Genomic DNA, 61,739 nt, shown 5'->3' on the forward strand with positions numbered 1-61,739 from the left:
ATCGACTCAGCTCTGGTCAGGTTGTGGCTACCTGAGGAGTGAATCAGTGGATGGAAGATCTTGTTCTCTGTCTCTACTCTTCTCTGTTTATCTGACTTTCCAATACAAATACAATAAATCTTTTTTTTTTTTTTAAAGAGAGAACAGTTAGGAGAATATTAAGAAACTGAGGTTACTATGTCGGAACCATTTTTGATAGGAATCTCTGCAGTATGTTCTCACAGTATTAGTACCACCAGAACCTCCCACAGCCTGAAATAAACACACACACACAGAACAATCCCAATAAGAACCCTGAAATTCACAGACAATACCATCTACTTGCTCAGATAACCGAAAAGCCCACTGTCATGTCAGGAAACATAAAAATGAATGTGTGAATCAGCAGACAGATCTTTCTGTCTGTCTCTCTTCTCTGTATAGCTGACTTTCTAATAAAAGTAAATAAATATGGGCCCGGCACCGTGGCCTAGTGGCTAAAGTCCTCACTTTGAACACGGCCCGGGATCCCATATGGGTTCCGGTTCTAATTCCCGGCAGCCCCACTTCCCATCCAGCTCCCTGCTTGTGGCCTGGGAAAACAGTGGAGGACGGCCGAAAGCCTTGGGACCCTGCACCCATGTGGGAGACCTGGAGGAAGTTCCTGGCTCCTGGCTTCAGGTCGGCGCAGCATCAGCCGTTGTAGTCACTTGGGGAGTGAATCATTGGATGGAAGATCTTCCTCTCTGTCTCTCCTACTTTCAGTATATCTGACTTTTCAAAAATAAATAAATAAATAAATCTTAAAAAGAGAGGGGGGAGCTCCTGGGGTTAGCATGATAACTTTACTTGTTAACTCTTCACCTTTTAGTGCCAGTGTCCCAAATGGGTGCCACTGGTGTCCTAGATGCTCCACTTCCAACCCAGTTCCATGCTTTTGGTCTGGGAAAGCAGCAGAAAATGGACCAAAGCCTTGGGACTCTGGCTGTATGGGAGACCTGGAAGAAGCTCCTGGCTCCTGGCTCTGGTCCTTGTAGCCATTTGGAATGTGAACCAGCAGATGGAAGATCTTTCTTTCTGTATCTTTCTTTCTCTCTGTAAATCTGTCTTTCCAATGAAAATAAATAAATTTTAAAAAGAGAGCTCCTGTATTTTGGGTCACTCAAATGTCCAAACTAACTGGTATTGGACCATACCAAATCAAGGGGCCTGGAACTCCATCTGAATCTTCCACGTGTACTGCAGGCACCCAACTACTTGAACCATCATCTGCTACCTTCCAGAAGGCACATTAGCAGGAAGCTTGATCTGAAGTGGAGCAGCCAGAACCCAAACCAGGCACTCTCACGAGGTATGCAGGTGTCCCAGGCAGTGGCTTAAACCCACTGTGCCACAGAAGGACTTGGCTTTCCAAATTTGTAATATAAAAGTCTTATTCAGTGTTTACTGCTGCACACGTTTCCGAAGTTTTACATATATCTACTCATCTAATAACTTTTGAGGTAGCTATTATCATGGTTAAGTGAAAATCAAGGCCCAGAAAAGTTAAGAAGAAAATTGCCTGAAGTCACACAGCTGATAAGCCACATAGCTGGGATTCCTATGCAGGTAATCAAATCTTAACCACTCTCAGTACTGTTAAGATGTGAGAAGTGATTCCAACATCCCATCTTGGACCCTACCCGCTTCCTGCTTCACTTTTCCCACAGCTTGCGGAAATTCGTGCTGTTCCGACTATCCACCAATCAGCTGTAACCTCGCGTCTTATCTCTCATGGCCCCTCTCCTGGTCCCCACCCACCTACCTGTGGCTCAGATGATCTGTCACCAGTTTCTGTGGCCCACACAGCCCCTCCCTTCTCCTTCCCTCTCTCTTCTCTTCCCTTCTCCCAGCTCTCCTCATCCATCCTGCCCCTTTCCCTTGCCCTGGCAGCCTCCATCCTGCCACCATGGCAGAAGACATATCCCTTCCTGTTCCCCCCACCCACCCCCGCTCCTGTTCCTACCCCATTGGAATAAAAGGACCTCCTAATATCGCATCTGGTGTTTCGGCTCGCGATAAACTAATCGTGAAAAGAGGAATTGGCTGCAGGAATTAGCTATGCTCAATAAGGTAATAATTTTAGGAACTTTAATTGCATTTAAAACCTAACATATGGGCCCTGGTGTGATGCTATTGCATAGTGGTTAAAGTCCACGCCTTGCACGCGCCGGGATCCCATATGGGCACCAGTTCTAATCCCAGCAGTTCCACTACCCATCCAGCTCCCTGCTTGTGGCCTGGGAAAGCAGTCGAGGACGGCCCAAAGCCCTGGGACCGTGCACACACATGGGAGACCTGGAAGAGGTTCCAGGCTCCTACCTTGGGATAGACTCAGCTCCAGCTGTTGCAGCCACTTGGGGAGTGAACCATAGGATGGAAGATCTTCTTCTCTGTTTCTCCTCCTCTCTGTATATCTGCCTTTCCAATAAAATAAATAAACCTTTAAAAACAACAATTATGACAACAACAGCAACATATGGTCTCCCCAGTGAGATGTGTGTTGCACAAGCACTTTTGGAAGCAAGAAATAGAACTTTACACAAGCTACTTCAAAGAAAAGAGGGGTGACTGGAAGATGGAAGTGGGACTAAAAGAAAGGTGGAAGCTGTGGCAGGCAAAGAATGGGCACCACGGGGGCCTGGAAATGGAGGCTCTCCCAGGCACACAGGTCACTCCAGCATCCCCAGCACCCAGGGCATCTGCTCGCACCGTGAGCTCAGTATTCTCTCTCGGCTAAAGCTTTTTCTTGCTTTCATGTGAACTTGCTTCATGGCGCCTGAGCTTTCCCCGGAGGGCCCTTCCCCTGTTGCTCTTTCATCTCCCCATATTTTTTTTAAGGGTAATAATTCGGAGGCAGAGAGAAAAATGGGCTGCCTTCCCTTGTCTTGAAGCCAACTTATGTCGCAAGCTGCTGGTCTGTCTATGGTTCTGTCTGCTCTTGGGTCCCACGTCTACCTGCAGGGCCATCAGTTAGGACTGGTGTGGGGACTGGAGTCACCTGGTATAAAACATGGTCATCTGGAGGGTGGGCGGGGTTTAGCGACAGGTCTCTGGCCCTGTTTCTGGGATAGGCCTGGGCAGCTCAGTCCATTCAAGCAGGGTGTCCTCAGATGAGAGCTATCCTCTGTGTCCCCAGTTGGTTTTGTTCCCTTCCTCTTCTTTCACCCTCTGCTTCCCCCCAGCTGTGTGTGCCTGGGTGCCTTCCTCCCACTTGTCCCACGGAGACAGCACTTGCAGCCAGTATTCAGAGAAGAGAAGCGACAGCTGTCGGAAGAATTGGACTTTTATACTCCTGGGGCTCATTCATGTGCCACTCCCATGCTCCTCCCGATTTTGTTGTCTGTGTGATGGGACTCAGTGCTCAGAGTTGTGCCACCTGCTGCATATCCAGGAATGTCATTGCACCTAGGTATTCTGGCCAAGTGTGATGATTCCATTTCTTTTTCTGGCAATGGCTCTGGGCCAACATGTCAGCTTTGGGCAGTGCAAATGAGATCTCCAAGCCAGGTGCAGCCCAGAGCAAGGATCAGATTGCATGAGATATATATATATATTTTATATTGTATATATATATATATAGTATATATATATATATTTTTTTTTAACCTCTAGGCTTTGCCTTCTAATCATGTTAGGTGAAACTAGTCTAGTTTAACAAGAGGTGAAGTCAACCTTTCACTCTGTTCGTGTACTCAGATATATGTCCTACCTTCTTTTGCCACCCTCCCCACCCCTGACTCTAAGGCTGCCTCTCTACCCTCCAACTCTGCTCAGACACGTAGAAGCCACGGATACAGTGCCAGCTTTTCTGTGACTGTGCTGCCCTCTGCTGGATTAAGGAGGTGAACTGCAAACACAGGGATTTCCGGGGAAAGGAACTTTCTGGAAAGGAATGGTTATGTGGCCTCTGGATAGCCTTTGTGGTCACTCCAGTCTGCTTGTTCACTGAAAATCAGGTCCAGGAGGTTGTGATGCAACTGCTGAGTATGGGGTGGAAAGATTCCTGGTGATTTCAATTCTTAGTTTAGAGGTTAGAAGCTGTCTGTGTACCATATGTGGACCAAGACATTTAAGACCGCAACAAAGTTTCTAGACAAAGTCATCGATCTTGAGTGATCGACAAAGTTGATCAGTTAGCTAACAAGGGATTAGTAAGATGACAAAGGTTTACTTGTTGGGGTGTGGAAAGAGCATGTGCAGTTGGGATGCGGATTTATTTAAAGCAACTAATTTAGGGAATAAATAAAGCCATGCCTAACTTGGTACAAGATTGCAGTTTCTTTGTGGTAGCAAAACTTCATGTCAGCTTGGGTGCTGTGGCATTTGCTGTGCTGGCATCCCATAGATGCAGTGCTGGTTGGAATCCCAACTGCTCCACTTCCAATTCAGCTTCTTTTCACTAAAGTATGCCTGTGAAGTAGAAGCAGATGACCCAAGCATTAGAATCGCTGCATTCATGTGGAAGACCAGGGTGGAGTTCCAGGCTCCTGGCTTTGATCTGGTCCAGCCCTGGCTCTTGTGACCATTTGAGGAGTGAACAAGCAGATGGAAGATCTATCACTCTGCATTTCAAAATAAATATACTGGGCCAGGTACTCTAGTGTAGCAAATTAAGCCTTGACTACAATGCTGATATCTCTGTATGGGCCGGTTTGAGCCCTGATTGATCTTCTTTCTTTTTTAAAGATTTATTTATTTTTACTAGGATGACAGTTTTACAGAGAGAAAGAGATACAGAGAGATATATCTTTCATCTCCTGGTTCACTCCCCAAGTGGCTGCAATAACCACAGCTGAGCCAATCTGAAGTCAGGAACTTCCTCTGGATCTTCCACGCAGGTGCAGGGTCCCAAGGCTTTGGGCCATCTTCAACTGCTTTCCCAGGCCACAAGCAGGGAGCTGGATGGGAAGTGCAGTAGCCAGGACAAGAACTGGTGCCCACATGGGATCTTGATATGTGCAAGGCAAGTATTTAGCCACTGAGCTATCGTGCCAGGTCCTTGATCCACTTTAGATCCACTTTTCATCCAGCTCCCTGCTTATGGCCTAGGAAAGCAGCAGCAGAAGATGGCTCAAGGCTGTAGAAGCTCTAGGCTGCTAGAATCTGAATAGTCCGGCCCTAGCCATATGACCATTTCAGGAGTGAACCAGAGGCTGGAAGGCTTCTCTTTTTCATTCCCTCTAACTTTTCCAAATAAATAATGTTTTTCTTAAAAAAAAAAAAGTAATTTTAATGCAGTTGATGCTGTGGTGTATGGGCTAAGCCTCTCTACCTGCAGTGCCAACATTTCATATGGCACTGGTTCATATGGTGGCTGTTCCACTTCTGATCTACTTCCCTCCATATGGCTTGGAAACCAGCAAAAGATGACTTACGTCTCTGGTCCCCTGTATCTGTGTGAGAGACTCAGAGGAATCTCCTGGCTTCTGGCTTTGGACTGACTCAGCTCTGGTCTTTGTAGGCATTTGGGGAGTGAACTGATGAATAGAAGATCAATCTCTCTCTCAGTTCTGCTTTTCAAATAACAATAAAATAAATATTTTAAAAACTATTTAAAAAGGAATTTTAATCATGCAGAAAAGTAGAGAACACAATATTACTCCAAATTCCAATCCTCAGATGATAACACAAATCTAAATTGTCCTTATGTATACACAGAAATAGATTAGATGGGTATATTTCCAAAGCCACAGATCGCTTGTAACATCTGCCAGCCAAATTCCACAATAAAACATATTAACATTTCCGCATATGACCCTTTACAGTGAGAAGCAAAAGATTACATAGAGCCTCTCTCAAGTTCAGTGAAGACTGCTGTGTGAAGACAAAACACCTTTGACTTCTCATAGCTTTTTATTTACTTAAATGTGCAGTGATCAGATTGACAAGACATCTTCCATCTGTTGGTTCCCCCCTCAAATGCCCGGGATAAAGCCAGGATCCTGGTACTCAGTTCACGCCACCCACTGCTGCAAGGGACCCATGTATTTTGTATTTATTTTCCCAGTTTTTCAGATTTCAGAATTGCAGGTAGGAATCTGTGGATTTGGGGGCCAGCATTGTGGCTGGCAAAAGTGGTAGATGCAACCTGCTACGCTGGCATCCCATATGGCTGCTGCCTCTTATCCCAGCTGTTCCACTTCCAATCCAGCTCCCTCCACATGGGAGTTGGGCATGTAAGCTCTGGTTCCTGCCTGGCCTAGCCCCAGCCGATTCAGCCATTAGAGTAGCGAACCAACAGGTAGAAGATCTGTCTTTCCCTCTCGCTTGGTGTCTCTCCTCTCCATAATTCTGCCTTTCAAATAAAGAAATACAACTTTAGAAGAAGTGGATCTGTACGTTCATACAACAGGATCATATAATATATATCATTTTATAGAGAAAAGCTATTTAATTAAATCTGCAATTAATTAAAAAGGGGAAGTGGACCGAAAAGAACGGTTTAACTTCCCATTAATATGTATCACGATGTTTTATTACTATCTGTTATAGGAGCTGGCATGGACTACATGCTGGGCAGGGGCAGTCACTGCATCCAGCGGTGGCCGCAGTGAGGGGCAGTGCACTTGTAGCAGGACCTTTTGGCACCCTCGGCCCAAGCATTGTGGGAATGGAAGAACACTGCCTCATTGTGGCCTCCCTAAGGCACGGGTGGTCCTTGGGTTGTGGCAGTGTGGGGCCCTGCAACATGTGTGTGATGATCTGGATCACCTTGTCCACCTCTGCGTGATCTTGTTGAAAAACACACACCTGCTGTCGACCTCCTGCTGGTAGCTGCAGCTCCAGCACACCTTGAGCAGAAAGCGATTCTCCTTCTCTTCTTTGGGGTACAGCATGCTGTTAACACTACTGGGAGAAGTGGATGCCCACAAAGCCTGGCTCTAGGGCTCCAGGGCCATGCACGGTCCCTCTGCCCGTCCCTCTGAGCTGCCCTACCGTCCGCAGGAAGGGTCAGGCCTGGACACTCCATCAAAGGAGGAGGCGGAGCTGCGCATTGTGTTGGTGCCCCTGGGGTAGGGCCCTTGGGTCTGGAGTATAAAGTCACTGCTCCCTTGTGTACCTAACCTTGGGTAACTGCTTCCGATTTCTCCTGCCAGTCTCTCCTCAACCTCTGTCCTCCCCAGGAGAGGTTATTTTCCTACAGATGTGTCTGAGGACAGTTGGGCCAGGAGTGGTAGCCTAGCGGCTAAAGTCCTCTCCTTGAAAGCGCCAGGATCCCATATGACCGCCAGTTCTTCCCATCCAGCTCCCTGCTTGTGGCCTGGGAAAGCAGTCGAGGACGGCCCAAGTGTTTGGGACCCTGCACCTGCGTTGGAGACCCTGGGGAGGTTCCTGGCGCTGCCTTCGGATCGACTCAGCTCTGGTCAGGTTGTGGCTACCTGAGGAGTGAATCAGTGGATGGAAGATCTTGTTCTCTGTCTCTACTCTTCTCTGTTTATCTGACTTTCCAATAAAAATACAATAAGTCTTTTTTTTTTTTTTTAAGAGAGAACAGTTAGGAGAATATTAAGAACCTGAGGTTACTATGTCGGAACCATTTTTGATAGGAATCTCTGCAGTATGTTCTCACAGTATTAGTACCACCAGAACCTCCCACAGCCTGAAATAAACACACACACACACACAGAACAATCCCAATAAGAACCCTGAAATTCACAGACAATATCATCTACTTGCTCAGATAACCAAAAAGCCCACTGTCATGTCAGGAAACATAAAAATGAATGTGTGAATCCGCAGACAGATCTTTCTGTCTGTCTCTCTTCTCTGTATAGCTGACTTTCTAATAAAAGTAAATAAATATGGGCCCGGCACCGTGGCCTAGTGGCTAAAGTCCTCACTTTGAACACGGCCCGGGATCCCATATGGGTTCCGGTTCTAATTCCCGGCAGCCCCACTTCCCATCCAGCTCCCTGCTTGTGACCTGGGAAATCAGTCAAAGATGGCTCAAAGCCTTGGGACCCTGCACACACGTGGGAGACCTGGAGGAAGTTCCTGGCTCCTGGCTTCAGGTCGGCGCAGCACCAGCCGTTGCGCTCACTTGGGGAGTGAATCATCGGACAGAAGATCTTCCTCTCTGTCTCTCCTACTCTCTGTACATCTGACTTAGTGATAAAAAAAAAATCCTTTAAGAAAAATGAAGTGTGTAGGCAAACCCTAATCGGATTCCAAAGAATTCATATGTAGTTTGATTAAACTCTGTGCTGCAATGTATTCTTGCTACAAATGTGACCAGCGTTTCTTGGTTTCAAATATGGTGATCTCTAAACCAAGCACTGTGAATTCAGTCTCAGCTTTCAGGGGTGCACCCAGTCAAGCACCGGTTCCCGCCTAAGCCCGGAAGCTGGTACGCGGAGGCGGGCCTCGGACCGCCCGGAGGCCACGCCCGCCGCATTCGCCACGCCCACCCGCTCGCCCCGCCCCTCAAGCAGCCATCTGCTGGAGAGCGGAAGTGACGCGACGGCCGCCGGAGGTGTCGTCGGTGTGGTTCGCGACTGGGCCTGAACGTGCCGAGGGTCTTATCCCGGGAAGCCTGAGCCATGTCGATTGAAATCGAGTCCTCGGAGTGAGTGCGGCGGGTGCCGGGAGGCTCAGGGCGAGGCGGGGAAGGCGTCCGAGCGGCTGCGGGCTGGGTGTGGGTTCTCGGTGGGCGCTCTCCTTGCCCACAAAGAGGCAGACCCGGGGTTGTCGCCGTCGCCGTGCTGGCACGGCCTGTGCAGGTGTCTCGGGGCGCCCCAGTGCCCAGCTCTCCCTGGACGCAGGGTCTGCCTTCGGGGTCGTCCTTCCAGCCCCGGCGCCCAGCTCTCCCTGGACGCAGGGTCTGCCTTCGGGGTCGTCCTTCCAACCTCAACGCCCAGCTCTCCCTGGTCGCAGGGTCTGCCTTCGGGGTCGTCCTTCCAGCCCCGGCGCCCAGCTCTCCCTGGTCGCAGGGTCTGCCTTCGGGGTCGTCCTTCCTGCCCCGGCGCCCAGCTCTCCCTGGACGCAGGGTCTGCCTTCGGGGTCGTCCTTCCAGCCCCGGCGCCCAGCTCTCCCTGGTCGCAGGGTCTGCCTTCGGGGTCGTCCAACCTCAACGCCCAGCTCTCCCTGGTCGCAGGGTCTGCCTTCGGGGTCGTCCCTCCAACCTCAACGTCCAGCTCTCCCTGGTCGCAGGGTCTGCCTTCGGGGTCGTCCTTCCAGCCCCAGTGCCCAGCTCTCCCTGGAGCGCAGTGACTGCCTTCGGGGTGACTGGACGACCAGCAGCCAGATCCGGCGCTGCAGTCTGGTTTTCCGTCGAGCTCTCTGTAGCCACCTGGGAGGAACAGAACCCACAGACTTGGCAGGGCCGCACCAGCACCTGGCAGTTGATCTAGCAGGCATAACATTGGTGTTTTAAGTATGAGGTAGAGAGAGAAGCTGCCCTGAGGGCCCGCCATCGGAGAAAGGGATGGTTATTCGTTCAACACATGTTGAAGTCTTTATTATGTGCTAGAGGCTGAAAGCACAGTGTTGAACCAGACAGACAAAAAAAAAAAAAAATCCTACCCCTGCACAACGTGCCATGCAATGGGCAAAAGCAGTGAGTAAAATTGGAAATGTGACAGATAAGCACATTGAGAAGAAAAATAAAGGATGGTAGAAAGTGCTGGAGGTTCTGTTGACCAAGGGCTGGGGCTGGAGGGATTGGAATGGTAGCTCCAGCTGTCATTCTCTCAGCCTGTCTGTAGCAGCAGTGTCTGTTTGCTAAGGACATTTTTTGGTTTGTTTTTAAGAGACAGTGCCCATCAGCCGGTTCACTCTCCCAGTGCTGGGTCTATGTGCTCCCTCTTAGCCGATACTATTCTAAGCGGTTCAGACATGATTATTATGTCTAAAACAACCCTAAGGTTCTGGTGCGGTGGCCTAGTGGCTAAAGTCCTAGCCTTGAACTCGCTAGGATCCCATATGGGCGCCAGTTCTAATCCTGGTGGCCCTGCTTCCCATCAAGCTCCCTGCCTGTGGCCTGGGAAAGCAGTTGAGGATGGCCCAAAGCCTTGGGACCCTGCACCTGCATGGGAGACCTGGAGGAGGTTCCTGGCTCCTGATTTTGGATCGGCACAGCACTGGCCTTTGTGGTTACTTTGTCTCCTCTTCTCTGTATACTACCTTTGCAATAAAAATAGAACAAATCTAAAAAAAAAAAAAAATAAAGTGAACACATAATGTTGATTATTTCTCTTCTGGGATAAGGCTTTGATTTAATCCAATCTGAAGTCCCTTGCAACCAGGAGAGTGACCCTTTATATTAGTACTGTCCAATAGGAATGCAGTGTGGCCCATGTATGCACATTAAAGGAAGAGAAAGACAAGTGCATCACATTGTCATCTGGTGAATTTGTGCAGTTATACAAATTCCTCACCAGACTTGTTATTAAGCTGAAGATCAAAAAAGTAGCTATAAATACGTATATTGAATTATAAATAAATTGCAATACATACCTGGTAAGTTTTCTGTCCAGTGTAGGAAGTGGTTACTTATTTTCCCAGTCTTTGGAATCTGTCTCAATCCATTTTTCTGGGAGAAATTGACTCCACAATGTTTTGTTTCACATGTCTTAAAAAAACTTGCTAATAGAGCCAGTGGGTGGTTGTATCTTTGCAAATAAAGAGGCATGGGCTTGTTTCCCAAAGGGACACAGTGCATGTACTTATTTATATTCAGGAAATACCCTTTAAGAAATTCTCAGTGTGTGTTTTACGTTTGACACTTTAAAAATAAGTCATTTTGCAACCATCTACATTATTTTGTATTGATGACTAGATCAGACTTAAAATATGTCACTGTTGTTGAAGTCTGCAACAGTATAATCATAAAAGTTAATCAGAAATGGCTGTGGCTTAGGAGATAAGAGTTGCCTTAGACCAACTTCCTTTCTAGCTGGTGGTGAGATGTCAGGAAATGCTTTTTCCTCTCTGAATCCCAGTTCTCCTGTTTCTGGCCTGCAGAGGTCTTCTAACGTAGATTCTGTAATAATTGGGGAGTTTTACCTATGTGATAAAGAAATGGAAAGTAGGTGGTGGAAGGTGGATGATTGACTAGGAGCAGCAAGCTGGTCGGTGACGGTGAGTGCCACTCTGAGCTGAATGACTTGTTCTCTTTCAGTGTGATCCGACTCATCATGCAGTACTTGAAGGAGAACAGTTTGCACCGGGCCTTAGCCACTCTGCAGGAAGAGACCACTGTGTCTTTGAATACCGTGGACAGCATTGAGAGTTTTGTGGCTGACATTAATAGTGGCCATTGGGATACTGTTTTACAGGCTATACAGTCTCTGAAACTGCCAGACAAAACCCTCATTGACCTGTATGAACAGGTAAGAGTGGCGGTGATGTTGGTCCCCATGGGTTAGTTTCTTGTGGGAAGTGTCATGCTGGAGGCCTGTAACAGCCCTTAAAACCTGTGCTGTATATGTAAAAATCTCCCCCACCCCCTTCTAGAAAGATCCAAGTTTTCCCCAGTTGGAATTGTCTCTTAATTGGTCACTAATGAATATTCTGGCACTTAGACTTAATGCTCTGGTGTTTCTGCGAACCCTGTTCTCCACAGGAGTGCCCTGATTGCAGATACTGCCTGCACTTTGGGGTCCATATCACCCACACTTTCGACTAGGAGTTTTTGTTGCTGTACCTCAGGAATGAGGGTGTGTCACCCACCTGTCATGTCACTATTTTCCCTAACCAGGAAGCTCCATTGAGGTTGTTCTTGGGGTTCATTATGTAAGCATGCCTGATAACTCAGTCTTCAGTCCGCTGCCCATTTCTGCACCCCACCAACCTCAAACCTCAGCCACCTTATCAGATGGCTTGGTCTTTCTTTTCAGTAATCCCTGCCCTAAGCCATCTCCGTAGTAAAACTTGGGTATGATTTAAGGAGTTCATGGGTAACTGATAGACTCCTATCACTGCAAGAATCCCAAGGGGGTTAGAAGCCATGAACCACAAGCCTAGGGCAAAGATTAGACAAGTTATTTCATAAAGCAGAGTAGATTTTGTGAAAGATTGTCATGTTCTCTAAGCTAGAAATAGGGGAGTTACTTTGTTTCTGTACAGTCCCTGATAGTTCAGTAATTCTGATAAGCAAATTTTGGTAGTTGGAGAAAGGTTTCCCTGGAGCCCATGGAGACAGTCCCACTTGTTGTCTCTTTTAGCATCTGTGGTCTGAACAAGAGGCAAAAGACAAGGACAGATTGGTAGAGAGAAAGAAACATTAGGATTTGGAATTTTTTTAAAAATTTGTGTATTTATTTTTATTGGAAAGGAAGATTTACAGAAAGAGATAAATAGAAACATCTTCCATTTGTTGGCTCACTCTCCAAGTGGCCACAAAAGCTGAAACGAGTCAGTCCGAAGCCAGGAACCAGGAGCTTCTTCCAGGTCTCCCATGTGGGTGCAGACGCCCAAGGCTTTGGGCCGTCCTGGACTGCTTTCCCAGGCCACAAGCAGGGGGAGCTGGATGGGAAGTGGAGGAGTTGGGACATGAAGCAGCACTTTTTGTTGTTGTTAAAAATTTATTTATTTTTGTTGAAAAGGCAGATTTACAGAGAGAAGGAAAGACAGAAAGATCTTCTATCTGTTGATTCACTCCTCAAGTGGCTGCAGCAGCTGGAGCTGAGCCAATCTGAAACCAGGCGCCAGGAGGTTCTTCTGGGTCTCCCACGCAGGTGCAGGAACCCAAGGCTTTGGGCTGTCTTCACCTGCTTTCTCAGGCCACAATCCGGGAGCTGGATGGGAAGCGGGGCTGCCAGGACACAGACCAGCGCCCATATGGGATCCTAGCACATGCAAGGCGAGGACTTTAGCTGCTAGGCTGCCACACCAGGCCCAGAGCTCAGCATTGTCAAGGCGAGGATCTAGCCACTGGGTCAGGCCCCCCTTTTTTTTTAAGTATTTATTTATTTTTACTTGAAAGGTAGATTTAGAGAAAGGTTGAGAGAGAGAAATTTTCATCTGCTAGTTCACTCCCCATATGGCTGCAGTGGCTGGAGCTGAGCTGATCAGGAGCCAGGAGACCGTGTAAGTCTCCTATGTGAGTGCAGGGGCCCGATGACTTGTTGCCTTCCCATAATCAGAGAGCTGGGTCAGAAGTGGATCAACTGGGATATGAACTTGTGCCCTTATGTAATGCCAAACGTACAGGCAGATGATTAGCTTGCTAGGCCACTAAACCTTGCTTGCCCCAGGGTTTGAATTTTTTTTTAACTTATTTATGATTACTTTCTGTCCACCTGAGATTGCTAGTGAAAAAGAAAAAGAAACATTTCCCAGTATTGGAAATCACTTTGGCAGGCTGTGTGTTGTCAGAAAACTTACAGTAACAACACTGTGCTGAACTGACCATTTTTCTGTACCTTCTCCAGGTTGTTCTGGAATTGATTGAGCTCCGTGAGCTGGGTGCTGCCAGATCTCTTCTGCGACAGACTGACCCTATGATCATGTTGAAACAGACACAGCCTGAGCGCTACATTCATCTGGAGAACCTCTTGGCCAGGTCTTACTTTGATCCTCGAGAGGTATGATGGTGGTTTTGAAAGAAGATTGTCTTAACTTTGGAAATGCACAGTTATGTGATTTTTTTTTTTTTACTATTTTATTCAACCCTTAAAAATTATTTAATTAGTTTCATTTTAGTGAGAGAGAGAGACAGACAGACTGTGAGAGATGTTTTTCCACCCACTGGTTCACAATCTAAGTGCCTGTAACAGCTAGATCAGAACCAGGCTGAAGCCAGGTGTCCTAAACTCAGTCTGGGTCTGTTCTTGGGTCTGCTTTAGTTGTAATTGGAATCTTGGACTTGAATTCGACATTCCACTTTGGACACAGGTGTCACTTGTCCCATTGTTGGGCAGATTTTGTTTTGCATATGATTTTTAAGATATTTATTATTTATTTGAAAAATACAGTGACAGACACGCAGAGATCTTCCATCTGCTGATTCATTCCCCACACATGCACAGTAACCAAGATGGAGCCAGGGTGAATCCAGGAGCCAGTGACGCAGTGTAGGCCTCCCACATAGTGGGGCAGGGACTCAAGTATTTGGTCCATATTAGAATGTGTGCATTAGTAAGAAGCTTGGCCACTAGGTTCCACATCTTCCCCTTGATTTGATTATTGAGAATGATGCTTTTCTGTTTATATGCTTTGACTGCAATTTGAATAATCTCATTCAACTTTCAGAGTGTTCTGCACATACTCCATTTTAGAGGATTCCGTGTTAATTAATAAAAAAGCAGAAATGTTATTCTGATGTCCTTGCCACTTTTGCCCAGCACTTACCTGGCCCTGCAGTATGGCCTGACTGCTGGGTGTTCAATGAGCGAGAGCGTTTGCCTCTGAGAGTACACTTTCTTCCAGCCCTGTCTGTGTCTACAGGCACAGAGTGGTGACTGATATTCTATGATTCCAAAGTTTTACTTTGTGTATACTTTATTCTGTGCTCCCTCTCTTCCTCCCTCCCTCCTTTCTTACCTTCCTTCCCTTCTTCCTCTCTCTCTCAACATTCTTTCTTTCTAGATTTCTTTCTTTGAAGATAACTTACAGAAGATCTTCGGTCTGCTGGTTCATTCCCCAAATGACTGCAGTGGCCAGGACTGGGCCATCCCAAATCCAGAAACGCAGAACTCTGTGTATCCCATATGGGTGGCACGGACAAAAACAGTTGGACCATCCTTTGTTGTTTTCCTAGGCTCATTAGCCTGGAATTGAAATGAAGCAGCCAGGACTTGAACTGGTGCTCATATGGGATGGTGGTGTTGTAGACAGTGGTTTAACCTGTAGTGCAACAATGTTGGCCCCAATTCTTTCACATCCAGCCTTTCACCTAGAAGCTTAGCAAAGTAGCAGAAAGGTCTGCCCTGTGGATGCAGGGGCCCAAAGATTTGAACCATTCTCTGCTGCTTTCTAAAGGGCATTAGCAGAGAGCTAGGTTGGAAGTGGAACAGCTGAACTTAAACTGGAGTGCATATATGATGCCAGCACTGGAGGTAGCTGTCTAATGTGCTGTACTACAGCACTGGTCCCTTAGTTGGCTTCTTGACAGATAGGCCAAACACCAACCTCAGGAATGAGGGTTTTTTTTTTTTTTTTTTAATGATTCTTTTTTTTTTTTTTTTTTTTTTAATTGGAAAGTCAGATATACAGAGAAGAGGAGAGACAGAGAGGAAGATCTTCTGTCTGCTGATTCATTCCCCAAATGACTGCAATGGCCAGAGTTGCGCTGATCCAAAGCCAGGAGCCTGGAGCCTCTTCCAGGTCTCCCATGTGTGTGCACGGTCCCAGGGCTTTGGGCTGTCCTTGACTGCTTTCCCAGGCCACAAGCAGCGGGGAGCTGGATGGGAAGTGGAGTAGTCGTTGGTATTAGAACTGGCACCCATATGGGATCCTGGCACGTGCAAGGCAAGGACTTCAGCTGCTAGGCTACCGTGCTGGACCTGAGGTATTTTTTTTTTTTTTTAAGATTTACGTATTTGTATTTGAAGGTATAATTACAGAGGAGAGAGAAAGGGAGAGAGAGATCTGTAGATGGCAGGGGCCCAAGGACTTCTGTCTTCCTCTGTTGCCATCTCTGGTCACTAGCAGGGAGGTTGGATCAGAAGTGGAACAGCTGGGACTCGAACTGGTGACCATGTTGGCATTGCAGGTGGAGGTTTAGTATGTAGCATCATGGTGCTGACCACCCCCCCCCCAAGTTAATTAAAAATCAATTATTTGTTAGAAGGACAATAGTTAGGGAGAGACAGAGATCCTCCATCCTCTGGGTTTCTTAAATGGCTGAAACCAGGACAAAGCCAAGGGCCAGGAGCTTCACTAGGTCTCCCACATGAGTGCAGAGGCCCAAGCACTTGGGCTATTTTTTGCTGCTTTCTAAGGTCGCTGGCAGGGAGCTGGATTGGAAGCAAAGCAGCCAGGTCTTGAACCAGTGCACATAAGGGATGCTGGCGCTGTAAGTGGTGGTTTAACTTGTTGGCTCCAGGAACTAGTTTTTGAAAACTAAATTAAGGGGTAGATTTTGTGGCGCAGCACACTAGACCACTGATTGCCATGCTGGCCTCCCATTTGAGAGTGCTAGTTTAAGTCCCAATTGCTTTGCTTCTGATAACAACTTCCTGGTAATGTGCTTTGGAGGGCAGTGGATAATGGCCCAAGTAGTATGTCTCCTGCCACCTACATGGGAGACCAGGATGGAGCTCTTGGCTTTTGACTGGCCCAGCCTGGCTGTTGTGGCCATTTGGGAAAAGAACAGCATGTGGAAGATGGAGTTCTCTGTGTCACTCGGCTTTTCAAACAAATAATAAATATTTAAAAATCAACACACAAAAAAGCACAAAAACAACAAACAAAAAGCAAAAGAAAAAGCAAGTTGGTTTAAGCCCCAGTCTCAATAGACTATTTTTGTTTTGAATAAACACACCCAGGTTTTCTAATTGTTTCTTAAAAATGACATTGTCCCCGCTCCTTTCACAGGCATACCCAGATGGAAGCAGCAAAGAGAAGAGAAGAGCGGCCATTGCCCAGGCGCTCGCTGGGGAAGTCAGCGTCGTGCCTCCATCTCGTCTCATGGCATTGCTGGGACAGGTAATTGAGTGTAGTTATCCTGAGCTCCTGGTACTATGTCTGTGTGTAAACTATATGTCTGAGTTAAAGAAATCAGACGTCCTAACAACTGGGGTCATACCAGCAGCTGAACCTTGCCACCTGCTCTTTCTCTCTGGGAAAGACCATCTAGATTAGTACGTAAGCATGTGAGCTCTAAAGTCAGGATTAGAGTAAGCAGGGCTTGCCATTGAGCCATAAAGCATTTTAAGTCACTGCTTGGAATGTCTTCAAATTCAAGATCAGAGAGCCTGGGATGGAGGCCTACCTCCATCTAGATCCAGCTTCCTGGTAGTGCCTTGAGAGGCAGCTGGTGACAGCCCATGGATTAGGGTCCTGCCATCCCCTGGAGAGACCTGGCTGATAGACCCCAACCAACTATTACAGATGTTTGTGGAGTAAACCAGTGGATGGGAGCTCGTTTTCTTTTTTCCTCCCATGCTTCCTCCCGCCCTTCCTCCTCTCCCTATAAAAACTAAGTAAATTTTTATGAATAGTATAGTTAGTACTAGACTGATTAAGGATATGTGGGTATGTCAGAAAGTTTGTGGGAAAGTACAATTAAAATTACATTTTGTGGCTGGTATTTGTCTTACTGGTTAAGATGCTATTTGGATGTCCCAGGCCTGCTGCCAATTCCTGCTAATGTGTGCCCTGGGGAGGTAACGAGCAGGGGCTCCTCGCAGTTGGGCCTTGCTCCCCATATGGAAGGTTTGGATTGAATTCTTTGTTCTTAGCTTCAGCTTGGCTGTTGTGTGTATTTGAAGAGTAAACAAGTGAATGAAAAATAGGTCTTTTTCTACCTTTGAAACAAATTTTGGAAAAATTTAAAAAGCTGCTTTATTTTGGTGTACAAAATTGGAACTCTGCCTACTAAAAGTCAGAAAATTTCATGGAAAACAATGTTAAAAAAGACTGCATGGGGCCTGGCGTGGTAGTCTAGCAGCTGAAATCCTTGCCTTGCACATGCCAGGATCCTATATGGGTGCTAGTTCTAATCCCGGCAGCTCCACTTCCCATCCAGCTCCCTGCTTGTGGCCTGGAAAAGCAGTTGAGGACAGCTCAAAGCCTTGGGATTCTGCACCCATGTGGGAGACCCAGAAGAGGCTCTGGGCTCTTGGCTTCAGATTGGCTCAGCTCCAGCTGTTGCTGCCACTTGAAGAGTGAACCAACAGATGGAAGATCTTCCTCTCTGTATACCTAACTTTCCAATAAAAATAAATCACTAAAAAAAACTAGATGAGTTTCTAATCTCTTTGCACAAAAATAAACTTACATTGTTTAGGATGTCAATTATTTATCTGTGGGAGGGAGGGATTGGTGTTGAGGAGGGATGGGGGAGAGAGAAAGATCTTCCTTCTCTGAAAATCTCTGCAACACTCAGGCTCTGTATGGGTCTCCCCTGTGGGTGGCAGAGTCCTAGATACTTCCAAGTCCTAGATACTTCCATCACCTGCTAGCTCTGAGGGTGCACATTAGCAGGAAGGAGGAATAAGAATCATCTGGCCCTGGAGCCTAGGTCCTTTCATGTGGGCTGTGGACATTTATCCCAACTGGTATCTGAAAGCTGCTATGTAAATGCTCAACCCAAAAGCTGTCTTTTAATTCTGTTTTCCCACAGAGTTTTTGCAGTATCCTCATATGAGGCTAAAGAATTGAGGAGATGGAATATAAAACGTTAACAGTAGCTTTTAAAAAAATTTGATTTGTGGCTGGTGCAATGGCTCTGCTGGCTACTCCTCCACCTCCAAGTGCCGGCATCCCATGAGGGTACCAATTCATGTCCCAGTAGTTCCACTTCCATCCAGCTCCCTGCTTGTGGTCTAGGAAAGCAGTCAAGGATGGCCCAAAGCTTTGGGACCCTGTTGGGAGATCTGGAAGAAGCTCCTGGTTCCTGGCTTCTGGTTGGCTCAGTTCTGGCCGTTATGGCTCCGTAGGAAGTAAACAGACAGAAAATCTTTATCTGTCTTTTCCTTCTGTCTGTAAATCTGCCTTTCCAATAAAAATAAATGCATCTTTTTAAAAAATGTATTTAAATGAGCAAGAACCTCGGAGCATACCCTACATCTGGGACCTGGGGAGGGTGGGAAATTGGGTGGGCCTTCTCCCTTAATACCCGCCTTTAAACATGAAGGAAATATGGAAATAATAGTCTTACCCACTTTCCTATAGCCCTTGAACCTTTTACCCTAATTAACTATGTAAGGATTGTCAAAAATATAATTTAAAAAAAAGATTTAAAAAAAGTATTTATTTCTTTGAAAGGCAAGTAGAAATTGGTAAACTAGTTGGCCACAACAGCTGGAGCCACAACAGCTCTTGGCTGAAGCCAGGAGCCAGGCACTTCATCCAGGTCCCCCAGGTAGATACCTGGGCCAGATCCTTCAGGATATTTGCTGCTTTCCCAGGTCCTTGCTGCACTAGCAGGAATGAGCTGGGGTTTGAACTGGAGCCCAAGTGGGATGCTGGCACTGCAGGTTGTGGCTTAATCTAGCCACAGCATAATGCCTGCTCTAGCATTGACTGTTGCTTGAGTGTTGGAACTATGGGAATTTTGTTTTCCACATTTTATTTATAATAAAAAACTCATGTATGGAAAATAGTTATGGATAGATTTCCTGGCTCTCAGTCCCTTTCTATGCCATTTGCTCCAGACATTACCCTTTCTGGCTTGATTTTGTCTAAGCAATCATGACTAGACCTGAAACATACCTGACTCCACTGCTGTACCTTGTTTTTCTCATAGGCACTGAAGTGGCAGCAGCACCAGGGGTTGCTTCCTCCTGGTATGACTATAGATTTGTTTAGAGGCAAAGCAGCTGTTAAGGATGTGGAAGAAGAAAAGTTTCCCACACAGCTGAGCAGGCACATTAAGGTAGGATCTTCAGACACTTGGCTAGTCAGTGATTGTATTTCCAATACTCCCTGTGCACTCACCCAGGGTATGTTCCTGAAACTTGGGAACTTGGGAAGGAGGACTTACTCTGTAGCTGTGACAACATTGAGCATTGGTATTGGCATACTGCTGTCTCCTAGCTGTGGCCCAGTTCAGACAGCAGAGCCAACAGGAAAACATTTAACATCTGGTCCATCACCTGCTCTGTTCTTCCTCCCAAGAAGCCTGCATGTCCAACATTGGTTACCTCTGCTATGAATCAACCCTAGCATCACCCAGAGTGAACATTTGTCCTGTTCAGTGTTTGTGTTTTGCCTGTTGTGGTGTGCATCTGGCAAATTCATGGATTATGAAGTGGGCACATGTAATGTTTGGGGAAAGTTTTTGTTTTTTTTTTTTTCATTTTAGGTGGTGATTCTTTGTTTTATTTTCAGTCTGAAACTTTTCTAGGAAAAAGTACAATTCAGTAATGCTGCATTTCTCAGAATTACAAGTGTATTGGCTGCTCTAAACATATTTTTATATTTATGATTTTGGTCATGGTTTGTGTTCTAATTGAATTTATAGATTTGGCAGTGCTTCATATTACTCAGATCTTTGGCTTAGGTTTGGTATTTTGGATTTGTCTATTCTGAATTACGTATTCTAACTTGCAACATATTTATTTACCCTAGCTTAAAGCCTCGAGACCAATAGAAATCCATGATAATGGATTTCTCAGCTCAGCTTTTCTGTGACGACCATTTTGTTTTTGTTTGCCCCAGATCCACTGGAGTAACACATCAGGCTGTATTTACTATAAAAATGATGCTGTTAGTGGCTAATTCTAGTAAAACTTCACTGTCTGAACTAATGGGATTGTTCAAGTCTCATGTTAAAATTGGTTTTTCCCTTTTTTGAAATAAATGTGTCCCATTCCGAAGCGTAGTTTCAACTGGATGTCAAACTTGTCCAAGACCATGCATCCACCAGCTCCTGTGTGTAGGTATAGGAACACTCCAGCAGTTCCCCGCAATCAGGACCGGCTGTGATTTTATGCTAGGGAAAAGTTTGTCAAAGGTTAAATGGAAGTTGTTTTAAGGATAAAATGCACCTGTTCATTATTTCATTTGAAACAGTTTGGCCAGAAATCCCATGTGGAGTGTGCTCGGTTTTCTCCAGATGGTCAGTATCTGGTAACTGGGTCTGTAGATGGCTTCATTGAAGTATGGAACTTCACTACTGGAAAAATTCGGAAGGTAAAGTATTTTAAATATATTAAGTCTCATAGTGGAAGAATTGATGACTTTTAATTGCTTATCTACGTCTTACCTTTAAGTCAACTTAGTTAAGGAAGAATTTGTAAGGAACATATACTATTTTTGTGATTTAAATGCCATTTAAGCTAAATTCTAAATTTATTTTATTAGGCAAGGGAGAATCTTATCTATTATTTTCATTTATTGTTTTCAATTTTTATTTGAAAGTGACACAAACAGGGAGCAAGAGAGGGAGAGATGTTTTCCAGCCATTGGCTTTTCTCCAAAGGGTGGCAGCAGGGTGGTCTGGGCCAGGCTGAAGCCAGGAGCCAGGAACTGCACTGTGATGTGGAATGCTACTTACAATGCTGGCACTGTCCTTTGGAAAATAAGCCAATGGCTGGAGAAGTAGCCACTTAACGTGCTGTACCACAATGTTGGCCCTGCTGTTCTTTTTATAATTAAAATATTTTGTAATACAAATCCATTAATTGGTGATTGGGTAAATGGCATATATGCGTAATAGAACACTATTTAACCACAAAAAAAATTATGAAATCCTGTTATTTGTGACGCCATGGGTGAGATTAGAGGTCATTCTGTTAAGTGACATAAACCAAACAGAGAGAGACAAATACTGCATGACCTCATATCATACATGGAGTCTTAACATTTTGCTCTTGTAGCAGCTGACAGTAGAATTATGGTTAGCAGAGGTGGGGGAGGGCGGGCTGGAAAGAGATGGGGAAAGGTTGATTATCAGATTCTGAATTACAGTTAGTTACGAGAAGTGCTAGTGTTCTGCTGCATAGTGGGCTTACTGTAGAGAACAGTACTGCATGTGTTTAAAAAAGAACTAAGCACATTGGGGCTTTTAATTGATTGGGACGATACTTTGCCAGCTTTACCTTCAGACCAGAGATGGTCTCACCAAGAAATTGTTGAACTCACTAGGATAATAAGACACTGGACTTTATGCTTGATAAATACTTCCAGTGAAAGAACCTCAACTGAATTTGAACTGTGGTAATGCAGCAAGGTGGAGAAATCCACCATGGGGAGAGGGTTCGGGGAGGGGTGGGGGGAATCCTAGTGCCTATAACACTGTGTCACATAATGCAATGCAATTAAAAAATAATAATAAATAAAAATAAAATTTAAAAAACTGCAGAGGAAAAAAAAAACTAAGCATTTTAGAGTAGTTTCATCATGAGTAGATGATAGGTGTTTGAGAGAAAGGTATGTTTACCCTCCTTTGAACAGTATGTGTAATATGTCAGTACATAACATAGCACCCTGAAAATATGGATAGTTAAAAATAAACATTAAAGTTTTTTTAAAAATGAATTTTTGAATGGGTAATATATATCTGACATAAAATTTAAAAATTAGAGAAAGTTATTTAGGAGTATCATTTTCACCTTGAGAGAGAGAGAGAGAGATCTTCCATCCTCTCTTCCACGCCATAAATGATTACAACAGCCAGGGTTGGGTCCAGCTGAAGCCAGGAGCTTCACCTGAGTTTTCCATACAGGAGCAGGGGCCCAAACCTTCGGGCCATCTGCCGCTGCTTTTCCAGGCACATTAGCAGAAAGTTGGAACAGGTGCAACAACCAGGACATGAACTGGTGCCTGTATGGAATACTGTTGCATGCTGTGCCTTTACCTGCTGCTTTGTATCCCTGGTGTCTCAGTTGGACTTTTTTAAAACCAGGAAGCAACAAGTATCAAAAAATAATGAAGATACTGTGTTTGAACAGTTGTTAATAAAAGAATCATTGTAAGTAGTGGTGTTAGGGGAAGTAACTTATTTTGGAAAAGATGTTTGGTTTCTAATAATGTCTTAAATAAAATTTATTACAGTTGTGAAAACTGTAAAGGAAGTGATCAGTAAATAAAACATCTAGGGTATTTATTTTTATACTATTAATTCAACATAGAAATTATTTCCAGTAATGCCAGTGGCTTCTTGGGAGCCTATGAGTGTAGCGCTGTTACCTGCTTTTGAAGTCTGCACAGTCCATTATCCTGCTTTTGTGGTTGTGGAGACCCGGGACCTCCGCTTTGTGTTGTTTTGATAACTGTTCACCATTGTTTCCTGTAGGATCTTAAGTACCAAGCCCAGGATAACTTTATGATGATGGATGACGCTGTCCTGTGCATGTGTTTCAGCAGAGATACAGAAATGTTAGCGACTGGGGCTCAAGATGGAAAAATCAAGGTATATATCAGGGATATGTAACCTCTTTTTTTTTTTCTTAAAGATTTAGTATTATTATTTTTTTTATTTCAAAGGCAAAGTTAGAAGGAGAGACAGTGAGGGAGGGCTCTTTTGGCTGCTGGTTTATTTCCCAGATGGCTGTGGCAGTCAGGGCTATACCAGGCCAAAGTTGAGCCTGGAACTCAAATCTCCCACATGAGTGGCAAGGACCCTAGCACTTGGCCTTTGATATCTGCTGTCCCAAGCACATTAGCAGGAGGAAGCTGGATTGAAAGTGAAGCAGCTGGGACTTGAACTAGCACTCATATGTGATGCCAGTGTCACAGGTGGCTGCTTAACCTATGCCACAAGGCCGGCCCTGGACATGTGCTGCTAGAGGTAGACATTTTGAGAATCCTCATGATGAGATATGCATAACAAGGACTAGTGCTGAACATCAACTTAATGTTGATCTCTACTTCTTGCTAAATCCTAATAATAACTCTGGGGTGGTTTAATCATTGGTTTAAGGTGGCACTGCTGGTGAGTGATAGATCTCGGACTTCAGTCCAGATTTGCTCCCGCCTCCTTTTTACCAGTGGACTCACTGTACAATACACTTTGGATTTGTCTTTTTAGGGAATGGTCTGTAGTCTGTTAGCTGTGGCTTGAACTTAACTTCTGGTAGTACACCCTGGGCTAGATAATAGACAGAAATGGTCTCTGCTAAGTGAACCCAGGGTCTGAATATTTGTTTTAATAATTTACAAGGAAAGAGTCCTAAGTTTCAGAGGATTCAATTATCACTGTACTATTTGGACCAGACATATCATATTCATCTATTAGCATGCATTTTTAATACTGTTTTGGTACATTAGTGAGCATTGACTATTGCTTGGCTCTGTGGCCTATATTAGGATACTATTATTTATAAGTTGAAACTTCTTTTCTTAAATAAAGGTGTGGAAGATTCAGAGTGGACAGTGTTTAAGGAGATTTGAAAGAGCGCACAGCAAAGGTGTCACCTGTCTGAGCTTTTCTAAGGATAGCAGTCAGATCCTTAGTGCCTCTTTTGACCAGACAATCAGGTGAGTGAAAGTCCCAGTGATGCCCTCACTTGGATTTTGTATGATTAGGACCCAGAGGGAAGTGCCGGTGATGGGAGGCAGAGGCAGGGCTCCCATCCACTGGCTCATTGCCTCAGGTGCTTGCAACAGGCAGGGTGGGCCGGGCTGAAGCAGGGAATGCAGTCGAGGTCTCTGGTGTCATTGACACAAGCAGTTACTTGCTGCCTCACAGAGTCTGCATTTGCAGGAAGCTAGGAACTGAACCCAGCTGCTGTGATGTGGTTCCTGGGTGTGTTAATAAATCAGAGGCTAAATGCCTGCTTTTACAGGGTGTGACATGACATGACATGAGATGACATTGTAAGTGAGGTTATCTGAGACTTCACTTTCCCAAAGTACAGCTGACACAGTGCTGTTCTTATGTCCACTTGAGTTTTTATTCAGGAGATAAGGATTTCTTGTTCTCAGAATATAGCCTGTATTTCTGGTTTTCAGAATATAGTCTGTGGACCCACCTGTACCTTAATCACCCTCACAAATTTGGATTTCTGACACCCAGCTGAGACCTACTATTTGTAAATCTTTTGTTAACTTTTTTTTTCAAGCAGTCCTGTTCTGAAAAGGAGCTTATGGTATTATTCATAGGTTCTCTTCTAGTCTGCTTCTGTACAAGGCTTTTGTTTCTGATCCTTGTTTAGCATAATAAAGATCATAGTACATTCACAAGTGCACAGTATATTCCCAAATACGCCCTCTTCCTTCCCTTAATAACATGAACTTTTATGAGTTATATAATATTTAGAAGATTAATTGTTCTCTTCATTCATGATAGAATTCATGGTTTAAAATCTGGAAAAACACTGAAGGAATTCCGTGGCCATTCCTCCTTTGTTAATGAAGCAACATTTACACAAGATGGACATTACATCATTAGTGCGTCTTCTGATGGCACTGTAAAGGTTAAGTATCTGCTGCTGGCTTATTTCGGGGTGTCTGTTTCACTGTTGCCCTTTGAAGGGTTTTTGATGCTGATAGTGGTGTGATTGTGGTGGAGTAAGCCTCTTTACCAGCCACTTTAGACAGCAAAATCGAGTTGCTGTGAGACAATGATATTCTATAGATATATTTCTAAATTTTTTCAAAATCTTAATTTTATTTTTATTACTGTTTGCATAGTTGAGGCATACATGAATATATGGACTTCTGATTATGATGGGGAGGGCTGTGGCATGGAGGAAGGTAGGTGGGACAAATATTTCACTTTTTTTTCCCCCCTGTGCTCACAGAGCAGGAAGGGAAGGGGACCGCTCCTTGCTGTCAGACTACATTATCACCCAGGGGCATTTGATGATGCCTTAGAGACTCCAAAATAGGGAAGATTGTTTCAAGGGTGATACTTGAGTGGTTTTGATAGTTGTCAGCTTCATTGTCCCAGGATTGAGAAAAATTTTCCAAGGTCTGTTGGCTGACCAAGTCCACCTTAGTGCATCTGCAGACCCAGACTTGCTGCAAAGCTTGGCCAGGAGAGTTGTCCAGTTGTTCTGCTATCTGTTCTCTGCTGGCCTAGATGAGCTGGCTGTCATGTCTACCATGTGTGTCTGGGTGTGCTGTCCACTGCACAGGCCTAGTCCTAATACATGCATTCTGAGGTCAGACTACATATATGTGATTTTCTCTGTACCTGGGGTTTGAGTCCAGTGATCTAGATGGGGCGTTCCCCCAAGAAACCTTGCCTGAGGTGACCTCAGATTTTATTTATTTATTTATTTATTTATTTATTTATTTATTTATTTTTTAAATTGGAAAGTCAGATATACAGAGAGGAGAAAGAAAGGACGATCTTCCATCTGATGGTTTACTCCCCAAGTGGCCGCAATGGCTGTAGCTGAACCTATCCAAAGCCAAGAGCCTGGAACCCCTTCTGGATCTCCCATGTAGGTGCAGGGTCCAAGGCCTTGGGCTATCCTCGACTGCTTTCCCAGGCCGCAAGCAGAGAGCTAGATGGGAAGTGGAGCCACCAGGATTAGAATACCAGTGCCCACATAGGATCCTGGCATGTCCAAAGTGAGGACTTTAGCTGCTAGGCTACCGCATTGGACCCTCAGGTTTGATCCTTAATGTGTGCTAACCAATGAGGGGTCAGGTTTGGTCCATCAACCACACCAGCTATTGCACTTACCAGTGAATGCAGCTGGCTGGTCAGTTCTGTTCCCAGCCCTATCTGTCTTGCAAACCAACAGGTACTGCATCCTAGCCCAGCCCAGCCCACCATAGGCGTGGTGCTCACACCAGCACATGTCACAGCCTAGTTGAGGTAACCCATAGTATGCTCAGCAAGCCCACCCCCAGTGCTGTTTTTTGCACATGCTAGCTTGTGCTGTGGCCTAGCTGGGCTGGCATAGCCCAGCCGCCCATCCAGCTCTTTTGCACACCTATGGGTGCTGCAGCCTAGCTCAGCCTGACTTGCCCCAAGACCTGGTCTGCACACATGCTGGCAGAATGTGCCACTCTATCCAGCCTGATATGCCCCCAGCCCTGGCTCTTGTGCTCATCAGTGGGAGCCTTACAGGGGAGTGCATGGGTCATCTCGATTGGTCTAAGGATCCCAAATCTCAGCCCTCTACAGTCCAACAAACTTATCATGTGTGGGCAAAAGGAAAGAGTATGGAGCCCTAAGCTTCAGCCATGCCCTCTTACTTTGCCGTAGATAAGGTCCCCTTCCAACAGACAAATTGACAAAGGGCTTGGCATCCAAGTAAATCAACTTCTCCTGACGGCATTGTAAAGGAGTAGGAGAGTAGAACTGAGCCCTCCCTTGTTTACTGCCCTCATCTCTCAGCCACAAATGATGATTCTTCAGAACCTTAAAAGATGTAGTTATTAGAAGGATAGGATTCATTTCCTGGAAAAGATAGAAGAAACCCCAATAGAAAGTTGTTGAGATCCTTGAGACAGTCCATTAACATTCTAGACCTGCTTCTAAAAGGCCTTACTTGAGTGAGTGCTTTGTGGCAGAAGATTTGGACATTTGAGATGCTTGGTTTTGAAAGAATTGCACCAGAACTGAAGGCAGAAGAGGTCCTGTCCCTCGGGGCGGGTGGGGACAAATGTGGAGCTCTTCCACTGCTGCACTTACGGGCCACCCAACTTCAAAGTGCCATTGGGAAGTGATTTTTCTAGACTCTGCTTTGTGGTCTTCTCCCTTAGTTCTGCAGTGAAGAAGGGTAAAGCATCTCGGGTTTTCTGGACAGACTAGGAGTCAAAACTTTTTCTTCCTTTTTTAAATTTGTATTTGAGAGGCAGAGACACAGAAAAGAAGCCCCTACCGACTGGTTCACTCCCCCTAGAGCCTGCAGCAGCTGCAGCGGGGCCAGGCCAAAGATGGGGAGCCAGGAACCAAGTACAAGTCTTTCACCTGAGTGGCCATCCACTGCTGCCTCCCAGAGTGTGCGTTAGTGGAAAGCTGGAGTCAGGAGAGGGAATGAGACACATGCCCAGCTGCTCCAATTCCAGGTGCCAAATGCCAACCCTTGCTTGGGAACTCATGACCCCGGAGATGTTCCTTTTTCTCACAGGCAAATAGGCTTCAGAGGAGAGGTTGGGGTAGGAGATTGTTCACAGACAGGTTGGAAGGGAACTACTGTTTGCTTCTGATGAGGACTGCTTGTGAAGCATTGGTGTTGTGTCTGACTCTGGCAGCACAGAGGAAACACAGTATTGTGTGGACTGTGCCATGCTGTTTGATCCATCCCTTTTGTAAGCTCGTCTCAGATATCTGTGCTGATTTAACCCCTTCAGTTCATAAGCACCTAGGATGACAGCATTATGGCTGGTAACTATCCCTTGCAGAGATGTTGGGCTGAGAAGGAATATGAGTGGCCAGTAGTAGTTGCCATTAAATGGATCCTCGTATGTGTGCTGAGACTGTGACTTATGTTGTAGACAATATAAACTGTGCTAAGATCATGTGAAACTTTTAAAATATGCTCATGTTTATGCTTCATCGCAGGCCTACCAAGTCAGAGCCTCAGGACAGGGTCCTACACTAAAAAGTCCCTTTTTAAAAAATTATTTGAAAGACAAACGAGAGAAAGAAAGATCCCATTTTCTTACTCACTTCTCAACTTCTCAAAGGATTGCAGTGGCCAATGCTGGGCCAGGCTAAGTAAGGCTCAGAGCGAAAAACTCGGTCTGGTCTCCCACGTGGCTGGCAGGAACCCAAGCACTTGGGCCATCTGCTAGCTGTTGGGATATGCTAGCAAGAAACTGGATTGGAAGTAGAGGCATGCCTGTATCTAGAGACTCCAATATGGGGTGTATGTGTTCTAAGCAGTGGCTTTACCCACCATGCCACAAGGCCTGCCCCTTCCTGCTGCCAACAATTAGTTTTTTCTTTTTCTTTTTTTAAGACTTATTTTTATTGGAAAGGCAGATCAGATTTGTGTAGAGGAGAGACAGAAAGATCTTCCAAAAGGCCACAGTGACCAGAAAATTAGCTGATCCAAAGGCAGGAGCTAGGAGGTTCTTCTGGATCTCATATGTGGGTGCAGGGTCCCAAGGCTTTGGGCCATCGTCTATTGCTTTCCCAGGCCGTAAGAAGGAAGCTGGCAGGGAATTGGAGCAGCTGGGATATGAACTGGTGCCTGTTTGGGATCCTGACATTTGCAAAGTGGGGATTTAGCCATTGAGCCATTGTGCCGAGTTCCCATAGTTAGCTTGCATGCTTGCCTTTGGTGTGGGCGGGGGGGGGGGTTGTGTTTTATTTGAAAAACAGAGAGAGGAAGTAGTAGAGATCTTCTGTCTGCTGGTTTACTTCCTAGATGACCACATTGGCCAGACCACATTGGCCACAGGGCTGAAGCCAGGAGCTTCATCTGGGTCTCCATTTGGATGGCAGGAACCCAAGCACTTGGGCCATCTTCTGCTGCTTTCCGTGCCATTAGCAGGGAGCCAGACTGGAAGTGGAACAGCTGAAAGCTTGAATAACATCCATATGGGATGCTGGCATACCAGCCCAACACATAGTTAAAGACAGGAACTTTGTTAGCTAAGGAAGTACATGAAAGGTCATGGTTTTGAAAGTTTATTTAGTTTGTGACATTTGTTAATATAAGTTCTACAAATAGATGATGAGTGTTCACTCATTGTAAGGCAGGGTGTTTGGTTGGACTGAAAAATGAAGAAGCTTTTATTTCCTCTCAATTTTAAGTAACATAACTTTATGGTTTTTGTACTTTGAAACTCTGTGCCTCTCCAAATATTTATATGTTCAATGTCTTGTGTGGCAGATCTGGAATATGAAGACCACAGAATGTTCAAATACCTTTAAATCCCTGGGGAGTACCGCGGGGACAGACATTACTGTCAACAGTGTGATCTTACTTCCTAAGAACCCGGAGCACTTTGTGGTATGCAACAGGTCTAACACAGTGGTCATCATGAACATGCAGGGACAGGTGAGTACCTCTATACAGGCCCCAGGGGCCATCTCTAACCCAGCATGGCCAGGTCTCCAGTAACCAAATCTGGGTTTGCTGACACTGGAAGCTGTGGAGGCTCAGGTTAGTCCTACAATCTCGGTGCACCATGCCCCTACAAAGCATCTTTTAGGTGTCTCAGAAGTTACCTCCTGTCTTGGCAGTAGTTGCATATTACTGTTTTTTTTTTTTTTTTTTTAAATCCTTTGCAGAAATACAGCTCTGATTGGTCTTTAAGATTCCCTCAAGATCTTACTGAAAACTTGTTTGCTTGGGGAGACATGATGTGGTATGGATTACCAACTCGGGCTGTCTCCCAGATAGCACATGAGCTAAACTGGAACACTAATAAGAAAGAGACAACAGTGCCCTTGTGAGGTACATTAGTAATCAGGACACGTGCAAGGTTTCCCTGGGAATTTCACTTATGTGAACTGGGGGCATTAAGAAGTACAAGTCTAAGGTCATGTGCTGGGCGTGCATCATGATGCTACAGAAATGCTGGCCTTGACACTTGGGGGTCCTCCTGAGCATGAAGGAGACCCAAGGGCTGAGGCATACCAGTGGGATGTCGGTGTCCTGATGGGGGACAGCTGCTGGGCTAAATGTCTGTCCATGGAGTTTATAATTAGGGGCAGGCTGTGGTGCAATAGGTTGAGCTGCCCCCTGTAGTGCTCCACTTATGATCCATCTCATTGCTAATGTGCTTGGTAAAGCAGTGGAGTCTAGCTTAAGTGCTTGTGCCTCTGCACTAATGTGGGAGACCCAGATGAAGCTCCTTGCTCCTGGTTTTGGTATGGCCCAGCCCTATTTGGGGAGTAAACCATTGGATGGGAGATCTCATCTCTACCTCTCTGTGTGATCTCTATCTTTAAAATAAATATCTTTTAACTTAACATACAACTACTGTAAGTTTGCCACTATTATAGTTTTGAGAATATAACATTTTGAGCTTTTGGCCTTTTGAAATCAGTTGCTTGGGTAGGTGATGTAGTACGGTGGGTTAAGCTTCCTGTATCAGAATGGTATTTCAACTCCCGGTGCTTCTGCTGCTGATCTGCTCTCTGTTAATGCACTTGGGAGCAGCAGAATACAGTTCTTGGGCCCCTGCCACCCATGTGGCAAACTAGATTCCTCTAGCTCCTGGCTTCAGACTGGCACAGCACCGGCTGTTGGCAGGCATTTTCGGGAGTGAATCAGGGAATGGTAGATTCTTGGCTGTTCTGCCTTTCAAGTAGTTGAGAAATAAACATACCCTTAAAAAAGGAATTAAGGGCCCGGCGCGGTGGCGCAAGTGGTTAAGTCCTCGCCTTGCAACCCCGGGATCCCATATGGGCGCCGGTTCTAATCCCGGCAGCCCCGCTTCCCTTCCAGCTCCCTGCTTGTGGCCTGGGAAAGCAGTGGAGGACTACCCAAGGCTTTGGGAACCTGCACCCGTGCGGGAGACCCGGAAGAGGCTCCTGGCTTCGGATCAGCATAGTATCGGCCCGTTGCGCTCACTTGGGGAGTGAATCATCGGACGGAAGATCTTCCTCTCTCTCTCTCTCCTCTCTCTGTATATCCGCCTTTCCAATGAAAAAATAATAAAAATAAATCTTTAAAAAAAAAAAAAAAAGGAATTAAAAAGCTAGTTTTCCTCAGCTTGGTTTTGCTATGTAAAGCAGCAGGCCAGCTTCTTCCTGCATGGGGAAAACAGCTTGTGCTGTTAGAGGAGCCTTGGACACACGTGTCCAGAAAATGGCAAGCAAGTTATAATGGTGATTTGAGAATTGGCTTCGGGGTCATGTTGCTCAGTGGACTCAAGAGCAGGATAGATGACTTGTGTTGTAGAAATTCTAAACCTGCCATTGTAGCTAATCTAGTGAGTATTCCCAAGCAAGGGATGTAACACATGAGTGATCTGGTTAGGACTGGCAGTCTACCAAAGCACAAAATAATGTCAGCTCTCCAAGTGTTTCCTTAAAGATTATAGAGACAGAGCCATTCATTGGTTCACTCCCCAACTGGCTACAATGGCTGGGGCTGGTCTGATCAGAGACTAAGAGCCAGGAATTTCTTCTGGTTTTCCTTGTGGATACAAGGGCCGGGACTTGAACCTTCCTTCACTGGTTTCCTAGGCCATAAGCAGGAAGTTGGATCAGCAGTGGAGCAACAGGGACATGAACTGGCACCCATGACGTACCGGCACCACAGGCAGAGGCTTCCATCTACACAATGCCAGCTCCCCAAAAATGTCATTTTTAAATGCAGTTTTACAAATGTTTAAACTTCTATAAAGAGACGACCCATTGGTAATCCGTATCTTATTTTTGTCTTGGGGTGTGGTGTGATCTAGATTGTCAGAAGCTTCAGCTCCGGTAAGAGAGAAGGTGGTGACTTTGTCTGCTGTGCCCTCTCCCCCCGCGGTGAATGGATCTACTGTGTTGGGGAGGACTTTGTGCTCTACTGTTTCAGCACAGTCACTGGCAAACTGGAGAGAACTTTGACAGTGAGTATCACTAACCAAGGCAGCTGAGAAATTACAGCTAATGCTTGTGATTTTTAACTTCATTGTGCTTCAATATGAAAAATCCCAGAGGCATTTTTATATATATTGTATGAAATATATATAGTATAAAATTACTCCTTTATCAGGAAAAGCCATGTCAGGTAGCTAGGCTTTGTGTTCTGTACACAAAGCAAAGGAAAAGGAACATACTCACCTAGCCAGCCAGATTAGGCCTTCCTCGTGGGGCCGGAGGTGCTTTTCTCCATGTCCTGTGGAGGCGGGTTACTTGTACATCATCCTATCAAATTAAAATGTGTTTAAAACATTCAGCTCCATGTGTGATTAAAGTACCTAGAGTAATGCATGCCAGGTGCTATAACAGATAATCTCCTGATCTCAGTGGCTTAACACAATTCAAGTTTATTATGTTGCTACGTGATGGGAGTCGAATAGTTCTCCCTCCCATCCCCTTTGGAATAACTGCCTCAAGACCTCTTCCTTCTCTCCTGGTTCAGGAAGGCTGGCTTGGATTCATTGTAAACTTGTGCCACCTCACCCTGTGCTTTGTGTCTCTAGGTTCATGAGAAGGATGTGATTGGCATTGCCCATCACCCTCATCAGAACTTGATTGCTACCTACAGTGAAGATGGACTTCTAAAACTCTGGAAACCGTAACACTCTCGGCCAGCTTGGAAGCATGTCCTTCAATGAAGACGTACTTATGTGTCACTCCCCCACCCCCGCCAAAGCCAGCTTTTCTAAGCAAATGAACTGTCTGAACTAGCCACAATAATTTTGTGAGAATTCATGTCTAAGTAGCAGTAATGCTTTTTTAAAAAATGTATTTTGAAGGTAATTAGTTTATCTGCTTTAACTGGGGCTGTCACTTAATGTTTTCATTAATCTACCTAGAGTGAAATTCTGGCATTTCTAGAAAAATATTATACTCCTTTGATTATCTAAATGTGCCTCCTATTCTAGAACTTGTAAATAAGAACTACCCCATATTCAATAGGTTTTTTTTTTTTAAGTTAATAAACTTTACATTTTCTGGAGATTTGTTTTTGCACACAAAATGCTCATTTAGTTAACATATTTGGTTAGAATCCAGGGGAGAGAGGATACATCATCTCTGAATCTCAAATCCAACCTGTAGGCCAGGTGATGCCATCTTGGTTTTGAGCTGTGCCTTCACCCGCATTCAGCAAATGCTATCATGTAGATGGGACTAGCTGCAGGAACAATATGAGCACTGTTGGGCCACTTTCCTTTTGCATGTAGAGGAGCTGGCATTCAAAGAACCTGGACATTTTCAAGTTTTACAATATGCAGAAACACTGGTTGGTTGAAAAAACACTGAAAAGCCAGCAAAAGCCTTATACTTTGTGTAGTCTCAATTTTCAACCAGACAGTATAAAGCCTGTATGATATATGAAAGTACAATGCTAGTACCATTTCAAAAATCACATTTTAGGATGTTTCTGCAGGCTTTTTTTTTTATTATTATTGGAAAGGCAGATATACAGAGAGGTGGAAAGACAGAGGAAGATCTTCCATTTGATGATTCACTCCCCAAGTGACCACAATGGCTGGAGCCAAGCCAATCCAAAGCCAGGAGCCAGGAACTCTTCCAGGTATCCCACACAGGTGCAGGGTCCCAAGGCTTTGGGCCATCCTCAACTGATTTCCCAGGCCACAAGCAGGGAGCTGGATGGGAAGCATGGTTGCTGGGATTAGAACCGGTGACCATATGGGATCCTGGGGCACGTGCCAAGGCGAGGACCTTAACCACTATGCTATCGTGCTGGGCCCTCTGCAGACCTTTTATGTCTACTTTTACAGTTGCCAATCTTAGGTTAAAAACTTGAGGGAGCTGTGTAAAATTTTGCAATCTTGGGCTTGGCACAATGGCTCAATTGGCTAATACTTGCCCTTTTAGCACTGGGCTCCCATGTCACTGCTTCATGTTCTGCCTGCTTCATTTTCCATCCAGCTCCATGTTTGTGGCCTGGCAAAGCAGTGGAGGAAGGCCCAGAGTGTTGGACCCCTGCACCTGCGTGGGAGACCTGGAGGAAGCTTCTGCATCAGCTCAGCTCAGCTCCAGCCATTGTGTCCACTGGAGGAGTGAACTAGTGGGTGGAAGATCTCCAGGAAAAATTTTAAAAAAAAGTTTTTTGCCATTTTATGATTTACCTCTGACCTGGATTTGTCCTGTACCTGACACTTGATTGTCTCAGTACTAACTGGTTGAATTAATTTTGAGCTGCACTAAGAAATCCATTTCCCAGTTACAGTGCCATGTGTGCCCTTTTGACTCAACATCATTTTGAAACTTCAAGATATTCCAGTAGGAGTTCACTTTTGCCCAGATGGCTCTGAACACAAAGCAAGCTCTTGGCCTTTCCCAAAGGTGCTGCAGCCAAAGCAAAGGCGTTCAAAGCCCAGTGTTGGAAGGCCCGCAGGCACACAGATCTGCACGTCATCTTCCACTCCATCCCATGTTACACAATCTTGAACAAAATGCTGACTACACAAAATACTATCCTAGAGGCAGCCCAAGTTACTTCAGGAAATACTCCCCCAGAACAAACATTCATTGCTATGTCAAGTTCCCCCAACTGCTGATTCTGCTAGGAATATGGGAAGCTATTTTCACGGAGGATCAGATCGAACAGGATCAGATCGAACAGGCTGTAAACACCGAGTGGTGGAGGTCACACCTGAAGAAGTGTTCACTGGCTACTATTTTAATTAGGCTGCTTTGGACATTCAGTAAAATTGTGATCACCTACACTTGAGGTCAGTTAGCTAATTAAAACTTAAAAAGCAGAAAGAGAAGATGTGTGTTCAGATGCTAAATAGCCTCAATAGTCAAGGTTGGGCCAGATCGCAGCCAAGAACTCCATCCTGGTCTCCCTTGTGGAGACTTCACAGGGACTGGGCCATCTGTTTTATCTTCCCAAGCACATACAGGAAACTGAATGGGAAACAGAGCACCTGGGACTCCTACCAGCATTCCAGGTATGGAATGCCACCAGTGTTTGAAAACTGTGGTTTACTTTCTGTGCCAAGTAGCTACACAGACCCTAGCATCACCTGTTGCCTCGCAGAATAAGCTTAAGCAGTAAGTTGGTTCACAAACTGAGGTAGGGTTTGATTTACATACTGAGATAAGCGCCTGTTTGAAGGCTATACTCAATGCCTGCTGCAGAAGGGTAGTCATTAGCTTGCCAGAAAAGCAAATTCTCCTCAACAGGATAATGACTAGCAGGGCCAGCAGGCAAGGTCAGATTTTGAGCTAGGAGTCAAAGGCAGTTTCCTGAGTTTTATTTTTGCTTTGTCCACGGTTGCTGATAATCAAATATACACAAAAAAGGTGCTAGAAACAGCATTTTGATATTGCTGTATATTTTCAGCACTCATTCATTTTAACATTTTAGGGGGTCTAGCTTGACTGTCACTATTTTTTTTAAGATTTTTGTTTTTATTGCAAAGTCAGATACACAGGAGAGACAGAGATGATTCACTCCCCAAGTGACTGCAATGGCTGGTGCTGTGCTGATCCGAAGCCAGGAGCCAGAAACTTCTAGGTCTCCCGTGCAGGTGCAGGGTCCCAAGGCTTTGGGCCGTCCTTGACTGATTTCCCAGGCCACAAGCAGGGAGCTGGATGGGAAGTGGAGCTGCCGGGATTAGAACCGGCGCCCATATGGGATCCTGGCATGTTCAAGGCAAGGACTTTAGCCACTAGGCCATGGCGCCGGGCCCTTAGAACTTAATTTTCCACTATTTCAAAAGGGAAGATAATACTATGCAGTATGCACTGCAATTGGAGCGTGTCTAAAAATTGAGACTGAAGGCTGCTACTATTTGACTTTCCATAGCCATTCTCAACAGTGATGAAAGAATGACTCTGCTGCTCCTACAGTGGCTGTATACAATTATGTAGATGCTGAGGTTACACTCAGTGCCAACACATCAAGATCCTTGGAAATTAGGAAGAAAGCAAAGCTATAAATTTTTTTGGGTAAGTGCAATTATGCCAAGACTGACAATCAAGTTATCTGGGGGACTGCCACTGTGGCATAGCAAATTAAGCCTCCACCTACATAGCAGTTCAAGTCCTGGGTGCTTCGTTTCTGTTCCAGCTTCCTCCTCTATACTAATGTGCCTAGGAAAGCAGTGGAAAATGGCCCAATACCGCGAGCCCCTCAACTGGGCCGGGAGACCCAGAAGCTTTGGGGCTCCTGACTTTGGCCTGGCCCAGAACCAGCCACTGTGGTAAGTGACCCTGTGAATGAAGATTCTGTCTCCTCCTCTTCCTTTCAAATAAATCATAATTACGCACAAAAATTTATGAAACTAATTTCACATACTGCATCTCTCAAGGGATCCATTATCCTACAAGTATGAATGGGCAGAAACATTTCAGCAAAAACCTGCCAGGACTGCACTTGTGTGGAATTCATACTTCTGAGGACAACTTGCTAGCACTGAACAGCAAGCAAACATACCCTCTCCAGGATATTAGCCTTCTTTTGGTAAAACGTGAAATATTTCCTTTTTCCACTTAATGGCATCAATTGCTTATAATGCTGTATAACCATGACTATTTCTAAAATTTGTCCCAACTATGAACTCTGTGGGCCCAGTGGCTAAACCCTTACCTATAAAGCACCAGGATCCCATATGCCCAACTCATGCCGCAGCTTCTCCACTTCCCAACCAGCTCCCTGCTTAGCCTGGGAAAGCAGTAGGGAATGGGAGCCTGTACCCACGTAGGAGACCCACAAGCTCCTGATTTTTAATCGGTTCAGTTCTGGTCACTGCGGCCACTTGGCAAGTGGTTTGAAGGTCCTTCTGCCTTCTGACACAATCTTCAAACATGAACTCTGTAGCCAAGTTTTAGCAAGTTTTAAGATGCTGTTCCTGGGACCTCGTGTGTAGTCTAGTGGCTAATGTCCTCGCCTTATGTGTGCTGGGATCCTACCTGGGCACCACCTCTGATCCAGCTCCCTGCTTGAGGCCTGGGAAAGCAGTCGAGGACGGCCCAAAGCCTTGGGACCCTGCACCCGTGTGGGAAAGTGAAGCTGCTGGTTCCTGATGGGCTCAGCTTAGTTGTGGCCACTTTGGGAGCCAATCAGCAGATGGAGGATCTTTTCTCTTCTGTCAATCTTCCTAGTAAAATTACATCTTAAAAAAATTCCTTTTTATTGCTGAATAGACTGTGTAGATATCCTGTTGCAGGTAGGTGGTCAGAGTACTATTAAAGTAGCAAACACCAACTCTTATTGTTTATTGAGGTATAGACTCAATGCACCCTAACTGCTAGGTTGTGTAGTAACCAATGGGCTTTCTGAGCAGTCTCCTACTCAACACAGGGTTCCGTTTTCTCCACATTGTAATACTTCAGTAATTTGGATTACAGCTGTGCATCTCTCAAGTCATACAAAAACATTTCTGAAAACATAAAAATGTCTTAAAACTGAAATACATGTTCCACTACTGATATCTCCACAACTTTTAAGTAAAAACAGTAAAAACACCTCTTTTTATAAGCAAGGTTTGATTATTGCTTTCCTGAACATGGTTCAAATGCAAACATGCTCAGGTAACTGCCTTAAGGCAGCCCACACTGGGAGACAGCTGTCTAGAATGTCGACTCGTTGCCAACCCACTTTTTCACACCAAGTTTTAATTTCTCCTTTTAAACCTAATGTATCCTCTGAATGAAGCTAAGATACAGGTCACTTCAAAGGTGGAAATCCTTAGGGTTTCCTAGGTGTATTAGGTACAGAATCAAAGACTGCCTGGCCATAAAGTTCCCTTGTCTTCTCACACTGGTGACTGTAGTTTTTGAAGCTCCCTTTCTTGGGCTCCCTACCCAGTCCCTCCGCTTTTGTGACTCCCCATATTTGCTTAACATTAGGTGACTCGACAGCATTTTTGGGTATTACTAATTTTAACTAGCTAAGATGAAGTTATGTACTATAAGTCAGAAGACAATGCTTTGATGGATCAGGGAAAAAAAAGCCTGTAGTGACACATTAGAATGCTTTGTATCAGTATATTAATCAGTATATTAAGGAGACAGTCATACATTTCAAGAATTGCTTAAATTCTGATATCCAGATTTTAAGCATATGAACATGACTTCAACATACAATTTAAAGCTACTCATTATTTGCTATACTACCAACATTAAATGACAATTACTTTGGAGCATAAATGGTTTAAAGTAAGCCTGTAACATACCTAAGAAATACCTTCCTATATTACACATGCAGATTATTTTCACATAAAGGTTTCTTTAATTTCTAAATGATCCAACTCTAGAAGTCAATGCTAAGGGGCTTATCATGGTCCAAAGAGGGGCCTGGTCAGCACAATGTTTTATATGTATATAAATTATAGATATATTTGTATGTTATTTCAAGAGATGGCAAAGAAGGGAATGCAATTCTAGAAGTACAAGTCCTCAAGATGCAGCATATTATAAACCCCTTCTTAGAGTGGTTTCTATCAGTTTTCACAGACTAGATTGTATAATATGCCATCTTCAAGTAACAGTTGAGGCAAGAGAATAAATCTGAGGCATCACAATGAATCCTACTTAACACAAACTAGACAGACCAACACTTGTCTACAAATTACTTTTTCTGATTGCCAGTTAAATAGTTTTAATTCCATAAGCTTCACAGGGAAGGGTCAGGCATGGAAGCCAACACATACACCTACATTTCAGTCTAAGCTTGTCCATGTAGACAGATGAAATCAGTTACAATGTATGGCTAACAAACGCTATGGGAACTTTTTAAATTAAGCTTTTACAGGTATTAAACTTCACCTTGCACACTGACGTCATCATACATATAGAGCAAAGTCAGAACTTTTATATTTTTGTTTATTCTTAACTTTTAAAACACTACTATAGTTGGATATTAAAACAAAAACAATAGCAAGTAGTGAGCATTTTATGGTTATAGTCCTCCACTCATTCATTCACTACTGCATATATGATGCCAGCCACTGGCCCATTACGAGGTTTGACACTGGACACCCCCTCTGGGGTGATGCTCATCATCCTCATACGCTTCTCCATTGTAATGGCGCCGTCTCTCCTGGTTTGGATCAAAGTCCACGAGTTCTACCTGATCCATTTCATCCGTCTCTTCTACCTCCTTCCTCTCAGGGAGAAGTTTTTCCAGCAAAGAGAGTTTATCAGGAGAGAGAAAGCCATTCTCGGGAAAGTTCACCTACAAAAAGAAATTTCTACTTTAGGTTCTTTCGATTCATCACAAGCTCCTTACACCAAGTATCAGGCACCAACTTGCAGAGAAAGCATGTGAGCCAGGTCCATCTACTAAACTCAGGTTAGCATACAAGTTCTAAAATTCAGTACCCAACACCTAAACAAGAATTATGATAAAAAGTTTTCAAAAAGATCCTACAAAAATAAGACTTTGTAACATTAAGATCTCATTTTGGCCCAGCATGGTGGCCTAGTGGCTGGAGTCCTCGCCTTGAACGCGCCAGGATCCCATATGGACGTCAGTTCTAATCCCGGACACCCTGCCTCCCATCCAGCTCCCTGCTTGTGGCCTGGTCGAGGACGGCCCAAAGTCTTGGGACCCTGCACCCGAGTGGGAAGCCTGGAAAAGCTCCTGGGTCCGGATTGGCACAGCACCAGCTGTTGTGGTCACTTGGAGAGTGACTCATCAGACGGAAGATATTTCTGTTTCTCCTCCTCCTCCTCTCTATATCTGACTTTGCAATAAAAATACATAAATCTTAAAAAAAAAAAAAAGCCAAAACACAATTTTGACACAATTTTTTTCAAGAGCTAATTTGCGCAAAAGACATTATCAAGAAAACCACATTCATCCAAAAGTGTTTCAATTAGTGCAACTGTGGCTAAGAGACCTACTTCAAAGGCTACAGGAAATGGCTAGGCTGCTTTGTGAATCACCCTATTAAATCAAGCAGCAGTGTTTCACCAAGAAATTAACAACAGGTATTACAAAGTGTCTCCACTAAACTTTTAAGATGCAATTCAATATCCAGGTTCCTTCCATTACCCTCTCTTTTCTCAACTGACCTAAAGCATCCTATTAGCAATACAAAAGAGATCTAACACAAAAGCAGCATTATCTCAATACACTCTTTCCTAGTAAGGATCTGGTATATACTCACCTTAAATTCAATGATTAGGCGACCTTTTTCATAAGGTCTACGGTAAATTGGCATGCCTTCATTTAGCACACACTTGATATCTCCATGCTTGACAATCTGACCTAAAAGCAAAGTCAAGATATTTTTAAACTGTGGTCATATTCTAATGGCACAGGGGGGAAAAAAAGGAAGGTCCTAGGCTCACTACCAGGAATAAACTTCTATGGCCAAGCAATCCTGTTACCTTTTATTTAAGGGTTTTCCAAGGCTCCTATAAAAGAGCCAAGCCTTTATGATTTCATCTCAGTCCCTGGAAGGATAATAACCAAAGAAGAAAAACAGCAGCTTCCTCTGAGCGCCTATCATCTAGAACACTATAGTAGAAAAGACAAAAAGACACACTTGTCTTGTTGCCATACCTGGGTGAGAGGTGATGACTATGGTTCGGTTGTCAAGAGTGGAAATTGGCTTTTGGAAACCACATAATGCTTCCACCAGTTGTATGTCCATACACATAAAAAGGTCTTCTCCTCGTCTGTATCAATGCAAACATGGCACATATTGACAATGTCCAAATCACCAATTACAAGCCACTTTATTTTTTTTTAAGCAACATCAGTGACATTTTTCAGAAAAACCTTTTTTTAAATCTTAGGAGGTTTGTTCCAGCAGGGCAGGAGCAGGATGGAGGTGGTGGTGATCAGAGGGGGAAAAAAGGGAAGGAAAGGGAGAAACAGAGGCCAGAAGGAGAAGAGAGAGACAGAGTTCATCTAGTGACCAGAGCCTCTTCTTTACCCTTTCTAAAGAAAAGCTGAGAACTGGGAAAACCAAATACCTGGAACTAACAACCCTGTTTCCTGGTCAAGGCTTTGGAATTTTTCCAAACGGCTTCTGTCACTAGCTATCCCTGAATTGTATCAGTATTCAATTAGAACGGTTTCATACGGGTGGCAAACTCTCCACACAGAGGCATAAAGAAAACAAGCATACATTAGGGACAGAGGATACTACACTGTAAGACAAAGCAAACCCGGGGCTGTTATTGATCATTTAGGCCCTTTGACATCCATCAAGGGATATGTCCAATTTCTACTGATGTACATAAATGTACCTGGAGCACTGTGAACACATCTTCTGATACTTTGCTTTTTTCCAATCTACCTTTAACCAGGGAGAGTATGCCCCCAGGGAAACTCTGAAGGACTGCCTTCAAACCACTGCACCTCTGAAATGAACTATTTCAGTATGAATTATCTGTGAAATAGCATTCACAACTAATTCTATACCAGTTACTTTAAGACACTGTCAATAACATTACTTCTAGTATTATGTTTGAAATTAGTGATAACACAACGAACATAAAACAGTCACTGTTAGCCACAACCATCTTGGGCTTACGTTTCATCACAAATTCAGTATTAACTGTTTTATACCAGTATACCAGAATTTCTCTGCAAGCATGTGTGCACAAACACAGACACACAAACTACACACAGCCTAACCTCTCTGCTATACCAAGTCAAGTAAATGAAATACACTTTACTCAAAATCTTTGTATGTTCCAATTAACAGTAAGAGAAATCACAGGAAAACAAAACGAAAGACTGCTGTGGCAAAGGAAGTTAAGCCTCTGCCTGTGAGGTCAGCAGCTCATATGGATGTAGGTTCAGAGATCTAGCTACATGCAACACAGCTCCCTACTAGTGTGCCTAGGAAAGCACAGGATGGACCAAGTGCTTGAGCCCCATGTAAGAAACTCAGAAGCAGTTCCTGGGCTTTGGCATGGCCTGGCTGTGGTGGTTGTGGCCTTTTGCAGAGCGAGGGAGTTAACTGGCTTCTATCCAAGATGTCCATCTAAATGATTAAAAATCTTTACCGAGTGAAAACAGCATGGTCCTTCTGATCTAACACAATGATGATATCTCCTGGCTCCAATCCTGGTTCTTGGTCTCCTTCACCATGGAATGTTATCTTTTGGCCATCCTTCATGCCTAAAAACAAAAGATTAACTTTGTACTTATTGAATATCAAACAATAAAGATTAAAAAAAAATACAACACAAAAAAAGCTTTGCGTGTGAGTGAATGAGACAGTAGTAGAGTGGACAGAGAAAATGAGTCTACGAGTACTAAATACCACAGAAATGACTCTCCCCACTAAAACAAAACCCTCATTACCTCAAATTTGCTACTGACGAAAACTATCACAGTGAACATCAAATTCAAACTCTAAAAGACAAAGCCCTCAACTAAGGTATCTTCTGGCTGGATTATCCTGGAGAAGCTGCATAACTTTACTTAATTCAAGTTTCCCAGAGACTTACCTCACTAGAGCTGTTACTGGTATCAAAATCAATGGCTGGCAAATATCGCAACCAATAACGATTTCAACCTTATCACTCACAAGAGCCTGAATCAAATAATTTTTACTCAATCTACTATCAGGGTAAATTGAGAGACTTCTTCCTATTACAGAAGTTGATGCACAGAAAATCTATGTATAAAGGTAAAAATTATTAAAAACGGATCAAGATCACTGTTTAGGGGCAGGTGTTTCGCACAGCAGCTAGGTTGGTGCCTGGGGCACTCACTCCCATATCTGAATATTTGGGTCCAGTTTCAGCTCCAGTCAACCCCAGCCTCCTGTTATGTACACCCTGAGGCAGCAGCCAAGAAGCTCAAGAAGCTCAAGCACCCGGGTTCCTGCCACTTAAGTGAGAGATCTGGACTCAGTTCCTATCATAAGTCTGACCCAGAGCCGGCTGCTGTGGGAATTTGAGGAGTCTACCAATGGACAGAAACCCCAGTTTGCCTTTCAAATAAAAGGAACTAAAAATTAAAAACCAAAAAAACAAAAACAAAATCAGCTGGACATAGGGTTGGCGGCACAAAGAGCAAATTTCCACTGCACATGCTTAAAAAGCAGAGTAATGCTGAACTTAAGGGCCAGGACATCGATTCTCTAGTCAATACATCCAGGTGAACAGGGTTCCAGAATGTACTGTCACACCTATGAACTAACCCATTCATGAGTTCCCTGTGCTACACCAAGGCTGTCCTCATTAAAAAGGAACAGACAGTTCTTAAAATGGTGACACAGAATAAAGATATCCCAGAAGAAACAACAACAAAAAAACATATGCTCTAGGAGTAAACTCAGAATAAAATACAAAGAAAAAAAGTTTAAGAAATAAAACGTTTTTATGTTAAGATTGTGCAGAAAGATCAATTACAAAAACGGACAAAGCACATTTAAAAACACGATGAGAAAGGTCAATTTTAGTGAGATCACATTCTTGGCCTAAACTCTTTCCAAATTCCTAGAAGGATGCATATTCTTTAACCCAATAGACTTCTAAGAAAACTCAAGAGAATTTAATTGTAATATTTAAAAAGGTAGAAGAACTAAGGTTGCACTGAAGTTTGGACCATCTCAATCATTTACAGTGCTAATGATGTCAAAGTTAATCCTGTTACATAAGCCTAAAATGATCAAATTTTCAATTTTGTGTATATCCCAGCATAGTATTTAGCTCAAAGTTAGTTAAGTGATATATTTACTACTCAATTTCAGTCTTCATAGGTGTCACATACAGGATCATGGGACAAGAGGTAAACTTGAGTTTAGACCATAAATAATCTAATTAGCGACAGGTTAACAGAGTATTAAGAAAACTGCTATGGTACTACATATTTCAGAATGCTACAGGCTCATAACTCACCTTTGTCAATATGAACTTCTAGAATTTTCTTCTCTCGAACTATTTTCCTTCCATTGCAGCTTTTACATCTGTCTTTAGGACTGATGCGTTCCCCATGGCCCTGGCACTCCATGCATACAGACTGAATTTGTTGAACCATTCCAGGTCCTATCTGATGAATTCTTATTTGCATTCCAGTCCCTCGGCAGTTGGGACAGCATTCCACTGCTCCCTTCTTACCTCCTCGGCCTAAACATTTAAAAAGAAAATTTAGTGGTAGATAAAGTAAGGAATTTATAAAACAGTTGTCCTAAGAATGTGTGTAACTTCTTTTATCGAATAAGAAAGCACTTCAGAATCTTAAACATTAAACATGTCAGAAGACCATACCTTCACATTTGTCGCAAATCACATTCTTCTGCAGAGCCAGTTTTCTTGTTGCACCATTATATAAGTCTTCTAAGGTTACTGACAGTTGATGTACAACATTTTTACCTAGGACAAAGTATTGCATATCAAAAATGTAAGATGTTGCATCTTATTTCTGTTGAAGGCAATCTCCCACAAAAGGTAAAACGTCTTACATGGCATAACATCTGCTGAGTACCTGCACACAAAATACATTGCCATATATAGTATTCAAATTGAAGGAAACTGGGGAAGAAGCTAGAAATGTAACTGAAAAACCACTTGAGACAACCTAATGTGTTTGTCATGATAATCTTTCAAGCTTTCACTTAGTGAAAGTTTTGATCAACATGGTCTATTGGCTCCAAAATTTTTTAGTGCAGTGAATCCTCACAAATTAAGACCAGCTACAGAAACTGATCTGAATTACCACAAGCGAGTATCCCCACTGCTCTGTGATGTGGAACGAACAAGCACATTTACTACTGTTCTGATACCTCCTTACACTCTTTATGATAGAGCTATCCAATCGGCTACAGGACCTAAAGCAGCCAACCAGTCATGTGTTGATAGAGCTTATAATGTGGTTGCCGTGGTAACGGAACTATATTACTTTTGTTTTACACTGAACTACAATTAGAATCATAACAGTCCAATGGCTACACAGGAGTGTCACATTCAGGATTACATAAAGACATCAAATCTACAGAACAGAAGTCATTGATCAATGGCTAGTTAGTAAGTTCCTAGACGGATCTTCTACCAGGACTTTATCCCATCTACAGCAGAAGAGTACGGCCTGAAAAAAAGCAAGCTGCTTTCTGTGCAACATACCCTAGGCGCCAGGACTGGTTTCTGAGTTTTAAAGTATCCCACTTAACCCATCTAACAGTGGATTCTTGGGGTAAAGGCACTAGAAAGGATCAAATGAGATCTGTGAGAAGGACCTTGAAACCAATGTTGCTCTGCTTTCTCCCAGGCTTGCAAAACCTATGAAGAATCTGACCTTATCCAAGGTGTTTAAAAGCACTCATTTGCTACCACTTGACTGGCTCAGCTACTTTCAGTTACACCAAATCTCATTCTAAAAAACCAGACCACATATCAAACAGACGCATTTAATGGCCGGCTTTTAACTTTACATCACTAGGTAAACAAGCAAAAAACTTGCTGTGACCCACAGCTACTGTAATCTGCAGCAGTCTATTCTTACCTCTCCGTTCTCTCTGCATCCTTCCTCCTCCTCCAAAAAACATATCGAAGATGTCCATGGGGGAGCCGAATCCACCTCCTGCTCCACCCTCCTTAATTGCCTGCTCTCCTCCTTTGTCATACAATTCCCTTTTCTTCGCATCAGAAAGAACTTCGTAAGCTTGAGAAATCTGTTTGAACTGTTTGAGAGGGGTCAACGCCGTTTTTTAGCACAAGTGTTACAAAGCATAGCCCCCCCCCTTCACCCTGGCCTGTTCAGAGCATGCGACTTACCTTTTCTCCTTCATTTGGATTCTTATCAGGGTGGTACTTCAAGGCCAGTTTCCTGTAAGCCTTTTTCAATTCTTCCTGGGTGGCATTGGGTTTGACCCCCAAAACATCGTAGTAAGTGGTTTCTTTCACCATTTTCTACAGCCTGAAAATAGAAACTACCAGTTTTAACCGGATTTCAACCAAGAGTCCTAATTAGTAGAATCAGAGCAGGCAGCTCTTTCTCCAATCTGAGAAGTACACAGCTTTCACTGAATTGCACACAAGCAATGACACCTAGGGCAATTCCAGCGATCACCCAGCAGCTGTTTAACAGAACAGACTGTATCGAAGCGAAGCACTACTAGGGACTGCAAAAGCCTTCTAGCAGCTGCTGGCCGCTCTCCCACCCCACAGCATGTGCGCTACCACCATCAACGCGACTCTACCCCGATCCTCCCCACAGGTGGCGACAAGCGGCCGTCATCAGAGGGGCCAAGGGCCTCGTCCACCGGCTCCCCCCGGGTTCTGTGGAGTCCGATCAGCGCCAGACGCGCCCCCGCAAAGAGCCGTTTGGACAGTCGGGGTGGTGGTGGGGGGAGAACAAGGTGAGGGAGTAGTTTTTCCAACTAGCCGTGACCGCCAGCAGCCTGCCCGCAGGGGCGTTTTTCCGGTCACACGGTTTTTTACAGCTTCCCGGGCCTAAACCCGGTCGCCCCCTACCTTCACCAAAAGCCGGCGTGGGGGGCTCCGGGCTGCGGCTTGAGGCCGCCCTGTTTCGCTTTCCTTCCTCTCCGCCCCTCCCCGGATCGCACCGAGTGGAAGGGGAAGCCCAGCCCTCAACAAAGAGAGCGAGCGAGCAGCAGCGCCGCCCGGCTCCTCCCGCAGCCCCTCGCCCCTGCCTCCCGGCGCGCGTGCGCAGCGGGGCCCACCGCCCCAACCCCCGAGCGCGGGCGAGGGGCCGCGGGGACGCGCACCTAGGGCCAGCCCCGGGCGGCCGCTGCTGCGGGACCTCCGGCTGCGAGGGGGCGAGCCGGGGAGGTCCAGGGGAGCAGGCCTGGCACTCGCTCTCTGCGTGCAGGGGCACCGCAGCCGCCTTCCGTAAACGAATCGCGCATCCAGGAACCGACAGCCCTCCCGCCCACGCGGAGCCAACCGCCTCCCCGACGGCGGCTCCATCCGGCTTCCCGGCGGTGTCAGTGACGCCAGTCAGGGGAACGAGGGTTAGCGGGAGGGTCGACACTCACCGGTGAGCGGGCTGAGGCCGGCCTGGGGGGAGCGGGGAAGGAGCGCGGACCGTGCGCAGCGAAGGCAGCGGCCACTCCGCCCCTACCCACCGAGCGTTCTGGAAAGTTCCGCCCGGCGCGCCGCAGCCGTCGTCTTTTGTAGCCGAGCCTGGGCGCGTCATCCGCCGGAAGTCCCGCCCCTCCGGGTTCTGCCACCGCCCCATGGTTACCTGGGCAACGGCGCGGGGGTGCTTGGACCGGGAAGAAGTGTGTCGAAGGGCCTTTGAGGGGGAGGGGGTGCTCGCCCGCGTCCCGGTGCTCGTGGAATCTTCTGGAGATTTCTCTCAGTGAGGCGGTCTCCGTCCGGTACGGGCAGAGTGTGGGAGCGGTGCCATTCCGAGGCGACTTGGTTTGCTCCTGTCAGTGGGGCCTCCATCGTTCCTCGGGTATAGGGCCCCGGGGTTGCTGCTGTGTGCGGAAGGGGAAGCTCTCGGATCAAAGTCCTGCACCCTCCCATCCCGCGGCTCCCCGTTTGGGCGCCTCTGCCCGCTTTCGTTCAGAGGTGTGAGGGGCTGGGAACCTGCCGGGCAAAATGCTGAGCCAGACAGGCCTGACCCTCTCCCCTGCCCCGGGCAGTCAGGCCGCGGAGCTGGCTCCCCTTCACTCGCCGTCCACGTGCCTTGTCACCAAACCGCCTAGGTATTACTGCTGTTAGCTCAAGGCCAGCCCCCTAGACGCGTTCTCAGACTTGATCTTGTTGGTTCCGGCAGGTAGCCGGGACTGAGCTGAACAGGAAAATGTTTGCAAGTGAGTGGAAGTGAGCTGAGCCAGTCGGCTCTTTGTCCAGGCTTTCACATCGTTTATAAGCAGAGTAACCGCAACATTAAAAATTACTTAAGCTCCTTTGCCAGTGGCATCCCATGTCGCTGGCTGGAGTCCTAGCTGCCCCACTTCTAATCTGCCGCTCTGCTAATGCACCTGCCAAAGCAGTGGAGCTCCGGTTCCTGCACCACATGGCAGAAGCTCGCGGCTCTGGCTTCATACCCACCCGATTCTGGGAGTTGCAGCGTGAACTAGCGGATCAAGACACCGCTTCCTGCTCTCCTTTTCTCTGTAACTCCTGCCTTTGAAGTAAATTTTGTTTTGTCCGATACCCAGTTTTTACAGTTGTAGCTGTTGACCTCTCAAGGACCACCTTTGGTATGAAGAGTCTTTAAACAATCCTTCGCAGTAAAAACTTTCATATTGCCAGGCAGTGTACTGAGCTTGGGAATGTAAAAAGCACGCGAGGGCAATTGGTCCCTGCTCTCAAGGAACTCACCGAAAAACTGAAAATAAAGAGATAGAGAGATAAAGACAAACCAAGCTTCTGACAAGGGGAACCTACTCACGTGAGTGTCCAGGCAGAGCCCAGCAAGTGTGAGAGCGTGAGTAGAGAACAGTAAACAGTAATGCTAAATGCTGCCCATGGAGTTGCAGTCTTAGTTACTTTTCATTGTAAAAACTACATTTGTGGAACTGACATTGGCTAAACACGTATGAAGGTATTTCAAAAGTTTGTGGAGAAATGGAATGAAAGATATTTAGGTACAAAAATTTATTGAAATCCGTGCTTTTTTATTAGTACATATTCTATGAACTTTCTGAAGACGTGTGTATCAAGCACTTTAGCCAAGAATTTCTGCAATAACTGTTACCATGTCTAGTATGTATTAAATAGGGTACCGTATTGTGTTTCTACTCCTTAGAACACAACTAAATTCCTACAGCTTTTAGATATGTGATACATACATGAAAAACCCTCTTTAACGAGTGCCAGTGTTAGATTGAAAAATCTATTTCTGAGAACTTTAAAATTTTCAAACTCATGTATTGAATTTTCAAAATGATTGATTTATTTAAAATGCAATGTTATAGAGCAAGATCTTTCCCGGAGTGGTCAGGGCTGGGCGAAGTTGAAGCCAGGAGCTTCATCCTGTTCTGCGTGGGTGTAGGGGCCCACACCCTTGGCACATCTGCTTTCCCAGGCGTATTAGCAGGGAAAGGATCAGAAGTGGAGCATCTGAGATACAAATTGGTGGTTGTGTGGGAGGATGACATTGCAGGTGGCATTCTAACTCATAATTATCACAATACTAGCTCCAAAAATTGCTTTAAAAAAGGAAAAATATGTTTTCTTGTACTGCATGTGCATAGAATGTTTCTGGGGGAAACTCAGAAGTGCATAATGAGAGGCTGCTTTTAGGAAAAGCTTGGTGCTGGGTAAAGGTAGGTAAGAGGAGGACATTACATAACAAACTCTTTTGTAACATGGATATTTCAGAGGCAGAGGATAGAGATCTTCTAGGTTCACTCCACAGAACTGTGGCAATCACTGGGGCAAGTCCAGGCAGGCGGGTCCAAGTACCTGAACCACCTTCCACTATTTTTCCAGGTACATTAACAGGGAGCTAGATTAGAAGCAGAATAGCCAGGGTTTGAACCAGTGATTCAATATGGGTTGCCAACATTACAGGCCTTAAACAGTCCTCAATCCTGACACTATTTTTCGATTTTTTAAAAATTTATTTTTATTGGAAGATCAACAGAAAAAAGGAGAGAGAGATTTTCTGTCCACTGGTTCACTTCTCAAGTGACCTCAATGAGCCAGTCTGAAGCCAAGAACCAGGAGTTTCTTCCGGGTCTCCCATGTGGGTGCAGGGTCCCAAGACTTTGGGCTGTCCTCAATTGCTTTCCCAGGCTACAGGCAGGGAGCTGGGTGGAAAGTGAAATAGCTTGAATACAAACCTAAACCCATATGGGCTCTGCAGATGCAAGGCAAGGATTTAACTATTAGGCTACCATGCCAGGTCTGTTATTTTTGAGGGGTTTTTAAATTTTATTTTACTTCTTTTTATCATTATCATTTTATGATACAGTTCCATAGGCCCTGGGATTTCTCTTATCCCCTCCTCAATTCCCTCTCCCCTCACTGAGTTCCCCTATATCATTACTATCGTATAGTTCATCGTACACAGTCATGTGTCAGTCACTGTGGGCATGGACAGTGGCAGAGAGTCCAGCATCCTATTGTCAAGATATGGTGAATAGTTTCATTGGGAGTCCATGTTTGTCCGGAAGTAGAGATGCATACTGCACTGTATCCTCACATCTGGATATGATAGTCTCCATTACACAGTTACTATACGTCCCCTTAAATGAAAAGCCACAATACAAAATCAACCTCAGAAAGAAAAATAGCAATCTACAATGCCATGAAGTTAAATAAACTGATGTGTCATTGATGAAAAAAAATCAAGAACCTTCTTGAGGAAAATGATGCTACTGTATGATCTATGAGTCTGTGAAGAATTTAATGAGAAGAAAGTGTTTTGAAGAGATGAAGCTAACAAAAAAAAGTCAAAATCCTTGATATAGTTTCTACTGATATTTGTTGGTGAGATATATCTCCTGTAGGTAACAAACAGATGATATTGTTTTTTAATCTGGTCTACTAATCTATGTTTGATGAATTTAAGCCATTTACATTCAGGGTTAATATGTATGGGTGGTAATTTGGTCCTGTCATTTTAGAAATGGGTTGTTCATTGATTTAGTCTTCTGTTATTATTTTACTGGGATGTTCTTCGCATTTACCTTTGGTTTTGGTGGGTGCTATTCCTTTTCTTTGTCAAGAGAACCTTTTTAAAAAGAGTTATTTATTTCTATTGCCAAGTCAGACATACAGAGAGGAGGAGAGACAAAGAGAAAGATCTTCCATCTGATAGTTCACTCCCCAAGCAGCCGTAATGGCTGGAACTGGGCCAATCCGAAGCCAGGAGCCAGAAGCCAGGAGCTCTTCCGGGTTTTCTATGCAGGTGCAGGGTCCCAAGGCTTTGGGCCGTCCTCGACTACCTTCCCAGGCCACAAACAGGGAGCTGGAAGGGAAGTGGAGCTGCCGGGATTAGAACCGGCACCCATATGGGATCCTGGTGCATTCAAGGAGAGGACTTTAGCCACTAGGCCACTGCACCGAGCCCAAGAGAACATCTTTACTCACTTATAACGCAGGTTTGGAAGAGGTATATTCTTTCAACTTTTCTTTACTGTGGAAGAATTTTATTTCATTTTCAAAGACAAAGAAAAGTTTTGCTGGATACATTTTCCTGGGCTGACAATTTTTTGCTTTTAGCATCTGGAATATGTTGCTCAGTTCTCTTCTGGCCTGTATAGTTTCCTGTGAGAGATCTCCTGTGAGTTTAATTGGCATTTCTTTATATGTCAATTGATTTTTTTCATGTGCACATTTAAGGATCTTTTCCTTATGTTCAATTGAAGAGAGCTTGATGATCATGTGTCTTGATGAAGATCGCTTTTGGTCAACCCTGTTGGGAGTTCTGTGCCTCTCCTGGATCTTGTTTCCCAATTGTTTCTCTAGATTAAGGAAATTTTCCCTTATTATTTCATTAAATACATTTTTAAACCCAGCTTCTCTTTCTGCACCTTCTGCAACTCCCATAACTCTTATATTTTGCCTTTTAATAGTGTCTTTCAATTCTTGAACACTTTTTTGGGCCTGATCCAGCTCTGCTTCCAGCTTTTTGTTTGTTTCCCCCTGGTGACAGGAAATATCTTCTAATTTTGAGTTTCTTTCTTCTGCCTCCTTCATTCTATTTTAGAGACTCTCCACTGTATTTTTAGTTTGCCCCATTGTATTCTTCATTTCTGATATATCAGCTTTCATTTGATTTATTTCCAGTGTGACATGTTCCTTGAATTCCTTGAATGCCTGCCTTACATGCTTCTCATTGTTGATAAGTTTTATAACAAGTGTTTTGAATTCTGTATCCCCCATTTTCTTGGGTTTTGTTCCTCTGTCTCTTCTTTTGTCATTGTACTTCTGGTTATCATTTTCTTCTCCTTGGGGCAGGCTTTTTTTTTTTTTTAAAGATTTATTTTTTATTATTTTATCATTGGAAAGGCGGATATACAGAGAGGAGAGACAGAGAGGAAGAACTTCCGTCCGATGATTCACTCCCCAAGTGAGCGCAACGGGCCGATACTATGCCGATCCGAAGCCAGGAGCCTCTTCCGGGTCTCCCACGCGGGTGCAGGTTCCCAAAGCTTTTGGGCTGTCCTCGACTGCTTTCCCAGGCCACAGGCAGGGAGCTGGAAGGGAAGCGGGGCTGCCGGGATTAGAACCGGCGCCCATATGGGATCCCGGGCGTGCAAGGCGAGGACCTTTAACCACTTGCGCCACCGCGCCGGGCCCTGGGGCAGGCTTTTAACCTGTGTCACCCATAGGTCTACAGTTTGATTTTACTTATTGTAGTTGGTACGTGGCTCTTTGTTTGCAGTCAATTGTGCCACTCCCTCCAGTGAGTTCCAGGTCTGAGTTCTTGTGTTAGGTTTCCACCTTGATATCTGTAGCCCAGCTCTTGGCTCATCAGTCTCCACCTTCTGTGATCCCATGCTAAGGCTGCACCGTTGTCTGTAAATCCTTCCTCCCACTTTTGGTTGGAGTAGGTCTCAGGATTAGGGAGACACCAGGTGTCCTGTATAGCTAGGTTGTTGGTGGTGGTGGTCATCTTGTCAGAACCTGTTGGCTGTCAGGTCTGAGGGCCACATGGACCTATTTTGACCCATACAATGCCATAGTCAGTATTATTTTCCTGTGGGACCAGTGCAATGCATTGAGTTCAGTGAGTTCTCACCAAGTTCAACATATGTGCAGAGCTCACTGTTGTCCCCCGCAGTCTTAAATCCTTTGTCAGACTGTAAGAAATGGCACTTGATGTGCCGCAACTAGAGTTCTTGATCTGCTGGCCATCAGGTCTGAGGGCTACCTGGACCTGTCTTGTGTGGAACCATTGGATGCCAAGTTGTTGCAGTTCACTGAGCCAGAAATGAGTTCACTCCTAGCTCTGTGTATGTGCAGTCCTGCCCAATAGCCCTTGCCTCCTTAGACAAAATGGTGCCCGATATGGCTCTAGGGAATGGACTGTGCTATGAAATCCACCTTGTTCCTGCACTGCCTGACTGGGACCTGCCTCTCTGTCTCTGCTCCTGGTCAAGTCAAACAGAACAGCAAGATGGGCAGTTCTTTGTCTGAGTTCACCTCTGGAGCTCCTGGTAAACGTCCCTTCCCACCTTGTTGCTGGTGGAGTTCTAGCTGCTGGTGGAGTTTAGATTGCTGCTTGCTGAATGTCACTGGGGTATTGGTCATGCAATACCACAGCATTGTGTTCGCTGCTTTCCTATGTCAGTCTCCTGGTACTCCTCTGCTGTTGTTCTGTCCTCTCCTATTTCCTGGAATATGCCCTCTCTGCTTCACACTGGTAAATATTTCTCTGTCTGTTTAAACATGTCCTTACAGGCCCAGTGCAATAAGTGTAGTGGTTAAAGTCCTCACTTTACACACACCAGGATCCCATATGGGCGCCGGTTCTAATCCCGGCAGCTCCACTTCCATACATATCCCCGCTTGTGGCCTGGGAAAGCTGTCAAGGACCCTGCACCTGCATGGGAGACCCAGAAGAACTCCTGGCTCATGGCTTCGGATTGGCTCAGTTCCAGCCTTTGCGGCTGCTTGGGGAGTGAACCATCAGACAGAAGATCTTTCTCTTTGTCTCTCCTCCTCTCTGTATGTCTGACTTTGCAATAAATATAAATAAATCTTAAAAAAATAATAAACATGTCTTTACCCTATTCTGCAGTCTTTATTCTCCCTATTTTTGAATTTTCAACACATCTGAGTTATTCAAGTAATTTTGAAAAGTACAAAATTTCCTCATTCTTGTTCAAACTGTGGGTATTTTCTCCCAAGATTTCTTCTGGTACTTTAATGGTTCCATTTAAAATGTAATTCTTTATTCTAGGGATAGCATTTAAGATAGAGGTTGAGATGTCTGCACCCTGGGATGGGTGTTAGCACAGTGCTTAGGGTGCCTTCATCCCATAGTACCTAGTTTGAGTTCTCACTATTCCATTTTTGACCTGACTTCATTGGTGCACATATTGGGAAGAAGGAACCGATGGCGGGGACCCATGCACAGTGCATGACTGGGGTTGAGTTTGGGTCTCCTGGCTTCAGCTTGCCCGGCATTCACTGTTGTGGGCCAACAGAGGATCTCCACCTTCTTTTTTCTCTGCCTTTTATTTATTTATTTAAAGGTTTATTTATTTTTATTGAAAGGCAGATATACAGAGAGGAGAGACAGGAAGATCTTCTGTCTGATGATTCACTCCCCAAGTGACCACAACGGCTGGAGCTGAGCCAATCTGAAGCCAGGAGCTCTCCAGGTCTCCCATGCGGGTACAGGGTCCCAAGGCTTTGGGCTGTCCTCAGCTGCCTTCCCAGGCCACAAGCAGGGAGCTGAATGGGAAGCATGGCCACTGGGATTAGAACTGGCCACCATATGGGATCCCGGGCATGCAAGGCAAGGACTTTAACCACTATGCTATCTTGTCGGGCCCTCTCTGCCTTTTAAATAAGGTTAAAAACTTTCCTTAAAGAAGTCTTGTGTTGGACCTGGTGTGATAGCCTAGTGGTTAAATCCTTGCCTTGTATCCACTGATATTCCATATATGTGCCAGTTCCTATCCTGGCTGCTCCACTTTCATTCCAGCTCCCTGCTTGTAGTCGAGGACAGCCCAAAGTCTTGGGATCCTTCACCCATAAGGGAGACCCAAAAGAAGCTCCTGGCTTTGGCTTCAGATTGGCTCAGCTCCAGCCATTGCAGCCATTTGGGGAGTGAACCCATGGATGGAAGATTTTTTTGTCTCTCCTCCTCTCTGTGGATCTGCCTTTCCAATAAAAAATAAATAAAAATAAATCTTAAAAAACAGCTTATATCTAACACCAAGGAACTGAATTAGATGTTGCCTCTGGCTCCTGACTCACTGCAGCTTTTTGCTCACGCAGACTTGAGGAGGCAAGAGTGCTGCCTCAGGCAGGTAGCTTCCTGCTAACCGTGAGGAAGACTTTGGTAGAGCTGATTTCCCGGCTTTGACCTTTGCCAGGTTCACTTCTGGCTGTTTCAAGTGTCTGGGAAGTGAACCAGCATATGGGAGCCTCTCTCTCTTTGCCTCTCAAACTGAAAAAAAAAAAAAAAACCACAACAAACAACCTTCTAGGAAGATACATTTTGATATATGGGGGACCTCATTTCCCTCATTGTTCCTCTTAAAAAATGTCTCTTTTTGAGCTGGTGTGCCTGTGACATGAGCATTGCGTGAGGGCATCATCTCATATCCTGGATGCTCCCTTCTTTCTTTTTCTCTGCACCTCTCAGTAATTCTGCCTTTCAAATAATTAAATAAAATTTTAAAGAGGAAGATAAAAATTTTTTAAAAGAAGGGTTTTGAAAGGCAGAGTTGTGGAAAGGCAGAGACAGAGAGGGAGAGAGAGAGAAAGATATTCAGTCTGCTGGTTCACTCCCCAAATGCCTGCAACAGCCAGAGCTGGACTAGGCTGAAGACAAGAGTCTGGAACTCAGTTCTTGGTCTCTCACATGGAGAGTTGGGCCCCACGTGTTGAATCTTCATCTGCTGTCTCCTGGGTGCACATTAGCAGGGGCTTGATCAGAAGTAGAGAAGCTGGGACTCCAGATGTGGGTGTCTCAATCAGTCGAAGATGGCCCAGGTCCTTGGACCCCTGCATTCACATAGGAGACCTGGAGGAAGCTCCTGGCTCCTGGCTTTGGATCACCTCAGCACTGGCCATTACAACTATTTGGGGAGTGAACCAGTGGTTGGAAGTTCACTCCAATCAATGGTGACCAGTCGATGGGATTATGTTATAGCTGCTGAAATATACTCAGTAGCTGGATTCATAGTTGTTTGTTCAGATTGCAGGAGGCCCTAAACCTGAATTAGGGGCAGTTTTGAGGGACTAAACTATTTGGACCTAAGAGGTCTCTGCTTTTTTCTTTTTCTCTTTTTCTCTCAGTTTTATTTGTCGAAAAGGCAAAGCAACAGAGAGGGAGGGAGATCAAAAGAAACAGAGATACCTTCAGTCTGCCATTTTACCACCTAAATAGCCATAATAACCAGGGATGGGCCAGGTTGAGGCCAGGAGTCAGGAACCCCATCAGCATCTTACACATGGATGGCAGGGACCAAAGCACTTGAGCCATCCTCTGCGACCTTCCTGAGCACGTTAGCAGGGAGCTGCATCGCACACAGAGCAGCTGGGACCTGAGCCAGCACTTTCAATATAAGGTGCAGGCACTGAAAGAGGTGCATTCATCCATTGCCTACCCCAGTTTTTTTTTTTTTTTCTTTTTCAGTGAAGGTTTTTCATCTGTTTTATAATCTATCTGAAAAACCTAGGAGTGTGCCCAGTACAGAGTGGGTCCTCAGTGAATATGGTATGACCAGCTGAACGGACATACTTATGTTCCATTGTGTACCAGGCACTGGATGTATGGGAGTGGGGGCACAGAGCTGTTTCTCTTGGAACCCATGTAGCCCCACAGTCTGTTTTTTTTTCTATCTGTGTGGGCTTCCTCTTGGTCTGGGCTACCCTTATCTAAGACGAATCAGAGTGCTGAATTGCTGAGTGGAGTAGCCTCTCTTAGAACTAAACACTTCCCAAATAATCTTGCTTTTAAGCTTCAAAACCCATCTTAGGAAAATGGCAACAGAACAGAGGATAATGCATTCTACTTGTTTGTTCTTAGTTAAGAGCCTGCAGTTTTCCTCAATGCAGGCATGGAATAGTGTTCTTTGGCAAGCTTCAGGCCTGCTAGATAGCTGTAAGAAGTCAGCAGGTCCATTCTGCTTGCTTTTAATTTCCTTTTCTTTTTCTTTCTTTCTTTTTTAATACAGAAGAGAGATAGTTGAAATGTTTCAGGCTAAACAGTGAAATGATATACAATAAATTTTTTTTGGCATTTTGTATAGTGGTTCATTTATGAGATTTTATTTTTTTAACCTTTAAGATTTATTTTTATTGGAAAGTCAGAAATATAGAGAGGAAGAGAGACAGAGAAAAAGATCTTCCATCTAATGAATCACTCCCCAATTGACTGCAATGGCCAGTGCTGCACCTATCTGAAGCTAGGAGCCAGGAACTTCCTCCAGGTATCCCATGTTAGTGCAGGGTCCCAAGGACTTGGCATTCCTCAACTGCTTTCCCAGGCCACAAGCAGGGAGCTGGATGGGAAGTGGGGCTCCTGGGATTAGATTCGGTGCCCATATGGGATCCTGGTTTGTTCAAAGTGAGGACTTTAGCTGCTATGCTACTGTGCCGGGCTTGAAGTATGTATTTTTTTTTTTAACTTTTTTTTTTTTAATTGGAAACGCACATTTACAGAGAGGAGAGACAGAAGAGAAAAAAGAAATTAACAACACCAAGAAGCCTGGAGCGGTAGCCTAGCAGCTAAAGTCCTTGCCTTGCATGCACCAGGATCCCATATGGGCACCAGTTCTAATCCTGGCAGCCCTGTTTCCCTTCCAGCTCTCTGCTTATAGTCTGGAAAAGCAGTTGGGGACGGCCCAAAGCTTTGGGACCCTGTACCCAAGTGGTAGACCTGGAAGAGGCTCCTGGCTCCTGGCTTCGGTTTGGTGCAGCGCCAGCCATTGTGGCCACTTGGGGAGTGAGTCAGCAGACAGAAGATCTTCCTCTCTGTCTCTCCTCCTCTCTGTATATCTGACTTTCCAATAAAAATAAAATAAATCTTTAAAAAAAAAAAGAGTTAAGCAATGAAAACAGCAGAGGGTCACCAAATCCCAAAAGCAGAAGCTGAAAACACAAAGTAGAAATTATAGGTGGGATATTTAACAGTAAATTGTAGGGTATGATTTATAGATACATCATCATGTTTATACTGTGACATATAGATGAGAACTTCTCTACCCGGTGTGCCAATTACAGCGATGACTATTTGGAACTTGAAAATATTATCATTAAAAACTCTTAAATCATAAATTACATAGCTATTTCAAGATGAAACCTGATGTCATAAAGGTTATGTTCATAGAAATATACTCAGATTTCTCATTTATTGAAAGACAAAGTAACAGAAACCAAGCGAAAGAGAGAGAGGGGAGAGATCTTGCATTTGCTGCTTCATTCCTCAAGTTGTTGTAATGGCTGGGGCTGGGCCAGGTCAAAGTCAGGAGTCATAAATTCCATCTGGGTTTCCCACATGGGTTGCAGGGGCCCAAACATTTGCATTGTCATCTATTGCCTTCCCAGGCACATTGGCAGAAGCTAAATTGGAAGTGGAGCACTTGGTACTTGAACTGCCACTCTGATATGGGATGCTGGTGTTAACCCATGGTGTCACAACAGCATCACCCTCTCAATACTCTTTACATTTTTTCATATATAATTATAAGGCAAAAAATGATAAATATTCAACAAATTCTTTATAAGTCTTCCAAGGTCTGCTAACATTTGTCCCCCTCCCCATGTGTTCTGCAAGTGTTATAGTTTTAGCTTTGTGCCACGACATAAAAAAGTAGGGAGTATGAGTAAACTTACCTAAAAATCAATTTCATTCATTTGAAAACAGTCCAGGCTGCCTTAGGTTTGGACCCCTCCAAAAGTAGACCTTGACTCAAGGATGTGAATGTTAGTATATTTTTAAGGTGATTTCAAGAAGCACCAAACTGGGAATGAAGCTGTGAGACCAGGTATAGGAGGGAAGCCTAGGCAGGGAAGCCTAACCTACAGAGCCCTTCTCCCTAAGCCAGAGTCTTGGTAATAATACACACTTCAAGGTTGTTTGATCCTGACAGTGCAGACGCAACTTTGCCCATCTCCTTTACATCATTGTCACTACAGCTCTCAGGGGCATAAAGCCCTTCACTGCCTGAGGGTGATTAGAACAGGCTCCTGGAGCCTCAGGCAAGAGGTATATGGTTAGATGAAACTAACCGAATTTGTGCTTTATAAAATTTTGGGCCTGTCATCGCTAAGTAACTTTTATGGTTTGGCATGAGCTTTAGGTCTGTCTACACAATCTGTCTGGCCTTGTCCAGTTGATGTTGCTTCCAAAATATCTCAAGTCAGTTCACTTCCCTCCCTCCCTTTGTTCAGCTGCCAACATCTTTTGCACTACATCAGTAAACTCCTCGGTGCTCCCAGCCTTTCTGATCTTGCCCTCCTATGTAATTCATTTTTCCTCACAGCACCACAGTGCTTTTCATGAAATGAAAATCAAAGTATGTTACTCCTCAGCCAACTCTTCAGCTTTTCATTGGGTGATGAACCCACACTTCATTCCCAAATGGTTTCCTGTCAAGGTCTTGTTCTGATCTCACCATTTAACTTTGAATGGCAACTCCCATTGGACTCTTAGTTCCATTGGACTTCTGGCTTACCAGAAAGGATATGCTAAAAATTTGGCAGCAGTGGTGGGCATTAAAGCCATGGCTTGGGGTGCCTGTATCCTATATCTGAGTAACTGTGACCGAATCCTGTTTGCTTCTGATCCAGCTTCCTGCTATTAAATGCCTGGGAGGCAACAGGTGATGGCCCAAGTCCTTGGGTTCCTGTCATGTACATAGAGGAGCTGATGGAGTTCCTGGCTTCTGGCTTTGGCCTGGTTCAGTTGTGGCTATTATGGGCATTTGTGGGAGTAAACAAGCAGGTGGAAGATTTGTCTCTCCTGCCCTCTCTCTGTTACTCTATCATATAAATAAGTACAAACGTGGAGAATAAAAATGGAAGATTGATAATAAACACCCCACTGTGAGATCTTTGTAAATCCAAAGGCAGTTCTCAACTCTGAATGGTCCCTTAAACCAAGCCAAGGTCCTAATCCTCTTCAGTTCTGTGAAGACAGAGAAATGAGGATACTGCAGAAAACAAGTTTGAATGTAGCAGAGGCTGGTTCATGAGTTTTTTAAAAATATATTTCTCTCGGGCCCGGCGCAGTGGCGCAAGTGGTTAAAGGTCCTCGCCTTGCACGTCCGGGATCCCATATGGGCGCCGGTTCTAATCCCGGCAGCCCCGCTTCCCTTCCGGCTCCCTGCCTGTGGCCTGGGAAAGCAGTCGAGGACGGCCCAAAGCTTTGGGACCCTGCACCCGTGTGGGAGACCCGGAAGAGGCTCCTGGCTTCGGATCGGCATAGTATCGGCCCGTTGCGCTCACTTGGGGAGTGAATCATCGGACGGAAGATCTTCCTCTCTGTCCCTCCTCTCTGTATATCTGACTTTCCAATAAAAAAATAATAAAAATAAATCTTTAAAAAATATATATATATATTTCTCTTGAAAAGGTTTATAGAGAGGAGAGACAGAGAAAGATCCTCCATCTTTTGGTTCACTACTCAAATATCTGCAATGGCCCGAACTGCGCCGATCTGAAGCCAGGAGCTTCCTCCAGGTCTCCCATGCAGGTACAGGGTCCCAAAGCATTGGTCCATTCCTCACTGCTTTTCCAGGCTATAAGCAGGGAGCTGGAATGAAAGTGGAGCATCTGTGTCACGAACTGGCACCCATATGGGATCCTGGCAGCATTTTCAAGGTCAGGATTTAGTCACTGAGCCATTGTGTCAGGCCCTGGTTCATAAAGTTTAAAGAAGTCCTCTTTGTAACATTAGAATAAAGCAGAAAATCTGATGCAGAAGGTGTAGCATATTGTCCAGACAGCCTAGTTAGAAAAACCAATGAAGGAGACCACACTGCACCACAGCTTTTCAGTGTAGATGAAACAGCTTGATCCTGGAACGAGAAACCAGCTAGGACTCTCACAGCTATAGAGAAGTTAGTATTTGGCCACAAAGCTTCAAAGGTCAACTGACCCCTCTCATAGGAGCTAATATAATTGCTTAATTGAAATTGAGGCCAAGGCTCATTTGTTATCCCAGAAATCCTAGTGCCTCTATGCGTTATACTCAATCCAAAGGAAAACAAATAATTATACTGTGTCTACTCTGCTTGTGCTCTGTAAATTCAACATGACAGCATATTAACTCAAAATATGACTTATTGAATATCAAGATCACTATTGCTGGTGCTGGTATTGTGGTACAATGTCAAGCTGCTGCCTGAAACTTCAGTGACCCATATCAAAGTGTTGTTTCAATTTCCAGCTGTTCTGCTTCCGATCTATCTCCCTGCTAACACAGCTGAGAAATCAGTGAAGCTGGCTCAAGTACATTTGGGCTGCTACCATCTGCATGGGAGACCCTGATGGAATTCCTGCATTCTGACTTCCAACCTGCCTCCATTTCAGGTATCGTCGGCATTTGCGGAGGGAACCAGCAGACTGAAGACATCCTTTTCTCCCTCTGTGCCAATCTGTCTTTCAAATAAATGTTTAAAACAAGTATCATTATCATCAATCACTATGAAAAACCACAGTGAGATATCTCACACCCAATAGGATGGCCGCTATAAAAATACAATAGGGCAGTAGGGCAATACGGTGTTTGTCTTAGTAGTTAAGATGCTCATGTCCCATCTTCAGGGCATCTGGGTTTGATATTTGGTTCTGGCTCCTAATGCCAGATTTCTGCTAACACATATCTTGGGAAGCAACAGTGATGACTCAAGTAACAGGATTGAGATTTCTATGTCTCAGAAACCAAGCAAACCCACAGTCAAGCACTGACAAGGGCTCAGTGAAACTGGAACTTTTGTGTCTGTTGCTGCGAAAATAAATAGACAGCTGTTATGGAAAACAATGTGGCAATCTCTCACAATATTAAAAAGAAAATTGGCTTATGATCCAACAATTTCACCTCCATGTATATATCCAAATAATTGAAAGTAGGGTCCTGTACAGATGTTTGTACACTCATCTTCATGGGAACATTATTTGGGATAGTTAAAAGGTTGAAGCA

At 44.8% G+C, this 61,739-nt stretch overlaps 2 protein-coding genes and 1 pseudogene across 2 annotated transcripts; 1 reads left to right on the plus strand and 2 right to left on the minus strand.

Annotated features, from left to right (window-relative positions):
- Positions 1 to 6,547: 6,547 nt before the first annotated feature.
- LOC121144953 lies at positions 6,548 to 8,563 on the minus strand (annotated as a pseudogene).
- Positions 8,481 to 33,045, plus strand: SMU1 (SMU1 DNA replication regulator and spliceosomal factor). Its single transcript, XM_041004528.1, has 12 exons — positions 8,481 to 8,587; positions 11,141 to 11,351; positions 13,395 to 13,547; positions 16,501 to 16,611; positions 19,376 to 19,504; positions 20,644 to 20,763; positions 22,868 to 22,984; positions 23,924 to 24,051; positions 24,863 to 24,989; positions 29,319 to 29,486; positions 31,843 to 31,995; positions 32,572 to 33,045. The coding sequence occupies exons 1-12, from the start codon at positions 8,562 to 8,564 to the stop codon at positions 32,668 to 32,670; spliced, it is 1,542 nt and encodes a 513-aa protein (XP_040860462.1). The 5' UTR covers positions 8,481 to 8,561; the 3' UTR covers positions 32,671 to 33,045.
- A 5,000-nt stretch (positions 33,046 to 38,045) lies between these two features.
- On the minus strand, positions 38,046 to 47,136 carry DNAJA1 (DnaJ heat shock protein family (Hsp40) member A1). The gene is made up of 9 exons (XM_041004412.1): positions 46,981 to 47,136; positions 45,758 to 45,899; positions 45,486 to 45,663; positions 44,255 to 44,359; positions 43,886 to 44,113; positions 42,041 to 42,155; positions 40,584 to 40,699; positions 40,186 to 40,286; positions 38,046 to 39,248 (listed from the first exon to the last, which is right to left on the minus strand). The coding sequence occupies exons 2-9, from the start codon at positions 45,887 to 45,889 to the stop codon at positions 39,030 to 39,032; spliced, it is 1,194 nt and encodes a 397-aa protein (XP_040860346.1). The 5' UTR covers positions 45,890 to 45,899; positions 46,981 to 47,136; the 3' UTR covers positions 38,046 to 39,029.
- Positions 47,137 to 61,739: the final 14,603 nt, after the last annotated feature.

This window comes from Ochotona curzoniae, unplaced genomic scaffold (genome assembly GCF_017591425.1).
Source record: "Ochotona curzoniae isolate NIBS_2020 unplaced genomic scaffold, NIBS_Ocur_1.0 scaffold_3208, whole genome shotgun sequence".
NCBI lineage: Eukaryota > Metazoa > Chordata > Mammalia > Lagomorpha > Ochotonidae > Ochotona > Ochotona curzoniae.

What these genes read in the sequence shown, in the direction of transcription:
- SMU1 (XM_041004528.1), top strand. Translation starts at nt 8,562, where the DNA reads ATGTCGATTGAAATCGAGTCCTCGGA. An exon ending in CTTCTGATGGCACTGTAAAG is followed by an intron (nt 24,990 to 29,318) that starts GTTAAGTATCTG and finishes CTTGTGTGGCAG; the next exon opens with ATCTGGAATATGAAGACCAC. An exon ending in TCATGAACATGCAGGGACAG is followed by an intron (nt 29,487 to 31,842) that starts GTGAGTACCTCT and finishes GGTGTGATCTAG; the next exon opens with ATTGTCAGAAGCTTCAGCTC.
- DNAJA1 (XM_041004412.1), bottom strand. Translation starts at nt 45,889, where the DNA reads ATGGTGAAAGAAACCACTTACTACGATGTTTTGGGGGTCAAACCCAAT. An exon ending in GATGCAGAGAGAACGGAGAG is followed by an intron (nt 44,360 to 45,485) that starts GTAAGAATAGAC and finishes ACTTTGTCCTAG; the next exon opens with GTAAAAATGTTGTACATCAA. An exon ending in GATTTGCGACAAATGTGAAG is followed by an intron (nt 44,114 to 44,254) that starts GTATGGTCTTCT and finishes TTAAATGTTTAG; the next exon opens with GCCGAGGAGGTAAGAAGGGA.